The sequence below is a fragment of the Neophocaena asiaeorientalis genome, unplaced genomic scaffold (assembly GCF_003031525.2).
Source record: "Neophocaena asiaeorientalis asiaeorientalis breed wild unplaced genomic scaffold, Neophocaena_asiaeorientalis_V1.1 scaffold312, whole genome shotgun sequence".
In the NCBI taxonomy this organism is placed as follows: Eukaryota; Metazoa; Chordata; class Mammalia; order Artiodactyla; family Phocoenidae; genus Neophocaena; species Neophocaena asiaeorientalis.
The window spans coordinates 1837134-1896999 of NW_020174707.1; the positions used below are offsets into that span (position 1 = coordinate 1837134).

The 59866-nt window shown below is 40.4% G+C and overlaps 1 non-coding gene and 1 pseudogene across 1 annotated transcript; one reads left to right on the plus strand and one right to left on the minus strand.

The window, feature by feature from the left end:
* Positions 1–17940: 17940 nt before the first annotated feature.
* Positions 17941–18047, plus strand: LOC112409637 (U6 spliceosomal RNA). The gene has a single exon (XR_003005189.1). It is a non-coding gene; the product is annotated as a U6 spliceosomal RNA (small nuclear RNA).
* Positions 18048–25917: 7870 nt separating this feature from the next.
* LOC112409614 (tRNA wybutosine-synthesizing protein 3 homolog) lies at positions 25918–26657 on the minus strand (annotated as a pseudogene).
* Between the last annotated feature and the right edge of the window lie 33209 nt (positions 26658–59866).

A 59866-nucleotide genomic window follows, 5' to 3' on the forward strand; every position in this document is an offset into this window, starting at 1 on the left:
GGGAGGGAGGAAGGAAGGAATGAAGGAGGGAAGGAAGGAGAGAAAGAAAAAAAGAAGATAAAACAAATTAAAGATAACAAAAATAAAGTTATTAAAATATAAAATAATCATTAAGAAAAAAAAAATTTTTTAAAGAATAAAAAAAAAACGGACGGATAGAACCGTAGGAAAAATGGTGGAAGCAAAGCTATACAGAAGGCAAAATCTCACACAGGAGCATACACATATATGCTCACAAAAAAAGGAAAAGGGGAAAATGTCATAAATCTTGCTCTCAAAGTACACCTCCTCAATTTGGGATGATTCGTTGTCTATTCATGTATTCCACAGATGCAGGGTACATCAAGTTGATTGTGGAGCTTTAATCTGTTGCTTCTGAGGCTGCTGGGAGAGATTTCCCTTTCTCTTCTTTGTTCTCACAGCTCCCAGGGTCTCAGCTTCGGATTTGGCCCTGCCTCTGTGTATAGGTCGCCGGAGGGCGTCTGTTCTTCACTCAGACAGGACGGGGTTAAAGGAGCAGGTGATTCGGGGTCTCTGGCTCACACAGGCCGGTGGGAGGGAGGGGCACGGAGTGCGGGGTGGGCCTGCGGCGGCAGAGGCCGGCGTGACGTTGCAACAGCATGAGGCGTGCTGTGTGCGGCGGCAGAGGCCGTCGTGACGTTGCCCCAGCCTGAGGCGCACTGTGCGTTCTCCCGGGGGACTTGTCCCTGGATCCCGGGACCCTGGTAGTGGCGACCTCTTTTCTAATGTAAGCATTTAGTGTTTATAAATTTTCCTCTCATCACTGCTTTAGCTGTGTCCCGCAAATTTTGATAAAATGTGTTTTAATTTTCATTCAGTTCAATATTTATTTATTTAACATTTATTTTATTTATTCGGCTGCGTCAAGTCTTAGTTGCGGCACGCGGGATCTTTTAGTTGCAGCACATGGGATCTAGTTCCCAGACCAGGGATGGAACCCGGGTCCCCTGCATCGGGAGTGCAGAGTCTCAGCCACTGGACCAGCAGGGAAGCCCCTCAATATTTTTTTAAAATTTCACTTGAGACTTCCTCTTTGGCACATGGATTATTTGGAAGTGTTCTGTTTCATTTCCAAGTTTTTAGAGATTTTCCTGTTATCTTTCATGTATTGATTTCTAGTTTGATTACACTGTAGTCAGAAAACAACTATATGATTTCAAATCTTTTTAATTTCTTGAGGTTTGTTTTATGGCCCAGGATATGCTCTATCTTGGTATATGTTCCATGGGCACTTGAAAAGAATGTGTATTCTTCTTTTGTTAGGTGGAGTGCTTTATAGATGTTGATTTAGATCCTATTGGTTGATGGTAGTGTTGCGTTCTTCTATATCTTTTCCAATTTTCTGTCCAGCTATTAATTGTTTAGAGAGGAATGTTGAAGTCTCCAACTATAATTGTGGATTTGTCTATTTCTCCTTTCAGTTCTATCAGTTTTTGTTTTTTGTGTTTTTTTCGTTTTTTTTGCGGTACGCGGGCCTCTCACTGCTGCAGCCTCTCCCGTTGCGGAGCACAGGCTCCGGACGCGCAGGCTCAGCGGCCATGGCTCACGGCCACAGCCGCTCTGCGGCTTGTGGGATCTTCCCGGACCGGGGCACAAACCCGTGTCCCCTGCATCGACAGGCAGACTCTCAACTACTGCGCCACCAGGGAAGCCCAGTTCTATCAGTTTTTGTTTCACATATTTAGCTGTGCTGTGGTTTGGTGCATACACATTTAGGAATGCTATGTCTTCGTGGTGTATTTACTCTTTTATCATTATGTAGTATCATTCTCTGTTCCTGGTAATTTTCTTTTTTCTGTAGTCTACTTTATCTTCTATTGATATAGCCACTCCTGCTTTATTTTGATTAATGTTTGAATTATACAGCTCTCCCATATTTCTACTTTCAATCAACCCACATCACATGCGAAGTGTATTTTTTATAGACAGAATATAACTGAGTCATTTTTAAAATCCATTCTGCCACTCTGTCTTATAATTGGTATATTTAGGCCATTTAAATGTAATTATTTATATGTAAAATCTTACATCTGCCTTTTTATTTTTTGTTTTCTGGTTATTCTCTGCTTTTCATTTCTTTTTCTGCCTTCCTCTGGGTTTCTAGAATATTTTTTAGAATTGTGTTTTATGTGTAGTGTTTTTGAGTATATCTCCTTGTATAGCTTTCTCATTGGTTCTTCTAGGTAATACTTATACTAATGTATATGAACACATACATATTATTCCTGTCTACCAGTGTCACCATTTTACCAGTTTTAGTGAAGTCTAGAAACTTTATCTCCTTTTGTAACACTTTACCCTCCCCAATTTATAATGTAATTGTCTTAAATATTTCCTTTACATACATTTACACCCATATAAGATCTCCATGGCTCTTGGTATGATGAATAATTTTCTGTTGAAACCTATGTTATGAGACTTGGGATTTAATTCCTAACCAGCTTCTAGGTTATGCTGATGCTGCTGGTCTACAGACCACACTTTGAGGAACAAGTTTCTCTGCCTCTCTTCTCAGTGAATTTTCAAATCAAAAAAAATTAAATAATTGGTTTTCTGTGCAAAAGAAATATTGACATCTGATCTCAGTCCATAGATGACTGTCCTTCTAGTTGGCTGAGACATGAAAGAAAACACAGGTGCTCTGAAATGCAGCATTCTCACCACCGGAAAAACTTGCCTCGTGTATTTCTCAATATTATGTTTTAACTCTGTAGCTAAGCACCAAGACCTTTCCTAAACCGTATTCCCTGAGATGCCAGCCTCCTGCAAGGTGTTAACAGGGCTTCTTGAGGAAAAGGGATTCTGAGGTCAATTGAATTTGGAAAGCCTATAGCCTGCACATTTGGAAGTTGACAAAGCCCATTAATTTCCTACAGACTACAAGAGTACTGAAGTGAGGAAGCTTACTTAATTTTGTTTAACCCAAGCATATTTGACCCCCGAATCTCATAACACCTATTAGCCTCTCAAAGTCCAGCAGAGTTCATGCAACCCAGGTAGGAAGAAGTGCTGTGCACAGGGGACTTTGGTATTTTTTCCTCTAATAATACATTATAGAAAGTATATTATTATACATTATTATGCTAGTGTTCAAATCAGGTATGCCTTCTCAGGAAAACACTTAAATCTTTAACCTTGAATATGCAATCTCTTACCTTAGTTTGGACTCCCCCAGAAGCAGACCCCAAGACAAGGATTTGAGCACGAATTTGGGGAGCAGGGGGAAGGTGGTCTCAGGAAACATCAGTAGGAGAGTGAGAAAGTGACTTGGGGAAGAGAAGGGAGACAAAAAGTGTGAGTTGGTGAGCGGGTTACAGTTATGGGCAACTGAGCCTCCATCCCGCTGGGGAACTCTGGGAAGACAGCGCAGGACACACTTTGGGGGTGTCTAGTTACCTCCATACAATGAAGAAAAGAAGCCAGAGTATTTATCCTCAACTCCATCTCTGGCTGAGGGCTGCTCGCAGGGGTGTTAACGCTCTGGCATTTCCTGCCTGCCCTGCCGTGCCCTGCCCAAGGCTGAGAGAACGTGCACAGGCTGAGTCACAGGTGCTCGCTGGAGGGAGCCTGAGTCTCATACTGGAAAAGTGAGCACCAAGGGGCTGTGAATAGGGCACTGACAGCATCCGCCACATCCCTGGATTCTAAGCATGTTTTTCCAAAAAAATGCCATTTGCAGCAACATGGATGCAACTAGAGATTATCATACTAAGTGAAGTCAGTCTGAAAGAGAAAGACAAATACCATATGATATCACTTACATGTGGAATCTAAACTATGACACAAATGAACCTACCTATAAAACAGAAATAGACTCACAGACATAGAGAACAAACCTATGGTTGCCAAGGGGGAGGAGTCGTGAGGGAGGGATGGACTGGGAGTCTGGGGTTAGTAGACGTAAGCTCTTACATATAGAAAGGATAAACAACAAGATCCTACTGTATGGCACAGGGATACATATTCAATATCTTATGATAAACCATGATGGAAAAGAATATTTTAAAAAGAATGTGTGTATGGTGTATGTGTGTGTGTGTGTGTGTGTGTGTGTGTGTGTACGTATATATATATATATATATATATACACATATATATATAAAACCGAATCACTTTGCTGTATAGCAGAAATTAACACAACATTGTAAATCAATTATACTTCAATTAAAAATATTGATTGAAATAAATAAATGTGCTTTTCCTAGTCTCTTCTTGGCTCTCGTGTAGGTAAATGTAAAACCCTATTAGTGGGACTTCCCTGGTAGTGCAGTGGTTAAGAATCCACCTGCCAATGCAAGGGACACGGGTTTGATCCCTGGTCCAGGAAGATCCCACATGCCAGCTCGCCGCAACTAGAGAAAGCCCGCGTGCAGCAACGAAGACCCAACGCAGCCAAAAATAAATAAATAAATAAATTTATTTAAAAAACCCTATTAGTAAAATATTTTTGAGGATGCTGAAATGAACTATTTATTTATTTATTTACTATGTATATTCTAATATATTTTTTTTCTCTTTTTGTTTTTTAAGAAGCCGTCTGGGAATGACCAGGTTGGCTGCAGTAAGATGAGGGAAGTCTGGGAAGGACTGACATCTCAAACTACCCTCTCCGTCCCTGGAATGGCACAGAGGCCAGCGGGGACAGTCTCAGCTGCAGGGACCTGGGCCACGACCCAGCTTCTAGGAGGAGAACAGTCCGATATGGCAGAAAGCCCGTGGCCTCTGACAGCCATGGCAAAGCACAGCTGACTGTGATCTTGGCAGCATTAGGAAGGACACACCTGTGTGAACAAAATGTCCCTAAAGGTGCTCAGAGCAAGTGATGGGAACCAGGCATAGGTGATGCTTAGAGAGCCAAGAGGACAGACGGGCAGCGGGTGACAGTCATCAGCTGCCTCCACTGGGGCCGGTCCCTGGGAAGTGATTTGGGCACTACTCTGGATTCTGTGATTAGCCAATCAAGGCTACAGCAAGGCCCCCAGCCTGAAAGGCTTTTAGGAACCAGACGGGTGTCCAAGGCACGGCCTTAAATACAGAGCACAAATCCAAGACCAGGAGAGAGTAGAACTGTGGCTTCCAGTTAGGGAGACAAAAAGATCCAGATGACATTAACAGCAAGGCTGCCCTGTTTCTGGGTCCCAGCACATGGGGCCAGGGCTCCTGAGATCGCCCAGGCTAAGGCCAGAATTTGTCCTCAAGCTTTGGGAAGGCTGCACCAACAGATGGTCATCGAGCAGCCCTAGCAGTAGGGGAGGAAGTTCGCTGAGACCAGGCAAGACTCGGCCCCCTACTGTGACATTTGTAGCCAGGTGGTCAGCGGTTCTTGGCAAGGAGCCCAGCCATCCTTCCCAATACCTTCCTCAGGGCCTCGCATATCCCCTCCTCTCCCTGCCCCACTGCCACCCTAAGCTTTTGGAGCACTTAAAAAACTGGCCATCATGATCCTGCCCAGTGGCCTTGAAAAACAGCTGACTTCTGGGATGGAAAATCATAGGAGCTAACATTCCTGTGACGACATCCAGAGCTTCCTTCCTCTGTAATTCACAGAGATAGAATTGGCAGGTAATTTGAAAGGCCTGCATTTTTGAATATTTAAAACCCGTCTCTCCCCGAATTTTCTGCTTGCCTAGTGTTAATGGCCCCTTGTCCCCCTCGCCCTTCCGGTGACACTGTCTGTACTTGTCTATTTCGGTTGGTTTCCTGTTAAATGTGCTTCCTTTCCTCTTTCTATTCTTGCTCCTTATTCATCTTTTCCCTTCGACTCATTTACTTGCAATTTTTTTTTTTTTAACCCCGAGTTTGACCCCGGCCGGCTGTCCCCATGCCATGACCCCAACACCACCCCCAACAAGATGTGGATCTTTTCATTTATATGGACCACGTCACCAGCCATTTATTCCTCGTAGTACTTTTCTTACCCGGTTCCCTTTTTGTTTTGTTTTTAATCCTTCATTACCCAGCTTTCCCTGGCCAATGTTCAAGACAAAATTGCTTATTTGTCTAAGCTTTCTCTCTCTTTCGGTTCTTCTTTCTTTGCTCCCTTTTGCCCCTGGTTTTTCCCGAACATCTGCCAGAGGATCTATTTTATATCTTTGTTTATACCAATAACAAATACTTCACTTACTATGTTGAATAGATGGTGCTTTTCAGCTCATGGAGAACTTGTTTCTCCTTTGAAAACATTGTATTCAAAGAACCAGATAAACCTCTCTGCTACTTTTCTTGAACTATTTCTGCATTCTCCTCGCAGAATTCCAAATATGTGGCATCACGTGTATTTGGAGCCAGACTTCTGACAAGATGCCCTCCGTCACCCACAGCTTCTTCATGAGTTTTTCCATCAAATGTGACTTCAGTTGTTAAGATGTCCCAGGTGATTAGACTTGCCGGCAGCCTCCTAAATACTCAGCTGAGGAAACCTGATATTGTTGGGAGAGGCTGTTCGGGGGAGATTACTTTGCAACGGTAAAAGTCAGAGGCCTGATGTCTGCAGAGTTTTGTTCACTTCTCAGAAGTCCTTTGACTGTGAGATGTGAGGAAGTCCCTCTAAACAATGCTTTGCACTTCTTGTATACTTCACCACAGCAGATCTAGCAAACTACTTTTCTTTGTCCCAGTCAGTCACTCTGAGGCAGAGAACTGTTCAGGGTGGTAAGGCTAGCCGGGGGGGAGCCTGTGGGGTATACCGTTCCAGGCATATTTCCTTAGCTTTCCAGTATTTCGTACATCTGAGAGTTCATATTTTTTTTCTTGAGACTATCTATTCCTTACGGTTCAAGTTAACAAGGGCCAATGGAGTAAAATGACGATGGAGAGGCAGTATAACACGGTGGTTGAGAATATAGATTTGCACGGACATAGAGAACAGACATGTGGTTGCCCAGGGGTTGGGGGTTCGCGGAAGGAAGGAGTGGGAGGTTAGCAGATGCAAACTATTATATATAGAATGGATAAACAACAAGGTCCTACTGTATAGCACAGAGAACTATTTCAATATCCTATGATAAACCATAATGAAAAATAATATTTTTTAAAAAGATGTAAATATATGTATAACCGTATAACTTTGCTGTACAGCAGAAATTAACACAACATTGTAAATCAACTATACTTCAATAAAATATTTTTTAAAAAAGAATATAGATTTGGAAGGCAGGTGCCCTGGTTTTGACACCTGGCTCTGCCATGTTTAGTATTTTTTTTTTTTTTTGCGGTACGCGGGCCTCTCACTGTTGTGGCCTCTCCCGTTGTGGATCACAGGCTCTGGACGCGCAGGCTCAGCAGCCGTGGCTCACGGGCCCAGCTGCTCCGCGGCATGTGGGATCTTCCTGGACCGGGGCACGAGCCCGTGTCCCCTGCATCGGCAGGTGGACTCTTAACCACTGTGCCACCAGGGAAGCCCTGCCACATTTAGCTTTGTGGCAAGTTACTTAACTTCTCTGTGCCTCAGTTTTCTCATCTACAAGTTGAGAATCATGTTATGAGAATTAAGCAAGGTAATATTGTAAAGGGCCTGCTTGGAACAGTGCCTGACACATAGTGAGTATGTTAAAATACTTGGTAAATAAAAACATTGATCCAATTCTGATGGTCTTAATGTTATACAGTCTTTCTTGAAAAATAATTGGATAAGATATATCAAAAGACTGGAAAGACAGCCTTGTTCTGGCAATGTGGAAAATAAAATGTAAACATAGCAAAAATAAAATTCTTTAGGGAGCGCCAGACAGACCATCAAAATGACCCTGCTGGCAAGATGTCATACTGTGAAACAATAACTCACTGATGGTTGTGCTGTTTATAACTGAGAGGATGGAAGGACAAAAGGGAGGGAGGGAGGGAGGGAGAGTGGAAGGGAAAGAAGAGAGAAAAGAAAGTCCTCTGAGGTTTGGATTTCTTTTTTACAAATGTAGATCCAAGAGAGTTCCTGTAGAAATTTGGGAAGTGTGACAGATTGTATGTGGCCAATATGGCTGCATCAATTGATGTATCCCATCCCACGTGCTCTTTTTTCTTTTTTCTTTTTTTTTTTTTTTTTTTTTTTCTGGTACGCGGGCCTCTCACTGTTGTGGCCTCTCCCGTTGCCGAGCACAGGCTCCGGACGCGCAGGCCCAGCGGCCATGGCTCACGGGCCCAGCCGCTCCGCGGCACGTGGGATCTTCCCGGACCGGGGCACGAACCCGCGTCCCCTGCATCGGCAGGCGGACTCTCAACCACTGCGCCACCAGGGAAGCCCCCACATGCTCTTTTTTCAATGTGACTTTGACACCCCTCCCACCAAGAAGTGGGGTCTCTGTTCCCTCCTCTGGAATCTAGGTGATGGTTCATGACCAATCCAACCAATGGAATATGGTGGAAATGATGCTAAGGTGACTTCCAAGCCTAGGTCATAAAAAGGATACAGCTTTGGCTCTGCACTCTCTCTCTTTCTGGATACTCACTCTTGGAATCCAGCCACCATGCTACGTGAGCCATCTGAGGAGGCGAAGTGTAGGTATTTTGGCTGACAGCCATCATCAGCCACTAGATACGTGAGTGAGTAAGTGAGCCTTCGGATGTTTCCAGCTCCCAGTCGTGGAGTCTTCCCAGCTGAGGCCTACACATTGTGAAGCAGAGACAAACCGTCTCTGCTGTCCCCTGTCTGAATCCCTGACCCACAAAAACCATAAGAGATGATAAATAATTATTGTTGCTTTAAGCCACTACGTTTTAGAATAATTTGTTATGTAGTAATAGATAAAATAATACAGGAACTATAAGAAGGTAAAGAGTATGGTTTCTAAGAAGGACCACGGTGAACTCCTACACTGTTGGTGGGAATGTAAATTGGTACAACCACTATGGAGAACAGTATGGAGGTTCCTTAAAAAACTAAAAATAGAACTACCATATGATCCAGCAATCCCACTCCTGGGCATATATCCTGAGAAAACCATAATCCAAAAGGATACCTGCACCCCAGTGTTCACTGCAGCACTATTTACAATAGCCAAGACATAGAAGCAACCTAAATGTCCATCAACAGAGGAATGGATAAAGAAGATGTGGTACATATATACAATGGAATATTACTCAGCCATAAAAAGGAACAAAATTGTGTCATTTACAGCAACATGGATGGACTTAGAGATTATCATACTAGGTGAAGTGAGTTAGAGAAAGACAAATATCATATGATATCACTTATATGTGGAACCTAATTTTAAAAATGATGCAAATGAACTTACTTACAAAACAGAAACAGTCTTACAGATATCAAAAACAAACTTATGGTCACCAAAGGGGAAACGTGGGGGTGGGGGGTGATAAATCAGGAGGTTGGGATTAACATACACGCAGTACTATATATAAAATAGATAACCAACAAGGACCTACTGTATAGCACAGGGAACTATACTCAGTGCTCTGTAATAACCTATATGGAAAAGAATCTGAAAAAGAATGAGTATATGTACATGTATAACTGAATCACTTGGCTGTACACCTGAAACTAACACAACATTGTAAATCAACTATACGCCAATAAAATTAAAGAAAAGAAACTTAAAAAAAAAGAATTTTCCCATGGCAAATTCTGTTTATTTAAGCCTTTGGCATCCATGCCATTTTATGTTGAAATCCTCCCCCCAACAAGCAATACTCGTCATTCTAAAATATTGTCAAATGAACTATGCTTGATCCAAGTCAAATTAAGAATCTCTGAAAAGGCGCCATACCTGGGAGCCTTGAAAGCCCCTCATAGAGATCCAGGGCTCCCTGACCAGGCTGCCATCCAAGGACCCAGTGAAGGAAGGGCTAAAGATTTTCATCCTGAGAGTAATTATGAAGTGGCCTGATGTATGGAGCCCATGAAAAGCACAACCAACAGCATTTTGAACTTATTTCCTACTGTGTTGGCTACAAGTATATACAATAAATGTAAGAAAATATAATTTAAAGTAACTAAAAGAAAACACTACTCAATCCTCTATTATTTCCTAATTAAATATACAAGTAATCCATATTTCATTTTAGATAAATTAAAAAGTTTTAAAAAGAGAAAAGTTAACAAAATCCCACCACCCAGAGATAACCACTCATAATATCTTGGTGTATTCTTTAAAGAAATTATACATATTAATGATATATATAATAAATTACAATATACAATAAAGAAATATTGTATTCACCTGGATATATAGACAGGTGACCATATGAAACATTCAATTCTGTATCCTACTTTTCTCATTTAACAACATATCTATACATCTTTCCATGTCAATAAATAAATATAGCTGTACTTTACTATTTTAATTGTCCTATAGCAACCCATTGCTTTAATATACCATAATTTAGTCAATTTCCTATTATTGGGAATTTTGTCATTTCTAGTTGCTTTGCTTTTTAATAAAAATTGTACATATTAAGATCTACAACATGATGTTTGATACACATACAGTGAAATGATTACCACAGCCAAACGAATTAACATATCCATCTCCTCACATAATTTCCATTTGTGTGTGCATGTTATGTGTGTGTGTTATATGTGGTGTGTGGAGAAAGCACCTGATATCTACTCTCTTAGCAAATTTCCACTATACAATACAGTATCATTAACTACAGTCCCCACTGCTGTACAGTAGCTCTCTAGAACTTATTCATCCTACATAACTGCTACTTGGTACCCTTTGACCAACAGCTCCCCATTTCCCTCAACTTTCTGCCCCTGGTAACCACCACTGTATTATCTCCTTCTATGAATTCAACTTTTTTTAGATTCCACATATAAGTGAGATCATGCAGTATTTTTTGTTCTGTTTCTGGCTTATTTCACTTAGCATTATGTTTTCCAGCTTCACCCTTGTTTTCAAAATGGCAGGATCTCCTTTCTGAAGGCTGAATGATAATCCGTTGTATATATATATCAATATATATACTACATCTTCTTTATCCATTCACCAATCGGTGGACACTTATGTTGTTTCCATATCTTGGCTATTGTGAATAATGCTGCTGTGAACATAGGAGTGCAGATATCTCTATGAGATACTGATTTCATTGCCTTTGGCTATATACCCAGTAATGGGATTACTGGATTGTATGGTAGTTCTCTTTTTAATTTTTTGAGGAACCTGCATACTGTTTTTATGGTGGCTGTACCAGTTTACATTCCCACCAACAGTGTGCAAGTAAGTGTTCTTTTTTCTCCACATCCTCGCCAACACTTGTTACCTCTTTTTTTTTTGCAGTACACGGGCCTCCCACTGCCGTGGCCTCTCCCGTTGTGGAGCACAGGCTCCGGACGCGCAGGCTCAGCGGCCACGGCTCAGGGGCCCAGCCGCTCCGCGGCACGCTGGACCCTCCCGGACCGGGGCACGAACCCATGTCCCCTGCATCGGCAGGCGGACTCCCAATCACTGCGCCACCAGGGAAGCCCTCTCTTATCTTTTTGATAATAGCCAACCTAACAGGTGTGAGGTGATATAGCTCATTATGGTTTTGATTTGCATTTCCCTGGTGATTAATGATGGTAAGCACCTTTTCATGTACTTGTTGGCCATTTGTATGTCTTCTTTGGGAAAATGTCTGTTCAGGTCCTTTGCTCATTTTTTAATCAAATTGGTTTTTTGCGGTTGAATTGTATGAGTTCCTTTTTTTTTTTTTGGATATTAACTCATTATCAGATGTATGGTTGGTGAGTATTCTCTTCCAATCTGTAGGTTGCCTTTCCATTTGGTTGGTTATTTCCTTTGCTGTGAGGAAGATTTTTAGTTTGATGTAGTCCCACTTGTTTACTTTTGCTTTTGTTGCCTGAACTTTTAACGTCATATCCAAAAAATCACTGCCAAGGCCAATAACAAGGAGCTTTCTCCCTACGTTTTCTTCTAGAAGTTTTACAGTTTCAAGTCTTATGTTTAAGTTTTTAATCCATTTTGAGTTGATTATTGCATATGTTGTAAGATAGGGGTCCAATTTCATTGTTTTGCATGTACATATTCAGTTTTCCCAACACCATTTATTGAAGAGACTATCCTTTCTCATTGTATATTCTTGGCACCCTTGTCAAAAATTAGTTGTCCATATATGCTTGGGTTCATTTCTGGGCTCTTGATTCTGTTCCATTGGTCTACGTGTCTGTTTTTATGCCAATACCATACTGTTTCTACTTGCTTTCTATTACACAGCCTGGAAGTGACCATACTTCTACACACACATATCTGATTAGTTCTTTAAGATAAATTCCTAGAAGTAGAATTGTAGGATCAAAGAGTCAGAATCTTATAGTCTTTGGTGAAACAGTGCTATATTGCCCTCTAGAAAGATTATAATAATTTACACATACACCAGCAGTATATGAGAGTTATATACTTGCTAGCAATCAGATTATTTTTAACTTGGCTAAACTTATAAGCAAAAAATTGTGGATCATTGTTGTTTTAATTTGTACCTTTTAAAGTTGAACATGTTTTTCTTTTGTTTTGGTTTGGGTTTTGGCCATTCGTAGTTATTCAGGAATTGCCTGCTCCTGTTCTTTACCTTTTTTGTTAATGTATATACACTTTCTAATTGATTTGTTTGAATTATTTATGTGGTAAATATATTAACCCATTGCCTATCAGAGATACTGTAATTACGTAAGTTTCATTTGTCTTTTAATATTATTAATGCTGGTGGCAGTGGTTTATTTGTTTTTTTTTAATTTCTCCAAATTTTCTAAATAGAAAATACCTTCGTGCCTAGTGACAATTTTTTAAAATTGTCTGATATTAGCATACACCATATATGCAAAAAGTCCTGGGGGGAAGGTTGCTCTTTGTACTTTTCTGTACTTCGCATGTTTACTAAAATGAGTAACTAACTTTTATAATCTTAAAATGTACTCTAAAGAATTTTTTTTTAAGTGCAGAGACGGTTTGTGGCCTATGGGAGTGGAAAGCCAAAAGCAAGAAGGAGGATGGCAGGGGGAAGAGAGGTGAAGGATGAAATTGGAAATGAAAATGGGAACCAGACAAGCAAGGACTTTGGATTCCATATCTGGGTTGCAGTTGGTAGTTGAAAGCTTTTCGACAGGAAAGTGGTCTAATAAGATCTGTATTTTAGAAGGAGAGCTCTGGCTACAGTGGGAAACAATTAGATTTTGGAATTAAGAAGCCATTGGTGATGGCATCAGTTGTTTATTGCTACAATAATGCTGTTTAACGAGGAACCACAGAACCTCAGTGATATACAACAGTGTTCATTGCTCACATGTCTGGGGTCAGCCAGAGGCCAGCTAGGCAACCCTGCAGGTCTTGGCAAGGCTCATCCACACGTCTGTGAGTAATTGCCTGTTGGCTGATCTAGACTGGCCTTGGCTTGTTCCGGACTGTCTCTCCATGGATGTTTGTATAGCTAAGAGGCTTGGAAGATAGAGATGGTATCTCCCTCCACAGCAAAGGGCAAGCATGTTTACTTACCATCTATTATAAAAGATTCACGTTCCCTAACCTTAGAGTTATTCTCCTGTAACCGCCGTCCACTGTGTGTGCAGGCATCCATCTGAGCCCATCCACATCAGCCTCATCAGACTTGGGGAGCAAGTCTGCTTGCTGCACCATGAGTCATAAAATCCTTTACCTTTGACCCAGAAGTCACATGTCTCTTGCCAGCAACCAGGAAACTGTGACAAGTTAATGGGGCAGAATCTCAAGATCCTTCACAGTTTATTTTAAAAATAAAAGTGTTTATTCTTTTTCAGTTTTATTGAGATGCAACTGACATACAGTGCTAAGTAAGTTTACTTAGCATACGTAAGTGGTACAGCATAATGACTTGCATATACTGTGAAACGATTACCGCAGTAAGTTTAATTAACATCTATCACCTTACATAATTACAAAAACAAATTTTCCTTTGTGATGAGAACATTTAAGATCTACTCTCTTAGCAACTTAGAAATATACCGTACGGCAGTGTTAACTACAGTCATCATGTTGTATATTACGTCCCTAGTACTTATTTATCTTATAAATGGAAGTTTGTACCTTTTGACCACTTTCATCTAGTCCCCCCTGCCCCCACCCATGTCTCTGGCAACCAAAATCTGATCTCTTTTTCTATGAGTTTGGGGGTTTTTTGTGGGGTTTTGTTGTTGTCATTGTTGTTGTTGTTTAGATCCCACATATAAGTGAGATCATACATTATTTGTCCTTCTCTGACTTATTTCACTTAGCATAATGCCCTCAAGGTCCATCCATGTTGTCACAAATGGCAAGATTTCCTTCTTTTTTATGGCTGAATAGTATCCCCTTGTGTATGTATGTGTGTGTGTGTGTGTGTGTGTGTGTGTGTGTGTGTGTATATACACCACATTTGCTTTATTCATTTTAGAACCTTCACAATTCTTGACATCAGTAGCTTCTGCCTTGCAACCATTGGATCCATGAAGATCTTTCACAGTCATATTCCCAGTGCTGGGCACAGGGCTTTTATTTAATTGGCACTTCAGAAATACTTGTCAAATGAATGAATTATTTATTTTTATTTATCCTTTGTTTTTAATAAATAGTCTTGGAAATACCATTTTACTTGACATGGTCATCAATCTCCTGTCATTGCCCAGTACTTCTTAAGACAGTGGTTTCACAGCATTGGGGTATTTGGGTGTATTGTAATTTTTAAAGCATTTTGGGATGGTGCCTGATGCAGTGTTTCCTTATACCCAGCACAGTTATACAAGGGCTCTTATTTTTCTGAAATTCATTTCATTATGAGCTCTGATTTCTTTATGGAAAGTCTTCCTATAGACTTTAGAAAAGAAACTCGTAATGCTTCCCTGTACACTTATAGGTTGGATTCCCAACTATTTGTCCAACTGAGTGGGCAAACCCAGAAGGAAAATAGGGGGAAATAAAAATAGGGAATCAATTGACTCAAAAGGGGAGAAATGGATAAAGGTTAGGACAACTTGTCCATTCAACTATATTGTGCAAGTTTTCTGCAGCTGTCTATTCAGCTGCTCAAGTCTGGGTTAAAGTTCAAAAGGGAAAGCTCTATGTGCACATATTTTCCAATTTAAAAAAATGTTCAAGTATTTGCAACTCAAACACTTTCATACGTTAAAAATCCAGTGATGAATTTTAATAAAGCATATATGCAGGATAGGAGAGATTCAGCTCAGATTTAAACATCATCAATATTTAAACTGCATTAATTTTAAAACCTCAACCTTGGCACACTTAGCCTGTCTCCTCCCGCTGACTCTGGTGACAATCTCCAGGCTAAACGTGAGTCATAACTTGTGACACTGCAGACAGCATCTGTGCAGTGGGGTGTTTCACTTCTCACTTTAGCTCATGTTTGCTTGGGCTGATTGGAAAGTAGGGACGTAAGAGGAAAGCAAATTTGAGAATAGGGTTCTCCTAATTTCATTCAAAAGGCTCTGTGTGGAAAAAAAAAAAGGCTCTGGACTAAGAAATAAAGATTTTTTTTTTAATGGAACAGATGAGACAGTTTGAGCTTCAATAAGTAGAAGAATGCAATGGAGACTTAATGTCACAGAACTGTACACTTAACCATGGCTAAAATGGTAAATTTTATGTTATGTGTCCTTGACCACAATTTTTTTAATGTAATGGATTAAAATCCATAAAGTATGTTTAAATATTTTAATTTATAGTGATATTTTAAAACTAGCCTCTTTGGAGGCTATCAGGGAACAAATTCACCACCTGGAAACTAAAAATGAAATTTAAAAATCATCTGAAAAATAAAGGGAAAGAATCAAATGTATATCCTGCTTTTCCTATAGAAACTGTACCACTAGGTAACCAAATAGTACATCATGGAAGCTTTTCTTTGTAAAGTTATTCCAACCAACTAATAAATGCAAATAAAATGACAGAATTAGATTAGCACTATTTTGCAACTCTCAATGAAGTAACTGATTCAGACAATGAGAATCAACAGGTGCTAATGTTGCAAAAAGAGACACAATCAGATGCTGTGTATCTCCTGATGAAAGACCTCAGCACTGCTTATAGTCTTGCAAAAGAAACCCAGTTTAAGTCTGGTCAAACCTCTGAATCCAGGTGACTATTTTCAAGAAAAGTTGGGGACAGGATACATGTTGAAATGCACCATGAATGTGTCATCAACAAAATTCAAATTGTGGGAAACTCTATAGGTCAAATTGACCATGTTCTTCAATAGGTAACATATAAGGAAAAGAAAGCGATGAAGAAGGAACCTGTAGATTAAAAGAGGTTTAAAAGATGAATCAATAACTTTTTTGTTTGTTTGTTTTTTGTTTTTTGGCGGTACGCGGGCCTCTCACCGCTGTGGCCTCTCCCGCTGCGGGGCACAGGCTCCGGACGCGCAGGTCCAGCGGCCATGGCCCACGGGCCCATCAGCTCCGGGGCATGTGGGATCCTCCCGGACCAGGGCACGAACCCGTGTCCCCCGCATCAGCAGGCGGACTCCCAACCACTGCGCCACCAGGGAAGCCCCGAATCAATAACTTTTTAATGAGCAAGTCTAAACTAGAGTGTCTAAGGATGCACACTTGCATAATGAAGCCATAAAGAAGTGTGAGGAAAGTATTACTATAAAAATCAGGATCGTGGGCATGGAGTGGCTGGCAAAGTACTACTTCTTCACCTGGATGGTAGTTATGAAGGTGTGACCTTATAATAACTCACTAATCTATACATTGGTTTTGTGTGCATTTCTGTGTTTTATCTTAAAATAAAAATATAACTAAGTGGTACCCAGACTACCATGTGCATGTGGACAGCTGGTCAGAAAGAAAGACGACAGGACAAGTGGTGAGGCCTCAGAGTTCGCCTAAGCACCAAGCGTTTGCCCAGCTACATGTGGGCAGGGGGCTATATACTTGTATCATGAATTGGGGTCAAGACAGAGTTTTCAATTCCTGGCAGAAATGAAGAGGAAAGGGCTCAGAAGTTGTTTTACGCCAACAGTATTTTAGTTCCTGGAGCAATTTTGTTCTCTGGTCATCATAGCTCAGGCCAGTCAATTGCCCACAAAAACTTGGAATTACACCTTCAGAACTGTGTTGTTTAAAGGATGTGAGTGAGGAAGTACTAGTTTTAGACACCTCATTTCATTACAGAGTAATGATACAGCATCCATATCAGCAATGCACTTAAAGCTGTCTCCAAGGCCGCAGCTAGCTCTTTTTCTACCAAGAAATGTGGAGAAAGTGAGGAGCTTATGACATAAACGATACCAAAAAGCCCACATGAAAGTCCCCAAGGGGAAGGTAATATAAAATGTCAGAGTAGGAGAAATAATGCCAAAGAATCTACCAAAGATTATATTTAAAAGTAGGATACCAATAAACACCTATTAGAATCCTAAAATCCACAAACATGTCAACACCAATTGCTGGCAAGGATGTGGAACAACAGAAATTCTAGCCACTTTGGAAGACTAGTTGGGCAATTTCTTATAGAGCTAAACGTAGTCTTACCACACAATATAGCAATTGTGCTTCTAGGTATTTACCCAACTGATTTAAAAGTTATGTCCATATAAAAACCTGCATGCGGGGCTTCCCTGGTGGCGCAGTGGTTGAGAGTCTGCCTGCCGATGCATTATAATCACCAAAAAGTGGGGCAACCAAGAGGTCCTTCAGTGATAAAAAGGAATGTGCTATCAAACCACGCAAAAAATATGGATGAATCTTAAATGCATATAGCTAAGTTCAAGTACCCAGTCTGAAAAGGCTATATACTGTATGGTTCCATTTATATAACATTCTGGAGAAGGCAAAACTGTAGAGATAGTAAGTAGATCAGCAGTTGCCAGGGGTTTGAGGAAGGGGGAGGGTTGAACAAGTGAAGCACAGGGGATTTTTACGTCAGTGAAACTATTTTGTGTGATAGTATACTGGCAGATACATGGTGCTACGCATTTGTCAAAACCCATAGAACTGTGCTCGCTTCGGCAGCACATATACTAAAATTGGAACGATACAGAGAAGATTATCATGGCCCCTGTGCAAGAATGACACGCAAATTTGTGACGCGTTCCATATATTTATCTGCATAATTTTCCATTACATAAATGCATCAAAATCTGTTTTGCTACTAATGGATATTTTTTTCAAAAATGTTTTGCTCTTACAAACAAGATTATGATGAATACCTCTGTAAAAACATTTCCCATCTGGGTAAACAAATCTTATGACAAATTCTCAAAAAAAAAAAAAAAAACCCATAGAACTTTACAGCTTACAGAGGGAGCTTATCTCAACAGATGCAGAGAAAGCTTTCGAAAAAATTCAACACCAATTTATGATAAATACCCTGCAGAAAGGAGGCATAGAGGGAACTTTCCTCAACATAATAAAGGCCATATATGAAAAACCCACAGCCAACATCATCCTCAACGGTGAAAAACTGAAACCATTTCCACCAAGATCAGGAACAAGACAAGGTTGCCCACTCTCACCACTCTTGTTCAACATAGTTTTGGAAGTTTTAGCCACAGCAATCAGAGAAGAAAAGGAAATAAAAGGAATCCAAATCGGAAAAGAAGAAGTAAAGCTGTCACTGTTTGCAGATGACATGATACTATACATAGAGAATCCTAAAGATGCTACCAGAAAACTACTAGAGCTAATCAATGAATTTGGTAAAGTAGCAGGATACAAAATTAATGCACAGAAATCTCTGGCATTCCTATACACTAATGATATCATTTAGGAGGTCTAGGGATCCCAAGATGGAATACAGACTGTGACAAAAGAATCTAACTACATTACAAATGCATGAAATAACTTCACTGAGGGGGGTGGGAAAAAAGGTAAGTTCCTAAGTAACTTTGGAAAGGAGTGGATACTGTAAGACTAAAAACAAAAGAAACTGTGTATAAGCAGCACATTCCGGTTGATAAAGTGGTTTCCCATGGAGGGTAGAGGTTAACAATTCTAACGCTGCTGTACGTGTATCCTGGACATGAGCAATTAAGCAAATAGGTGGCAGATCATGGAAGCCAGGTTTCTCGCCGTTAGAGGGGAAGGTTCCAGACAAGCAAGAGGAGAAGGCTAGAATAATCCTTTTGGTACTGGATTAAACTTGGAGGCATCAGTATGGAGATATGTTTAGCTTAATATCGAGATAGATGAATACATATAGAACTATTTATAGATATGTAGATATACATTGGTTAGTATACACACGTTTCCTTACTCCATCAGCTGAGAATGCTAAGAAGCAATGATGAACTAGTAACAATGAACACACCTAGCGCCTAGGTATTGGTTTCTAATACCATTTTCTAATTAAAAAAAAAAGGCACCCAGGCTCTTTGCAGAAATGGCTGATTCTAGAGCTGGGGCAGGGGATATACAAAATAAGCCTAGGGCTTCCCTGGTGGCGCAGTGGTTGAGAGTCTGCCTGCTGATGCAGGGGACACGGGTTCGTGCCCCGGTCCGGGAAGATCCCACATGCCACGGAGCAACACACACACACACACACACTCAAGGGGTATGGCTAAAGGACAAGGAGTCAGGGACTTCCCTGGCAGTCCAGCGGTTAAGACCGTGCTTCCACTGCAGGGGCACAGGTTCGATCCCTGGTCAAGGAACTAAGAACTGAAAGAGCTCCCAGTAGCCAAAGCTAGAACAATTCGAGTAACAAAATATAGTACTATTGGATTATAACCCACATATTCATGAGTCCATACTCATGATATAAATGATCGAATAGATAAATAGGTAAGTGGGGAAGAAGAGACAAATGTCCCTGTGCCGAAGAATTCCGAGTAATTTATGTAGATACTCCACCCTTTAGGAGGTAGAGTATATCTCCCAACTCCTTAAGTGTCAGCGGTATATAGTAATGTCCTTACAAAGAGAAGAGTATGGAAAGGCAGGGCAGGGCGGGAGGAAGGAGCAGCTTTATGGTAGAGAAATCTGACAAACACTGTATCAGCCTGGTGGTCAAGGTCAACACTGATAGTGATGTCATGTTGATAGTTTGTACACGTGATATGATGTAATGAGAACTGCACTTTACCTCTATGGTCTTTCTCCCCAAAACCTGTAACTCCAGTCTAATCATGAGAAAAAACACCAAACACATCCCCATTGGAGGACGTGCTACAAAACATCTGACCACAACTCCTCTGAATCCTTGTCTCACGGTCCGCTTCTAGAAGAGCACAAGCTAAGAGAGCCTTCAAGTTCATTTAGTCCAGGAAAGAAAAAAAGAGGTGAAGTGACATCCCCCAGCCCTCACACTTAATTAGTAGCAGAGCTGGGTCAGTGACTCACACAAAGTAAGAGCTCAAAAAACTATTGGTTGAAGAATTAAGAATGAAGGTGTAGAACCCATGTTTCCTGCCTGCTAGTTTGGTGCTCTTTCCACGAAGCAATTTACCCTTAGTTATTAAAAATTCCACAACATTTGGGGGCTACGATTTCATAGATAAACACACAGATGGATATGGTAACTGTCAACCATTAGGACTGGAACTTATTCCTTATGAAAGGCTGGATGTTTGAAGGGGTCAGGGACCACCTGGGAATGGTAAAGTTGGAAATGGGATAGGAGTTAAGATCAGAAATGAGGGGAGGGTCACCAGGCTGAGTGGCACAAGCAGGAGCCCAGAGTGGCATCGGTGTATGAGTCACCAAATCCAAGCAAGAGAAGAGGCAGTAGGGTCACAGCGCTGGCAAGAAGCAAGGTAGCAGAAAATAGGATGCATCCGGGATGGCTTTGGACAAAGTGCTGTGGAAAGCCCTCCCCTGTCATGGGACCCTATGGAAGGGTCCTGTTGTCTTAAAGTGGCAGTGTTCAGAATGTGCTACAAGCAATTCACAAAATTACAATTCTTGAGGTTGACAGACTGTGACACAGATTGCTAGTTACCTATCCACTGTTCATTCTCCCCTTCTTTGTTATGAACAGAAACCCTATATTATTGGGGGTGGCAATGCGCTTAGCTTTAAAACAATACTTTTCCAGCTTTCCCTGCAGATACTGATGGCTGATAGGGTGAAAGCAAAAGTCATTGCGTGAGACTTCTGAGAAAGCTTTGTAAAGAAAACTGACTAATGCAAGTGATTTAACCTTTTGCCCTTGCCCTTTCCTCCTGCCTATGGCCTTGAATGTGTATATATAATGGCTGGGTTGCAACAGCCATCATGGACTGTGAAGCAATCTTGATGATGGGAGCCATGCACCAAATATAGGGGAGCAGAAAGAAGGGTCCTGGGTCCTAGATGTGTGTAGAGCTGCCATATCAGCCCTGGATGCCTACTCCGGAACTCCTTTCACGGGAGAAAAAAAAATAAACCCCTATCATGTTTAAGCCACTGTACTCTGGGTTTCTGTTACACGCTGTGGAATCTAATCCTAACTGATACATTGACCGAGGAAGGGAAAATTTAAATTTTACGTATGAATTATCCTAAAGAAAAATGCCAGAAATGTTAGGTTTCCTAAGGTAATGATTAAGCCACTTAAATCTGAAATCATTGACCGATATATATAAGGAAAAGAGGAACTTTAACTCAGCCAATCGTTGTATTTTTTGACAAAGGAAAAGTCCGCGTGAGCAAATTTGTGGTGCTGGGTTATGTGCTGCTGTACCTTTGCTATGCTATGGCTTTGGTGAGGGAGCACGCAGACCATCTTGAAGCGCTCAGACTCGATGTTGGTTTCTACGATACTATGATTTATAAGAAATATAGAGATTTGGTCATTCAGATGACCAAAATACATTTCTCACATATATTTGGTCTTCATCCACAGTTCCTCGCTCATAGTTACCCAAACCCTTGGAATTTCCTGAGCAATGAGAACAATAGGAACATCTTTCATTAAAATATTCGTTCTCTTGCCCTCAGTTTCCTTCAGAGACATTAAGGTGCAATGGGTGTCTTGTTATTCACAACAAGCCCCTTTCTACCACAACTGGGTTCATGTTAATGAGGTGACTTTGGAGAGCACCTAAAGATGGGGGCTACTAGGGAAGCCAACCAAGAATAGAGGGGGTGGAACTTTCAGTCCCACCACCTGATTTCCGGGCAGGGGAGAGGGGCTGGATGCTGACTCAACTGCCAATAGCCAATGCGTTAATCAATCGTGCGTATCTAATGAAGCTTCCAAAAGAACCCCAAAAGGAGGGGGTTTGGAGAGCTTCCAGGTTGGGCAACCAGAATGCTTCCATGTGCCCCACGCTGGGCCCCAAACTCCACGAGGACAGAAGCTCCCTTGGTCAGGACCTCGTCCTGTGTATCTCTTTATCTGACTGTTGATTCATATCCTTTAATATCCTTTGTAGTAAACCTGTAATCTAGTGAGTGAACAGGTTTCCTGAGTTCTGTGAGCTGTTCTAACAAATTAATCAAACCTAAGGAGGGGGTCATGGGAATCTCTGATGAATAGCCAGTTGATCAGAAGTTAATGTTGTATGTGTGTTGATATCACACACACACACACACACACACACACACAATGGAATACTATTTAGCCATAAAAAGAGAATGAAATCCTGCTATTTGCAACAATATGGATGGACCTAGAGGGCATTATACTAAGTGAAATAAATCAGACAGAGAAAGCCAAACACCGTATGATCTCACTTACATGTGGAATTTAGAAACAACACAACAACAAACCAAGCTCATAAATACAGATAAGAGATTGGTGATTGCCAGAGGTGGGGGATGGAGGCTAGGGGTGAGAGAAGTGAGTGAAGGGTGTCAAAAGGTACAAACTTCCAGCTATAAAATAATTAAATCATGGGGATGTAACGTAAAACATGGTGACTACAGTTAATAATACTGTATAGCATATTTGAAAGTTGCCAAGAGAGCAGATCTTAAAAGTCCTCATCACAAGAAAAAAAATGTTTGTAACTATGTATGGCGACAGATGTTAACGAGACTTACTGTGATGGTCATTTCACAATACATACAAATATCAAATCTGTACATCTGAAACATATATAATGTTATGTGTCAATTATACCTCAATTAAATTTTTTTAATTATGTCAAATAATTTAAAATATATAGTGTTGACTGTACATCTCTTGTGGGATATATCCTATAGACAAAAGAAATTTTAGAAAATCTTAAACTTTTAGTGATGATTCTACTATTGCTTTTTTGAAACTATTAGTGTCTGTGATATATATACTTTACCCAGTAAAAATAACTAGGACTCCCTGGACCAGGATATATACAAGATAAGCTATTAAAACACAAAACATGGAAGCTATCAAATATTATTGATGTCAAAAGGGCACAGTAATCAATTTTAAGGGGTTCTACTCGCTAAAGATGGAACAATTTGAACATTAAAAAGAACAATGATCCTAAAGTCAGGAATAAGATAAGAAGGCCTGCTCCTAACACTTCCATTCAACATGGTACTGGAGGTTCTATCCAGGACAACTTGGCAAGAAAAAGAAATAAGAGCCATCTAGATGGGAAAGGAAAAAGGAAAAATATCTCTATTTGCACATGACATGATCTCGTAAATAGAAAATCCTCAGAAATCCCCTAAAAAACTACTAGAACTAATAGTTCAGCAAGATTGCAGGATACAAGATCAATAAACAAAAACCAACTGTACGTCTATACACTAGCAATAAACACTCTGAAAATAAACAATTCCATTTATGACAGCATCAAATAATACTTAGGAATAAATTTAACAAGAGAAGTGTAAAACTTATACACTGAAAATTACAAAACATTGTTGAAAGATTAAAGATTTAAATAAATGAAAACTTATCACATGTTTATGGGTAAGGTAGTAATACTTCCCAAAGTGATCTACAGATCCAGTGCAATACCTATCAAAATCCCAGCTTGCTTTTTTGCAGTAATTGACAAGCTAATCCTAAAATTCATATGGAAATGCAAGAGACCCACGATAGCCAAAACCTTGAAAAAGAACAAAGTTGGAAGACTCACATTTCCTGATTTCAAAACTTACTACAAAACTGTTATAATCAAGACAGTGTGACACTGGAATAAAGACAGACATATAGATCAATGCAACAGAACTGAGAATCCAGAAATAAACCCACTCACTTACAGTCAAACAATTTTCAACAAGCGTGCCAAGACTATTTAATGGGAAATGAAGAGTCTTTTCAAGAAATGGTGCTGGCCCCCGTGTTCATAGCAGTACTATTTACAATAGCAAAGACATGGAAGCAACATAAATGTCCGTTGACAGAAGAATGGATAAAGAAGATGTGATACATATATACAGTGGAATACCACTCAGCTACAAAAAAGAATGAAATAATGCCATTTGCAGCAACATGGATGGACCTAGACGTTATCATACTAAGTGAAGTAAGTCAAAGACAAACACCATATGAAACCACTTATACGTGGAATGTTAAAAAATGATACTAATGAACTTATTTACAAAAGAGAAATAGACTCACAGACATAGAAAACAAACTTATGGTTACCAACGAGGAAAGGGGGGAGGGATAACTTTTGAATTTGGGATTTACAGATATATAAAATAGATAAACAGCAGGGAACTATACTCAATATCTGGAAACAACGGGGAACTACATTCAATATCTTATAATAACCTATAATGGAAAAGAATCTGAAAAAGAATATGTATATCTGAATCATTTTGCTGTGCACCTGAAATACTGTAAATCAACTATACTTCAATAAAATGTTTTTAAATTTTTAAAAAAAGAAGTGGTGCTGGGTCGTCTAGATATCCACTTGCAAAAGGATGAAGTTGGGGGCTTCCCTGGTGGCACAGTGGTTGAGAGCCTGCCTGCCGATGCAGGGGACACGGGTTCGTGCCCCAGTCCGGGAAGATCCCACATGCCGCGGAGCGGCTGGGCCCATGAGCCATGGCCGCTGAGCCTGCGCGTCCGGAGCCTGTGCTCCGCAATGGGAGAGGCCACAACAGTGAGAGGCCCGTGTACCGCAAAAAAAAAAAAAAAAAGGATGAAGTTGGACACTTACCTCACAACATACACAAAAAATTAATTCAAAATGGATTAAAGACCTAAATATAAGAGTTTAATCTATAAAACTCTTAGAAGAAAATATAGGAGTAAATATTCATGACCTAGGGTTAGGCAATGGATTCTTAGATACAACACCAAAAGCACAAGCAGCAACAACAGAAGAGAGAAATTAAACTATACCAAAACTAAAATCTTTTATGCTGCAGACAATACTTCAAGAAAGTGAGAAGACAAAGGCCAGAAGGAAATTTTGCAAATATATCCTTAAGAAGGGACTTATATGGAGAATATGTTTTTTTGGTTTTTGGGGGGGGGGTTTGGGGTTTTTTTTGCGGCACGCGGGCCCCTCGCCACTGCGGCCTCTCCCGTTGCGGAGTACAGGCTCCGGACGCGCAAGCCCAGCGGCCACGGCTCACAGGCCCAGCCGCTCCGCGGCACGCGGGATCCCCCCTGACCGGGGCACGAACCCACATCCCCCGCATCGGCAGGCGGATTCCCAACCACTGCGCCACCAGGGAAGCCCCAGAATATGTTTAAAAAAAAAAAAAAAACTCTTAAAACTCAATAATAAAAAGACAACCCAACCTAAAAATGAGCAGAGGATCTTTTTTTTTGGCATTAAAAATCATAATTTTATTTTTTCAATGACTATGTGACTAAAAAAGATGGTATTTAAGAGCAAATATTATACACAGGTATTTTTTAAAGCTAAGGGTTTCTCTAAAATATAGAAAAAAATTAAATCTTGCTTTACTGACAGGCTGATACACTCAACAGACTAAAATACTCTTATATAGAGCAACTTTATAAAATCTATTAGAAAAATTATTCTACCAAGACACTTTGGAACCAAATCTCAGCAGTCTTCAGGGAAGACAGTTACACCCTGATTCCTGGATCATCGTGATCATCATTTTCAAGTTATTTATCACTTTCTTCAGTAATACATTTGCCATGTGCTTTTTCTGGGTTTCTTTTTTTCTTATGAGTATATGATGAGTTATTTTTCTCTTTGATTTTCTCTTTGGGATGAGAGGTAGTAGAAATAGTTTCTTTTTACAAAGCATGTTATAGGCAGAAAACCTTTCAATTCTCTTCTTGCTTTCCTCCATTTTTTGATTTGCTTATCTTTAACAGGAAGTCAATATATTCCTCTGTCACCATCAGTTTTCCTTTATGGCTTAATGGAACTTCTAAGCCATGTGTGCTCTGGACAGCCAACACAGTCTTTCCTCTCTTTCCCACTATTACGCCAGAGCTCCTGAAAGCAGAATCTATTGCCACTGAATGCTATAAATTCAAGTATAATCACAAAATTTTTCCAGAATCTGTGCATCCTGCAACTGTTCACACTGCACATGAAGAACAAGTGGTTCAAATTTCAAAATGGCACCACCATTCGCTTTCTTTAGGGCTACAATCACATCATCTTTCACGTACAGTTTGTGTGTAACCAGTAGCCAGCAACGGTTTTGTTTCTGAACCTCAAAACCATTTATACCCCCGTCTAGGAGGATGATGCAGCCAGCGCAGGAACTGGCGGTGAAAAACTGTTCTCGCCCAGTCAAGGGCTGCACAAGCTCTACCACATCCTCGTCCACACTGCCTTTCCAGCTGAGGCCCACTTTGCTCAGACACTTGCACCTTCCATCTCTTGAACGCTGCGCTACTATCCATGCAAGGAGGGAGTTAGGGTCTGCACTCTCACATTAGCCTCGCCTTTCCCTGGGGGCAGCCATATTGAAGCCAGTGGTGGCCAGAAATGTCCAAACTCTAGAGGATCTGAGTAGACATTTCTCAAAAGAAGATGTACACGCCAATAAAAATGTGAAAAGATACCTCAAAACTGGGGTGGGGGAAGAACGTGAAAAGATGCTCAATATCATTAGTCATTAGAAAAATGCAAATCAAAACCACAATGAGATACCACTTTCCACCCAGGTTAGCTATAATCAAAAATACACATGATAATAAGTGTTGGTGACGATGTGGAGAAATTGAGACCCTTATATGTTGTTGGTGGGAATGTAAAATGGTGCAGCTGCTTTGGAAAACAATTTGGTAGTTGCTCAAAATGTTAAACATACAGTTACCATATGATCCAGCAATTCCACTCCTAGGTATATACCCAAGAGAAATGAAAACTTACGTCTGCACAAAAACTTGTATGTGAATGTTCATTGCAACATTATTCATAATAGCCAAAAAGTGAAAATAACCTTGTATTTGTTTCCTAAGGCTGCAGGGCGGCTAAAAACAACAGAAATTTATTCCCTCACAGTTCTGGAAGCCAGAAGTCTGAAATCAAAGTGCTGGTAGGGCTGTGCTCCCTCTGAAGTTTCTAGGGCAGAATCCTTCCTTGCCTCTTTCAGCTTTTGGTGTCTCCAGTGGTTCCTTGGCTTATTGTGACCCCATCAATCCAATCTCTGCCTTGATCTTTACATGTCTCCTCCTTCTCTCTCTCTCTCTCCTCTATGTGTCTCTTATAAGGATATTTGTCACTGGATTTAGGGCACACTGGGATGATCTCATCTTGAGATCCCTAACTTAATTACATGTGCAAAGAAGCTTTTTCCAAATAAGGTCATGTTCACAGGTTTCAGGGGTTAAGAGATGGCCATATCTTTTTGGAGGCCACCATTCAACCCTCTACAAACCCAAAGGTCCATCAACTGATGATGAGTAAACAAATATGGTTCATCCATACAATGGAATATATTTTGGTGCTAAAATGTACTGACACATGCTACAGCATGGATTAACCTTGAAAATATTATACTCAGGGAAAGAAGCCAAAGGCTACATGTGGTGCAATTCCATTCAAAGGAAATGTCGAGAATAGGCAAATCAATAGAAACAGAAAGTAGATCAGTGGTTGCGTAGGGTTGTTGGAGCCTTAGGCAGGCTGGGGAGCAACTGCTAACGGGTATAGGGTTTCTTTTTGGCAGAATGAAAATGTTCTAAAATTATATTATGGTAATGATTGCACAACTCTGTGAATACACTAAAAACCATTGAATTGTGCATTTTAAATGGGTGAATTGTATGGTATGTGAATTAGAATCTCAATGAAACGGTTAAAAGTGAGGAATTAAAAAAATGAATGTAATGAATTGAAATACATGACATATGCTAAAAATCCATAGGCTCGTAATGATTTTTCTAAAAAGCTCTTTGGTCATCTTTAGACAATACTGGTGAACAAAGGTAAGGAATCAAGCACTTATTCTGCCTCTCTTATATGAACTGTACTTCAGGGTATCCAAACAGTTGAGAAAAGAAAGTTCTTTATTACAGAAAAATTCCCACTAATAAAGGCAGAAGGAATGACAATTAGAAGCTCACAAATTTGTAAGCCCTAATGAAATAATGGATCAAGGCAACGTTTTCCATCAGGTGAAAGGCTGATGGATTAAAGACCTAAATATAAGACTGGATACTATGAAGTATTCTTGCCAGTAAAATCAAACCTGAATTTGATCAAGCCTGTAAACCTAACTGCCACTTTATAGGAAACACAGGGTTTAAAGGAACATATTAAATGACACTGGAGACATGGATACAATCAGCCAAATACTGACTGTGGGAAATTTGCCAGAGCAGATGTGTCCATTTTTTTCTGCAAACAAATAGCAAGAATATAAGAGGAAGGAGTCACCTATCAAAAAGACTTGAGATACATTAACCACATGCAATGAGGGACCCTGTCTGGTTCCTCATTTGAAGAAACCAACTATTAAAACAAATAACTATGAGATAATGTGGAAGATTTTGAACACTGACTGGATATAAATGATATTTTTAAACTGTCAATATTTTTTAGCTGTGATAAGGGTTATGCCTGGGGGAAAAAGTTTTTACCTTTTAGAGATACATACTTAAATATTTACAGATGAGAAGACATAATGTCTGGGACTTGCTTTAAGATAATCTCATGGTGGGGTGAAAAACGTAGTTGGGAATGTAGAGGAAACAAGATTGGTCATCTGTTCGTAATTGTTGAAACCACGTGATGGGTACATGGTGGTTCATACACTGTCCTACTAGTATATATGTTTGGAAATGTTCCAGAGTAAAAAGGGGTTTTTTAAGTGTTCTTTGAGTTGAGGCTTGAGTATGTTTTTTCCATATAAATCCGTATGTTTTTTGCCTAGTAAAGTTTATGGGAATTCCTTTTTGCCTAATCTGACTAAAGCAGATCATTTGGACGGCAGAGGGGCATGCTTTGAAATTGGGTCTGTGGTTTATTTATTTATTTTTTTAATTGAAGTATAGTTGATTTACAATGCTGTGTTGTGTTTCTGGTATACAGCAAAGTGATTCGGGGTGTGTGTGTGTGTGTGTGTGTGTGTGTGTGTACATATTCATTTTCGTATTCTTTTCCATTATGGTTTATTGCAAGCCTGAGTTTGAGTTCTAGCACCAGTATTCACTAACTTTGTCAGATACTTAACATTTCTGAAGCTCAAAGCTCAATTTCTTCACTGGTCAAGCAGGCATCATAATAATAGCTCTCACCTGGGGTTGCTTGGGGGGATTAAATAAGATAGAGAATACAAAGCACTCAGCACTTGGCACAGTGGCTGGCCGTGCTCCATAGATATTAGGGGCAGCTAATGCTTAATTGTTTCAGTTATCTATTGTGGGTTCACTTGGATCAGCTGGGAGCTTCTTCTACTCTGTCTGCTGTCAGCTGGGACTACAGTCATCTGGTGGTTGAACTGGGCTGGAACAACCAAGACGACTCACACAGATGGCCGGCAGTTGATGTCACCCGTTGGCTGAGAGCTCAGCTAGGGCTGTTGTCCACAGCATCTACGCATGGCCTCTCCATGTCACTCGGGCTTCTCACTTGATGGTGGAGGAAGTGCCCAAGAGCGAAGAGGAAGCTGCCAGTTCTCAGGGCGTGCAACTGGCACAGGGTCACTTCTGCCACATTCTGTTGGTTAACGAGTGGCAAGCCCTGTTCAGACACAACGGTAGAGGAAATAAACTCTACCTCTTAATGCGGACAGGGGCAAAGAATTTGTAGCCCTCTTTAATCTACCACCAAGTGTTCCTGTTTCCTCAGTACTTGGTCCATAGATAAAAATATAGATTCCAAGAATCACACCAAAAAAAGTACTCATATATGTCTCTAGAAGGTAACTGGACCACACTGGCTGATACTTTTCTTGCTTCTCTGCAGACTAAGCCAGGGCCTGGGGAATCAGAGGGGCTAGGCAGCCGCTAGCCCCTCACCCCTGAGAGGAGAAACCAGGGCAGGACCAAGTCTTCACTGCAGAAACACCTTGGCATGAGTCAGTGGTTCTCAAAAATAATTTATGAGACCAAATTAGGTCATCTATTTTTAATTTTTATGGTTATTAATTTGACAAATTGTAATTCAATACTGTTCTCCCAGGCAATAATTCTGGAGACTTGAGGAAATATTAGCATTCCCTTCCAAGGTATTCTTTCCTTAATTCTTTAGTTCCAAGGCATAACAGCTTTCCACATATTTCTTCTCTTATCCTTTGACCAACAATTGCTGACTCTCGTGTATTCTAGAGCTAATAAATGCAAAGTTAGGGGCAAGCTTGGGCAATGTGAATTTTACCTAAAGAGCTTTGCTTCTAATTGGAACACTTACAGTAAACAAATGATTGATAAAGACACCCAGTCACCTCTATAAACAAGGAAGCGGGGAATCCAGCCATGCTGAACACTGTGTTTATTTTCCACTGGAAGAGGATGTAAACTGCTAATCACAAGCATGCCACCGTTTAATTTCTATACAAGACCCCTTCCTGGCTTTCTATAAAGCAAAATAATGATGGCAGTTTTGCTCACTAAATTTCTTTGTGCAGAATTGTTAACTGCTATTAATTTTAGCATAGCTTATCAAAAAACAAATGACCAAACAAACAAACCGAAAGGCCTTAAAAAAAAAAACCCTTAGGTGCTTCTAAGCTTGGAGTCGTTTTGCTGTTGAAAAGATCCCAGCTGACAGCTGTGATATAAATGTATGGAGAAGGAAATAAATACTGGCTCTTTGACCATGACCTGGAAGTTATGTCAGAAGAGTCTGGCATTGTATCAATTGGCCATAAAGCAAATATGGGAGGGAGGGGATGGAGAGGATGGAATGGCCACATGTTTCTGGCCCTATCTGAAGTTCTGAGCACATCAGAGCATACAGCTAGAGGCTCAGAATCATCGTGATGATACACAAGTGGGTGAAATCATTTCCTTAGAAATGAACTGTCCTTGTCTAAGCTAAGACCCTTGCTGACATATTTGAGAAGATTTCTGACTTTTTAAGACCCTTTCTGACTTATTCAAGCCCTTCCTGACTTGTTTCAGACTCTGTCTGATGAATTAGATACCCTTCCTAACTTGTATGGCATCCTTCCTAACTTGTTCAAGACTCTTCCCGACATGTTTGAGACCATCCCTAACTTGTTTCAGACCTATCTTTTCATGTCAGAGCTTTCTGACATATTTGAGATCGTTCCTGATTTGATTGGGATACCTCCTGATGGACTTGAGACCCACCCTGATGTTTTTGAGACTAGTCCTGAGGACTCTGACATGCTTCCTGATAACATTGGAGACAACCCCCAACATATTTAAGACTCTTCCTGCCTGTCTGAGATCCTTCCCAATATATCTAAATCTTTGACAACTTGGAGACCCATGCTGATTTGAGACTATTCCAGACTTGTTCGAGAACTTTCCTGGTGTGTTTAAGACCATTCCTGATGTGTTGAGATTCTTCCTCTCTGTTTTAGACTCACATATTTAAAACTCTTCTGGACAATTTTAGATGCTTCCTAACTTGTTTGAGATGATACCTGCCGTGTTGGAGACCCCATCTGACATATTTCAGACCCTACTGACGTGTTTGTGACCCTTCATGACTTGTTTGACAGCCTTTGACACTATGTGAGAAACTTCTTGACATGCTTGAGACTCTTCCTAAGATGTCTGAGCCCCTGACTGATTTGAGAAAATTCCTCATGTATTTCATCCTCTTCCAGACATGTTTCAGATCCTTCGCTACTTGTTGGAGACTTCCTGACGTTTTAGAGAACTAGGTTGATTATTTGAAACTCTCTCTTTCTATTTGTGACCTTTCCAAAAATATTTGAGACACTTTTTGTGTGTGTGTGTGGTATGCGGGCCTGTCACTGCTGTGGCCTCTCCCGTTGCAGAGCACAGGCTCCGGACGCACGGGCTCAGCAGCCATGGCTCACGGGCCCAGCCGCTCCGCGGCATGTGGGATCTTCCCAGACCGGGGCACGAACCCGTGTCCCCTGCATCGGCAGGCGGACTCTCAACCACTGCGCCACCAGGGAAACCCTGAGGCACTTCTTGACTTGTTGAGACTCTTCCTGACTGAGACCCTTCCTGAGGTAATGAAAACGCTTCCTGAGATCTTCCTGCCATGTTTGAGACTCTTCCTGGCTTGTTTGAGAACATTCATGACACATTTGAGACCCTTGCATATATCTGACCCCTTCCTGGCTTGCTTGAAACCGTTTCTGACTGTTTGAATCTCTTCTTGACATTTTTGAGACACTTTTTGAGGTGTCAGAGATAACTTGTTTGAGATTGTACCTAAAGTATTTGAGACCCTTCCTGACTTGTTTTGACAGTCTTTATGACTACGTGGCACCATTCCTAAGTTGTTTTAGTTTCTTTCTGATGTGTATTAGATTCTTCTTGTCTATTTGAGACTCTTCATGACTTACTGTCAATGCCTACTGAGTATGAGATCCTTCCTGACATATTTGAGACCCTTCTTGACTTATTTGAGACCATTTCTGACATGTTTGAGACCCTATCTGACTTAATGAGATGCTTCCTAAGAGGTTTGAGAACTTTTCTATTTGAGACTCTGCCTTTTGAGACGCTTCCAGATGTATTTAAGACTATTCCTGAAATGTTTCCAACTTCTCCTGGTGTGTTTGAGACCCTTCCTGACTACTTTAAGACTGTTCCTGACTTGTTTTGAGCTACTTCCTGACATATTTGAGCCCCTTCCCAACATGTTTGAAACTCTTCTTGACTGTTTGAGCCACTTCCTGTCATGCTTGAGATCCTTGCTGATGTATGTGAACAATTCCTGCATGGTTGAGACCTTTTATGACATACGTGAGACACTTCCTAACCTACTTGAGACTTTTCCTCATGTCTTGAAAGACTCTTTGATTTATTTGAAACCCTTCCCGACATATCTGAGACTCATCCTAACTTGTTTGAAATTCTTTTTGACATTTTTGAGACTGTCTATTGGAGACCATTTTGTATGTATTTTAAACTCTACCTGAGGAATCTGAGACCATTTCTGACCCGTTTAAGACCCTTCCCTATTTTTCTGAGACTCTTTCTGATATATTTGAAAACCTTTCTGACTTGTTTGAAACTCTTGCTGAGCTGTTTGAGACCATTCCCGAAGTACCTGAGACTCTTCCTGGTTCTGAGATCCTTACTAATGTACTTAAAACTCTTCCTGATTACAATCAGATACTGACTTTTGGGGAAACAACTTTCCAACATATTTGAGACCCTGCCTGCCTGTTTGAGAAACACCCTTACAAGTATGAGGCCCTGCTTGACATTTCTGTGACCCTTTTGGACTGTTGGAGACTCTTAGTGATGACTTTGGCACCCTTCTTCGCTTGTCTCACAGCCTTTCTGACCCTTGGAAAGCCTCCCAGACATGTCTGAGACCCTTCCTGACTAGTTGCGATCCTTGCTGAGGTATATGAGAATTTTCCTGACATATTTAAGACTATTACTAACCTGTGTGAGACTTTTCCTGATACATTTGAGACTCCCTCTCAGTTTGAGATGCTGTCTATTTAACACTGTCAAGACTTGTTTGAGACTGATGTATTTGAGACCCTTCCTAATGGCTTTGAAACATGCTTTAAAATCTTCCTGAGTGTTTGAGCTCTTTAGTGATGTATTTGAACCATTCTTGTATGGTGGAGACCCTTGCTGAGATATTGGAGGCATTTCCAGCCTTATTTACAATCCTTCCTGAGGATTCCCTGGTGGTCCAGTGATTAGGACTCCGAGCTTCCATTGCCAGGGGCCAGGGTTTGATCCCTGGTCAGGGAACTAAGATCCCACAAGCTGTGTGGCATGGCCAAAAAAAACAATAATGAAAAAACTAAAATCCTTCCTAACATATTTGAGACTCTTCTCAAAGTACTGAGAAACTTCTTGATGTATTTTAAACCCTTCCTGAGATACTTGAAATTCATCCTGACTCATTTGAGACCCTTCCTGACAAGTTTTTTTTGTCTTTTTTTTTTTTTGGCCACGCTTCGTGGCTTGTAGGATCTTAGTTCCCCAGCCAGGTATTGGACCCGGGCCCCAGCAATGAAACCACCTAGTCCTAACCACTGGACTGCCAGGGAATTCCCCTTCCTGACCATTTTTAAATCCTTTCTTAATCGTTTGAGACCATTCCTGAAGTATTTGAGATTCTTCCTGTCTCTGAGACCCTTCCTGGTAAATGTAAAACTCTTCCTAACTACCTTCAGATAGACTCTTCTTGTCTGTTTAAGACACTCCCGGCGACTTCCCTGTTGGTCCAGTGGTTAAGGATCCACCTTCCAATGCAGGGGACATGGGTTCGATCCCTGGTCCAGGAACTAAGATCCCACATGCCACGGGGCAACTAAGCCTGCACGCCACAACTACTGAGCCCATGTGCTCTTGAGCCCACACGCTCTGGAGCCCACGTGCCACAACTAGAGAGAAGCCTACGCACTGCAACGAAGAGCCCATGTGCCACAACTGAGACCCACCACAGCCAAAAATAAACAAATAAATTTTAAAGTGTTATTTTAAAAAAGACACTCTCTCACAAGTTTGAGACTCTACCTTACTACATGAGCCTTCTTGACCGGATGAGACCTCTCTTGATTCGTTCGACAGCATTTCTGACAGATTGAGACCCTTCTGATATATTTGAGATGTTTCCTGAGATAATTCCTTACATATTTAAGACTTTTCCAGACAGTGTGATCCTTTGTGACTAGCTTAAGATGTTACCTGTCATGTGTGAGACCCCTCCCCACCTGCTGGAGACTCTTCCTGAGGTGTTAGAGATTCTCCTTATATATGAGATTCTTCTTCTCAGGGTAAGATACTTCCTAATATATTCAAGACCCTTACTGAGTTGTGTCAGAGCTTCCTGGTGTATTTGAGACTCTTCTCTCTGTTTGAGACCAGTCCTGACACACTTAAGAACCTTTCTGACCTACTTAAAACTCTTGCTGAAATGTCTGAGGCACTTCATTACTTGCTTGAGAAATGTACAGACATGTTTGAGACCCTTATTGTTGTTTTTGAGACCCTTTATCTCTGTGAAAACCCTCACTGATGTCTTTAAACCTCTTCCCGATGACTTTGAGATGCTTCCAGAATTGTTTGAGAAGATTCCTGATGTATTTGAGACTTTTTTTCTGTTTGTGACACTTCCTGACATGCTTGAGTCCCTTCTTAATATGTTTCTTACTCCTCCTGATGTGGCTGGGATTCTTCCTGATGTATCTGAGGCCCTTCTTGACTTTTGAGACCGTTCTTAACACGGTGACACTTGCTTGTATCTGACACACTTCTTTTCTGTTTGCAACCTTTACTGGATTATTAATAACTCTCCTTAACTACATTGAGAAACTTCTTGACTGGTTTGAGATATTCTGTCATGTACTTCAGACTCTTCCTCTCTGCTTCAAATACTTCCTGACAAGTTTAAGACTCCTCCATACGCGTTTGAGACCCTTCATGCTGTATTTAAGAACCTTCCTTGGGCTCCCCTGGTGGCGCAGTGGTTAAGAATCCACCTGCCAATGCAGGGGACATAGGTTCGAGCCCTGGTCCGGGAAGATCCCACATGCCATGGAGCAACTAAACCCATGTGCCACAACTACTGAGCCTGCATGCCACAACTACTGAAGCCCGCATGCCTAGAGCCCGTGCTTCACAACGAGAAGCCACTACAATAAGAAGCCCACACACAACGAAGAGTAGCCCCCGCTCGCCACAGCAAAGATCCAACACAGCCAAAAATAAATAAATTTATAAATAAAAAAAGAACCTTCCTTGTGTATTTAAGACTTCTCCTGAAAAGTTTGAGAGTCACCATGACTTGCTTAAGATTCTTCATGACATGTTTGAGAACTTCTCTGACATGCTTGAGACACTTCTCCTATTGAGACCCTTATTGAAATCTTTGAGCCCTTCTGGATGTGCTTGAGACCCTTCCTTTTTGTCTGAGACCCTTTCTGACAAGATTAAAGCTCTTCCTCACTACTTTGAATACTTGTGGTCCAATTTGAGAGAACTGATGTGTTTCAGACTTTTCCTCTTTCTTGGCAACACTTCCTGTCTTGTCTGAGACACATCCTAACAACCTTGAGACTTGTCCTGATGTATTTGATATCTCTACTGTATTTAGTTTCCTAGGGCCGCTGTAAAAAAAAAAAAAAAGGCAACCCCCCCCCCCCACAAACTGCTTGTCTTAAAATAACAGAAAGTAATTCCCTCACGGTTCAGGCCAGAGGTCTGAAATCAAGGTATCAGCAGGATTGATTCCTTCTGGAGGTTCTGAGGGAGAATCTGTCCCATGCCTCTCTCCTAGTTTCTGGTGGTTGTTGGTATTTCTTGGCATTCCTTGGCTTGTGGACATATCACTCCAATCTCTGCCTCCGCCTTCATATGGCATTCACTTCCCTATGTGTCTTCACATGGCCTTCCTATAAGGACAGCAATTATTGAATTCAGGGCCCATCCTAATCCAGTATGGCCTCGTCTTAACTAATTACATCTGCAAAGACTCTATTTCCAAATAAGGTCACATCCTGAGGTTCCAGGTGTATATGAATTTTGGGGGGACACTATATAACTCACTATAAGACTAAAAATAATTTAGTCCACAACCTCTTAAAAGTGTAAATTAGCACATTTTGGAGGGCCTATTTTAATTTATTAATATTAATCTTCATTCAACACAGGTGCACCTACTAACATATTTGAGATTCTTCCCAACGGTTTGAGACCCTTCAAGACATATTGCAAACTGTCGGATGAATTTGAGACACTTCCTGACTTGAGATGCTTCCTGATTTTTTGAGAATTTTTCTAATGTATTTGAAGCCCTTTCTAACTTGCTTGAAAGTCTTCCTGTTTGAGACTCTTCCTAACATGTCTGAGATTGTTCCTGCCATATCTACTACTCTTGTTGACATATTTGTGAATTTTCCCAATTTATTTGAGATATTTCCTGACAGAGAGCGTACCTGGCATATTTGAGTCTTCTGTCTCTTTGAGAGTATTCCTGATGGATTTAAGAAGCTTCCTACCTATTTAACACTCTTTCTGACATGTTTGAGACGACTTCATGAATTTTTTGAGACTCTTCCAGATGTATATGAGACTTTTTCTGATGTTCTTCAGTCCCTTCTCAACTTGGTTGAGACCTTTCCTGACATGTTCAAAACATGTGAGATGTATTTGAGACACTTCCTGCTCTTTGAAACACCTTACTGACTTATTTCTAGTTTGTCCTTGCCATTTTGAGAACCTTCCTGACTTATTTGAGACGCTTCCTGATGTATCTGAGACACTTCTTCTCTGTTCTGGCTACTTCCTGAGAAGTTTGAGAGTCTTCCTGGAGTATTTGAGACACTTCTTGCTATATTCGAGAACCTACTCTCATGTATTTAAGATTTCCTGACATACTTGAGAGCCTTCAAGACTTGTTTAAGATTCTCCATGACATATTAGACACCTTGCTTAAGACCCTTCTCAACTTATTTGAAACTTTACCTGACATGTTTGAGATCCTTCTGGAGGTATTTGGGTTTCTTTCTCTTTCTCTCAGTTTGAGATGTTTACTGACTTGTTTTACAAGTTCTTCTTGACTACTTTGAGAACCTTCCAGACTTGAGTAGATTCCTAATGTACTATTTGAGACTCTTTCCCTCTGTTTGCAACACTTCCTGACATGCTTGCTACTCTACCTGATGATTAGATTCCTCCTGATATACTTGACATTCTTCACCCTCTCAGTTGTATCTGAGACACTTCCTTTCTGTTTGAGACCCTTACTGACTTATCTATAACTCTTCTTAACTACTTTTAGAATGTTTCTGACTTGTTTAAGATGCTTCCGCATGTATCTGAGAATCTTCCTCTCTGTTCTAGAAACTTCTTGACATATTTAAAGCCCTTCCTGACATGTTTGAGACGCCTTCTCATGTGTTCCAGACCTTCCTTGCCATATCTGAGAACATTTCTCATGTATGTAAGACTCTTCTAGACGTGTTTGGGAGCCTTCATGGCTTGTTTGAGACTCTGGTATATTTGAGACCTTTTCTGACATGCTTGAGATGCTTCTCGAATTGTTTGAGTCTCTTTCTGAAATGTTTGAGACCCTTTCAGGTTTATTTGAGAGTCTTCTCTCTGTTTGAGACCCTTACTAACAAAAGCTCTTCTTGACAGCTTTGTGATCCTTCCAGACAGGTTCGAGAGGATTTGCAACGTATTTCAAATGCTTCCTCTCTCTCTCTCTGCAACACTTCCCATCGTGTTTGAGACACTTCCTGGTATTTGAGACTCTTCCTGTGATTTTTTTCCGACATGTTTGAAACTCTTCCAAAGGTTTTTGATATTCCTCCTGATGATTTTTGAGGCCCTACCTGATGTATCTGAAATGCTTTCTGATCTGCAAATGACTCTGTTGAATTGTTTGAGACCCTTTCTGACATGTATGAAGCTATTCGTAGAGTATTTGAGACGTTTCCTGTCTGTTTGAGACCCATTTTGACTTGAAGACACTTCCCACCACGTGTGAGATTACTTTGAACCTGTTTCTAACTTAAGATGATTCTTGATGTGTTTGAGACATTTCCTCTCTGCCTGTGACCCCTCCTGACTTGTTTGAGACACTTCCTGACATATTTGACGCCCCTCCTAATGAATTTGAGACCCTTCCCGACAAGGTTGAGACTCTCCCTGACTTATATGAGACCCTTCCTGATTTTTGACACATCCTGAAATATTTAAAGCCTTCTCTGACTTGCTTACAACTCTTCCTGACTCTTTGAGACCTTTCCTGACATGTTTGAGACCACTCCTAACATATTTACTCCTCTTCATGACGTATTTGAGACATTCCTTGAATTTGAGACTGTTTTTGACATCTTTGAGATTCTTCTTGTCTCTTTGAGACCATTCCTAATGGATTTGAGAACCTTCTGTACTTATTTAAGACTCTTTCTCCCATGTTTAAGACCCTCCATAATGTGTGTGAGACTCTTCCTTATGACTTGGTCGACAGGCTTCCCAACTCAGAATCCCTTAGTGAAATGTTTAAGACCCTTCCAGAAGTATTCAAGACACTTATTGACGCTCACTGACAAATGTAATGTTCTTCACGACTACTTTGAGATCCTTCCAGTCTGGTTTGAGAGGATTCAGGATGCATTTCAGCTCCTTCCTCTCTCTTGACACTTCCTGTCATGTTCGAGACACATCTTGTCATGTTTGAGACTCTTCCTGATGATAGTGAGCGTCCCCTGCCCCCTGATGTATTTGAAACCCTTTCTGACATGCATGACTCCTTTTCATGTACTTGGGACCCTCCCTTCCTAACAGGTATGTGAAGTATTTGAGACTCTTCCTCTCTGAGACACATCCTGGCTTGTTGGAGATGCTTCCTGAGATGTCTGAGATTTCCAGACTTGTTTGAGACTCTTCCTCATATGTTGGAGACTGCTCCTGACACACATGCTATTCTTTCTGATATATCTGAAAATCTTCTTGCTGTCTTTGAGACATTTCCTGACTGTTTGAGACCATTCATGACATATTTGAGACTCTTCCTGTCCTTTTGTAATCATTCCTGACAGATTTGAGAACGTTCCTTCCCTATTTGAGATTCTTCCTGATGTATTTGAGATTCTTCATAACATTTTTGAAACTCTTCCTGACATTTATGAAATCTTTTCTAACTTGCTTGAGACTCTTCCCAACTTGTTTGAGAATCTTCCTGACATGCTTAAGACTCACAAATGAATTTGAGACACTTCCTTCGGTTCAGTAAACATTACTGGCTTATTTACGGTCCATTCTTACCACCTTGAGAACATTCCTCACTCATTTGAGATGTTTCCTTATGTATTTGAGACTTTTCCTCTCTGTTCTGGACTGTTCCTGAGAAGTTTAAGACTCTTCCTGTCATGTGTGAGGCTCTTCCTCACATATTTGAGAACCTTCCTGACATATTTAAATCCCTTCCTGACATGTTTTAGAGCATCCGTGATTTCTTCGAGACTCTTCCTGATATATTAGGAACATTTTTTCTACTTGCTTGAAACCTTTCCTGACTAGTTTGAGACCCTTCTGGAGGTATTTAGATCTCTTTCTCTCTGTCTGAGACCTTTATTTACTTGTTTGACTTGTTCGAGAAGATTCTTGATGCATGTGAGACCTTTCCTCTCTGCTTGCGACACTCCTAATATGTTTGAGAAACTTCCTGACATGTGTGCTACTCTTCCTGGTGTATTTGAGATTCTTCCTAATTCATATGAGACACTTCCTGATATGTTGATTCTCTGGGTTGTATCAGAGACACTCCATTTCTGTTTGAGACTCTTACTGATTTATTCATAACACTTCCTTACTACTTGGAGAATCTTCCAGTCTGGTTTAAGAGGATTTGTGATATATTTCAGATCCTTCCTCTCTTTGTGACACTTCTTGTCATGTTTGAAACACATCTTGATACGATGAGACTCTTCCTGACCATTTGAGATGTGCCTGCTATGTTCGAAACCCTTACAAAGTTGAGGCTCTTCCTGACTGTTTGAGACTCTTTCTGACTTTCCTAAGACTCTTCCTGACTTTCCTGAGACTCTTCATGACATGTTTGAGACCTATATTTATTTATTTGAGACTCTTCCTGACAAGTTTGAGACTTCTTGACATACTGTGACCTTTCCCAGCTATTGGAGACTGTTGCTCTCAGTTTGAGACACTTACTGACCAATTTGAAACTCTTCCTAATGACTTTGAAAGTGTTCCTTACTTGTTTGAGATGATTTGTGATAGTTGAGACATTGTCTCTCTAATGTGACCCTTTCTGACGTGTTTGAGACTCTTCCTGACAGATTTGAGACACTTCCTAATGTATGATTCTCTTCCTAATTTGCTGGCCTGTTTAGGACCATTAGAGACATATTTTACACTCTGCCTGACTTGTTTGAGTTGACTACTGTGTTAGATATTCCTCTTGACTATTTGAGTCTCTTCCTGCCTGGGTAAGATGACTCCTGATATATTTGAGACCCTCCCTAACTTACTGTTACCTTTCCTAACTACTTGAGACCTTTCTCATAAAATTTTAAGATCCTTACTCACTTTTTGAGAACCTTCTTAACAGATTTGATACCTTTCTTGATTATATGACACCTTTCCTTCGGGTTTGAGACCTTTTGTGATGTATTGAAGATGTTTATCTCAGTTTGAAGCCCTTCCTGACATATTTTGAAATCTTCCTGACTACGTTGAGACCATTACTGACTTGTTTGAGATGATTTCTGATGTGTTTGAGACACCTCCTCTCTCTCTGAGAGCATTTATGATACATTTGCCACACTTCCTGATGTATTTAAACTCTTCCTATATGATTGAGACCCTTCTTGTCTTGTCTATGACCCTTCCTGAGGCAATTAAAACTCTTCCTTACCATATGACCCAGCAATTCCACTCCTAGGTATACACTCCCTGCAGAATAAGAACTGATGTTCATACAAAGCTTGTACTCAAATGTTCATAGGATCATTATTCATAATAGCCAAAAAGGAGAAACAACCCAAATATCTATCAACTGATGAATAAATAAAATGTGATATATCCATACAATGGAATATTTTTCAGCCATAAAAGGGAATGAAGTACTGATACATACTACAGCACAGACAGATCTTGAAAATATTACACTAAGGGAAAGAAAACAGAAAAAAAGTTCACATGTTATATAACTCCATTTATATGAAATGTCAAAATAGGAAAATCCATAGAGACAGAAAGTAGATTTGTCATTGTCACTGGCTGGGGGTAGGGAGGAACAGTGAGGGACTGCTAATGGGTATAGGGTTTGTTTTTAGACTGATGAAAATTCTGGAATTAGATAGTGGTGATGGTTGCACAACCTTGTATACACACTAAAAGCCACTAAATTATATACTTCAAAATGGTGAATTTTACTGTATGTGAATTATATATCAATAAGAAACTCTATTACAAAAACAAAAAACTCTTCCTGATAACTTTCAATTTTGAGATAATTCTTGATGTATTTAAGACCTGTTCTGACTTTTTAAGACCTTTAAGAACATGTTTGGGACATAAAGACATGGAGACCTTTCCTGATGTGTTTTTTTTTTAAGATTATACATGGTTTTATTTTTCTCCAGCTTTATTGAGATATACTTGACATATAACATTGTGTAACTTTAAGGTGTCCTATGTGATTATTTGATACACATGTATATTGTGAAATGATTACCACAATAAGGTTAGTTAACGCCTCCATTACCTGACATAATTACGTTTTCTCGGTGTGTGGTGAGAACGTTTAAGATTTACTCTCACAGCAACTTTCAAGTATATAATAAACTGTTGTTAAACATACTCCCCATGCTATGCATTAGATCCCCAGAACTTATTCATCTTATAACTTGTAAGCTTATACCCTTTGACCAACATATCCCATTTCTTCCAACGCCATCACCATCCCCCCCACAGCAGTCCCTGGCAACCACCATTCTACTCTCTGTTTCTATGAGTTCAGCCTTGTTAGATTCCATATATAAGTGAGATCATTCAGCATTTGTCTTTATCTGACTTATTTCACTTAGCATAATGCCCTCAAGGTCCATCCAGGTTGTCACAAATGGGAGGATTTCCTGCCTTTTTATGGCTGAATAATATTCCTGTGTGTGTATGCATCACATTTTCTTCACCCATTCATCAGCCAATGGGCATTTAGGTTATTTCCATGTATTGGCTGTTGTTAATAATGTTGCATTGAACATGGAGATGCAGATAACTATTTCAGATCCTGATTTCATTTCCTTTGGATATATACCAAGAAATAGGATTGCTAGATCATATGATAATTCTATTTTTAATTTTTTGATTTTAATTAAAATTTTTAATTTTTTGTTTTCCAAATGGCTGTACCAATTTACATCCCAAACAATGTAACAGTGCTCTTTTTCTACATCCTTGCCAACACTTATCTCTTTTTAAAAAAAATATTTATTTTTTTATTTGGTTGCATGGGGTCTTAGTTGCAGCAGGCGGGCTCCTTAGCTGCAGCAATGTGGGCTCCTTAGTTGTGGCTCATGGGCTCCTTTGCTGCAGCACACAGGTTCCTTAGCTGTGGCATGTGAACTCTTAGTTGCGGCATGCATGGGATCTAGTTCCCTGACCAGGGATCAATCCAGGGCCCCCTGCATTGGGAGCACAGAGGCTTATCCACTGCACCACCAGGGAAGTCCCAACACTTGTTATTGCTTATCTTTTTGATTATGGTCACTCTAACAAGTATGAGGTGATAGCTCACTGTGGTTTTGATCTGCATTTCCCTGATGATTAGGGATATTGAGCACCTTTTCATGACCTGTTGGCCATTTGTATGTCTTCTTTGGGAAAATGCCTTTTCAGGCCCTTTAACCATTTTTAATTGGAATATTTGGGGGACTTTTGGGTATTGAGTTGTATGAGTGCCTTATATATTTTGGATATTAGCCTATCATCAGATATAAGGTCTGCAAATATTTTCTCTCATTCCATAGGTTGTCTTTTCATTTTGTTTATTGTTTCTTTTGCTGTGTAGAAGCTTTTTAGGTTGCTGTAGTCCCACTCATTTATTTTTGCTTTTGTGGTGTGTGCTTTTGGTGTTATATAAAAAATCATTGCCAACACTAATGTTAAGGAGTTTTTCCCCTATGTTTTCCTCTGGGGATTTTACAGGTTCAGGTCTTACAGTTAAGTCTTTAATCAATTTCAAGTTAATTTTTGTGAGTGATGTAACATAGGGATCCATTTCATTATCTTACATGTGAATATCCAGTTTTCCCAATACTATTTATTGAAAAAACTATCCTTTCCCCATTGAGTATTCTTGGCCCCCTTGTCAAATATTAGTTGACAGTATGTGCATGGTTTTATTTCTGGGCTCTCAGTTCTGTTCCATTGGTCTGTGTGTCTGTTTTGATGCCACTAGTATACTGTTTTTATAACTATAGCTTTGTAATATACTTTGAAATCAGGAAGTGTGATGCCTCCAGCTTTGTGCTTCTTTCTCAAAAGTGCTTTGGCTATTCACAGCCTTTTGTACTTCCACATGAATTTTAGGATTGTTTTCCTATTTCTGTGAAAAATGCCATTGGAATTTTGATAGGGATTGCACTGAATATATAGATGGCTTTGGGTAGTATGGACATTTTAATAATATTAATTCTTCCAATCCATGAACACAGGATATCTTTCCATTTATTTGTGTCTTTTCAATTTCTTTCGTCAGTCTTATAATTTTCACTATACACATCTTTCACTTCCTTGGTTAAAATTCTGCCTAATTTTTCCTATTATTTTTAATGCTATTATTAATGGGATTGTTTTCTTTTTCAGATATTTCATTGTTAGCGTATAGAAACGCAACTGATTTTTGTATGTTGATTTTGTATCCTAAAAGTTTTCTGAATCTATTGATTAGTTCCAGCAGTTTTTTGGTGGAGTCTTTAGGATTTTCTATGTATAAGATCATATCATCTGCAAACAAAAACAATTTTATTTCTTTTTGTTTATATGTAAGTTTCAGGTGTACATTATAATATACACTACAAAGTGATCACCCCCAAAAGTCTAGTAACTATCCATCCCTATGTAATTGACTCCCTTCAACCTTTTCGCCCACCCCCAACACCCTTCCTTTGTGGTAACCACCAACCTGTTCTCTGTATCTGTGAGTTTGCCTTTGTTTTGTTTTGTTTAGATTCCACATGTAAGTGAAATCATATGTATTGGTCTTTTTCCTTCTGACTTATTTCACTTAGCATAATACCATCAAGGTCCATCCATGTTGTCACAAATGGCAACATATTCTTTTTTATGGCTGAGTAGTATTCTATCGTATATACACACCCCATCTTCTTTATCCATTCTTCTGTCAATGGACACTTATGTTGTTTCCATATCTTGGCTATTGTAAATAATGCTACAATGAACACAGGGGTACCTATATCTTTTCAAATTAGTGTTTTCATATTCTTGAGATAAGTACCCAGAAGTGGAATAGCTGGATCATATGGTAGTTCCATAGTTCTATTCTTAATTTTTTGAAAAATCTCCATACAGTTTTCCATATTGGCTGCACCAATTTACAATCCCCCCCCAACAGTGTACAAGGGTTCCCTTTTCTCCACATGCTCTCCAACACTTGTTATTTCTTGTCTTATTGATATCTTATTGTGGTTTTGATGTACATTTCCCTAAGAATTAGTGATGTTGAACATCTTTTCATGTGCCTGTTGGCCATCTGTATGTCTTCTACAGAAAAATGTCTATTCATATATCTACCCATTTTTTAATTGAATTATTTTTTGTTGTTCAGTTGTTTGAGTTATTTATATATTGCTAGTAACCCCTTATTGGATTTGCAAACATCTTCTCCCATTCAGTAGGTCGCCTTTTTGTTTTGATAATAGTTTCCTTCACTGTGCAAAAGGTTTGTAGTTTGACATAGTCCCATTTGTTTATTTTTGTATTTGTTTCCTTTGCCTTTGGAGTCAAATCCACAAAAACATCACTACGACCAATGTCAATGAGGTTATTGTCTATGTTTTCTTCTAGGAATTTTATGGTTTCAGGTCCTACATGCATGTCTTTAATCCACTTTGTGTTCACATTTGTGTACTGTGTAGGATAGTGGTCTAGATTCATTCTTTTACATGTGGCTGTTCAGTTTTCCCAGCACCATTTTTTAAAAATATTTATTTGGTTGTGCCAGGTCTTAGTTGTGGCAGGCGGGCTCCTTAGTTGTGGCTCACCAGCCCCACAGTTGCAGCATGTGGGCTCCTTAGTTGCAGCATGCGAATGCAAACTCTTAGTTGTGGCATGCATGTGGGATCTAGTTCCCTGACCAGGGATCAAACCTGGGCCCCCTGCATTGGGAGCACAGAGTCCTATCCACTGCACCACCAGGGAAGACCCCCAGCGCCATTTATTGAAGAGACTTTCCTTTCTCCACTGTATGTTCTTTGTTCTTTTGTCATAAACTAATTGTCCATACATGTGTGGGTTTATTTCTGGGCTTTCAATTCTGTTCCATTGATCTGTGTGTCTGCTTTTGTGCCAGTACCATACTGTTTTGATTATTATAGTTTATAGCATAGTTTGAAATCAGGGGCCATGATACCTCCAGCTTCGTTCTTCTTTCTCAAGGTTGTTTTAGCTATTCACAATCTTTTGTGATTCCATACAAATTTTAGAATTATTTGTTCTAGTTCTGTGAAGTATGCCATTGGAATTTTGATAGGGATTGCACTAAATCTGTAGATTGTTTTGGGTAATATTGACCTTTTAATGATATTCATTCTTCCAATACATGAGCACAGAACATATCTCCATTTATTTCTGTCTTCTTCAATTTCTTTCATCAGTGTCTTATAGTTTTCAGTGTACTGGTCTTTCACCTTGGTAAACTTATTCCTAGGTATTTTATTCTTTTTGATGCAATTGTAAATGTGATTGTTTTCTTAATTTCTCTTTCTGATAGAAATGCCATAGATTTCTGTATATTTTGTAACCTGTGACTTTGCTTAATTCACTCCTTAGTTCTAACAGTTTTTTGGTAGTCTTTAGGGTTTTTCTATATATAGTATCCTGTCACCTGCAAATAGTAACAGTTTTAATTCTTCCTTTTTGATTTGGATGCCTTTTATTTCTTCTTGCCTAATTGCTGTGGCTAGGATTTCCAATACTATGTTGAATAAAAGTGGCAAGAGTGGGCACTCTTGTCTTGTTCCTGATCATAAAAGGAAAGTTTTCAACCTTTCACCACTGATTATGATGTTAGCTGTGGGCCTGTCATGTATATGCTTTATTATGTTGAAGTACATTCCTTCTATACATAATTTATTGAGAGTTTTATCATGAAAGGATGTTGAATTGTTATCAAATGCCTTTTCTGCATCTACTGAGATGTTCATGTGATTTTTATCCTTCATTCTATCAACGTGGTATACCATATTAATTGATTTGTGTACGTTAAACCATACTTGCATCCCAGGGATAAATCCCACTTGACCATGATGCATGATCATTTTCCTGTGCTGTTGAATTCAGTTTGCTAGTACTTTATTGAGAACTTTTGCATCTATATTCACCAGGGGTATTTGCCTGTAGTTTTCTTTTCTTGTAGTATCCTTATCTGGCTTGGTATGAGGGTAATGCTGGCCTCATAAAATGAGTTTGGAGATGTTTGCTCCTCTTCAATTTTTTGGAAGAGTTTAAGAAGGATTGGTATCAATTCTTCTTTAAATATTTGATAGAATTCACCAGTGAAACCATCCGGTCCTGGACTTTTCTCGGTTGGGTGGTTTTTGATTACTGATTCAATCTCCTTGCTCATTATTGGTCTGTTCATATTTTCTATTTCTTCATTATCCGGTCTTGACAGGTTCTATGTTTCTAGGAATTTTTCCATTTCTTCTAGGTCATCCAATTTTTACTGTATAATTGTTCATAATAGTCCTTATTATCCTTTGTATTTTTGTGATATTAGTTGTAATGTCTTCTATTTCTGACTTTACTTATTTGAGTCTTCGTTTTTGCTTGGTTAGTCTAGCTAAAGGTTTGTCGATTCTGTTTATCTTTTCAAAAAAACAGCTCTTAGGGATTTCCCTGGTGGTGCAGTGGTTAAGAATCTGCCTGCCAACGCAGGGGACACAGGTTCGTGCCCTGGTCTGGGAAGATCCCACATGCCACGGAGCCACTAAGCCCGTGTACCACAACTACTGAGCCTGCACTCTAGAGCTCACGAGCCACAACTACTGGGCCTGTGTGCCACAACTACTTAAGGCCGGGCGCCTAGAACCCATGCTTCGCAACAAGAGAAGCCACCACAATGAGAAGCATGCGCACCGCAATGAAGAGTAGCCCCTGCGCTCCACAACTAGAGAAAGCAACAAAGACCCAAAGCAGCCAAATAAAAATTAATTACTTAATTAATTTAAAAAAACAGCTCTTAGTTTTGTTGATCTTTTCTATTTTTTTTCTGGTCTCTATTTCACTTGTTCCTTTTCTGGTCTTTGTTTTTTCCTTCCTTCTGCTAACTTTGGGCTAGCTTGCTCTTCTTCTTCTAGTTGAGGTGTAAAATTGGGTTGTTTATGTGAGATCTTTCTGTTTCCTTAATGTAGGTTTTTATAAACTTCCCACTTAGAATTTCTTTTGTTGCATCCCATGAGATTTGGCATGCTGTGCTTCCATTTTTGTTTGCTTCAAGATTTTTTTTAATTTCCCTTTTGAATTCTTCTTTGACTCACTGGTTGTTCAAGAGTGTGTTGTTTAATTTCCACATATTTGTGAATTTTCCCAGGAGGGACAGAACTTCAGTATTTATCATTCCACCCTCTAGGTACCTGTTGCAGAGGCTAAGTTCCAGGTGAGCATGGTTGAGCAGTCACGGGCTCCTGTCTTCCACACAGTCCCCATTCCTTGGGTGGAAGATCTACTTCAGGTGCAGTACACTGAGAATACTGGGGCATTGTTCACTCTTTTCCCAGCTTGTTCGTGGGGCAGAGGTTTCATGAAGGAAGAGGCAAACTGAGAAGACCAGAGGCTCCCACCCCCTCCTCAGTGCCCAGCTCCTAAAGCAGGTGTATCACTTAAAAGGAAGCTGCCACTGTTCCTGCCCCAGCTATGAGCCATGGCTTAGAAATTTTGCCCAAAGGGAGAGGCAGGGCACAAAACAGTGCTCTGGAGCTCTTTCCAACGGAACTTTATTTGAAACGTAATGTAGGGAAGGTCAAGCCTAAGGATACTATCAAAAACAATGGAGGAAAGATGGAAAGCAATTAGGAGGAGACTGATCTTTCATTAGAGGTATCAACTAAATCATAGGCCAGCTAGTTTACAGGGAGAACCAGGGAACGTGACAGCTAGAAGAGCCCTCTTAGGGTCAGAAAAACCCTCAAACACTGACCTCAAACACTACCCCTCCAAAGTAGTCTGAATTTAAAGAGTTCATTCTGTGGGGCAATTTATGCCCCAGGGCATTGTTGAAAGCAATAGAGCAATCACCCAGCAATTAGTGGAGTTTAACAGCTGGGTGTGATCACGGAAAGAGAGTCAAGAGAGCCCTGCTAAAACCACTTTCATCCCAGGCTGATTGCGCATGCCCAAGATTTTGCCCTCTGAGGAGCAATATCAGAGGTTTAACACTGAAGGGGAAATCGACTTCACTAAAATAATCCAGCCACTCACTAAGCAAATAAACAAACAAACAACAATAACTAGCCCCTGGGGCAAGGGAATCAGTGCCCAGAGTTGCTATAACACATTATATAAAATGTCCAGTTTTCAACAAAAAATTACAAGACATGAAAATAAACAGGAACGTATGATTCATACACAGGGAAAAAAAATCAGGCAACAGAAACTGCCCGTTAGAGCAATCAGATGTCAGATTTAATAGAACCAAGACATCAAAGTAGCCATTATAAATATATTCAAAGAACTAAAGGAAATCTTGCTTAAAGAAGGAAAGGAAGGTATGATGACTGTGACAGACTGAATGTTTGGTTCCCCTCAAAAATCTTATGTTGAAATCTCATCCCCGATGTTATGGTATTTGGAGGCAGAGCCTTTGGGAGATAATTAGATCATGAGGGTGGAGCCCTTAAGAATGGAAATACTGGGCTTCCCTGGTGGCGCAGTGGTTGAGAGTCCGCCTGCCGATGCAGGGGACACGGGTTCGTGCCCCAGTCCGGGAAGATCCCACATGCCGCGGAGCGGCTGGGCCCGTGAGCCATGGCCGCTGAGCCTGCACGTCCGGAGCCTGTGCTCCACGACGGGAGAGGCCACAACAGTGAGAGGCCCGCGTACCGCAAAAAAAAAAAAAGAAAAAAGAATGGGATTACTGTCCTTATAAAAGAGACCCCAGTTATAAAGCAGAAACTAACACACGATTGTAAAGCAATTATACTCCAATAAAGATGTTTTTAAAAAAAAAAAAGAGAGAGAGACCCCAGATCCCTTGCCCCTTCTGCCTTGTGACGAAACAATGAAAACATAGCTGTCTATGAACAAGGAAGCAGGCCCTTACCAAATATGCCACCACCTTGATCTTGGACTTCCCAGCCTCCAGAACTGTGAGAAATAAATGTTTGTTGTTTAAGCCACCCAGTCTGTGGTATTTTTGTTATAGCAGCCCTAATCAACTAAGAGAATAACCATGTCTTATCAAGTAGGGAATAGCAATAAAGAGATAGAAGTTATATATTAAAAAATAGTAAAATGCAAATTCTGGAGTTGGAAATACAATAACTGAGACTTTCGGTTTCTGGTTCTACATGTAAGAAGTTTGGACGTTGCCACTCTGTCCTAAAAGCAAGTGAAAAGCTGAACAGACTGAAAAAGCAACAGCTCTTCTTGGATCTGTAAGAGGGGAGAACATAGAGCAAATCACTGCCCCAAAGATTGACGAGATAGACAAGTGAACACAGGGAGTCACAGCTTACTTGAACAGAGACTCACAAGTGGAAACAACCATAGGAACCAGTGCAAGGGTAGAAAAACCTGAACTATAATTGACAAATTGCTGGAGGCTCACTGTGCAACTCTGAAAGCTAAAAACTCCAGGGGGACCCAATTAAGGGGGCCTCCAAGATATTGTGAGATTTACCTCCAGGACTCAACCAATTTCCCACAGTTAATATCAGAGAAAAATCCCCTCATGCTTGTGGGGAGGGGGAGAAGAAAGGAAGCATTTCGAAATACACTACCACACTCCATTCTTCTTAACAAGGTCTGCCCTCATGAGAAACTAGTTAACCAGAGCCTAACCTGCTGCGGTATTATCAGAGCCTAGCTGACCTAGGGGGAAGGGAAATAACAAACTACAGCCCATTCTAGCCATCCTGCCCCAACTATGGGAGAAGAGAAAACCAGAAACTCTTATGAAGTTCACAGTCCAGAGGCACAGTGTCACTAAAAGGCTGAGATCTAATCACAGGACAACACAGTGCTGAAGGCCTGTTTACAGCAGTTTCTTTTACCCAGTACACCACGTCTGGCTATTAAGAAAAAATTACAAGGCATATCAAAAGGCAAAAAACACACTTTGAAGTGAGAGTAAGCCTCAGAACCAGACATGGAAGGAATGTTGGAATTATCAGACCAGGAATTGAAAACAACTATGATTAAAATACTAAGTACACTAATAGGTAAAGTAGACAGCATGTAAAAACAGATGGGCAATGTAAGCAGAGAGATAAGAATCCTAAGAAAGAGCCATAAAGAAATTCTAGAGATTAAAAACACTGTAACGAAATGAAGAATGCCTTTGATGGGCTTATTAGTATACTGGACATGGCTGAGTAAAGAATCTCTGAGCTAGAGGATACATCAATAGAATCCTCAAAAACTGAAAGCAAAGAGAACAAAGTCCAAAAAAAAAAAAAAAGAAAGAAAAGAATATCCAAGGTCTGTGGGGCAACTAAAAAAAAAGTATAACATAGGCATAATGAGAACACCATAAGGAGAAGAAAGAGAAAAAGGAACAGAAGGAATATTTCAAACAATAATGACTGAGAATTGCCCCCAAATCAATGTCAAACACCAAACCACAGATACAGGAAGCTCAGGGAATGCAAAGCAGGATAAATTACAATAAAACTACACCTAGGCGTATCATTTTCAAACTACAGAAAATCAAAGATAAAGAAAAAAACCTGAAAGAAGTCAGAGGTTAAAAAAAAACAAAGAAAAACAACAAAAACCCACAACACCTTACCTATAGAGGAGCAAAGATAAGAATTACATCTAACTACTCCTCAGAAACCATGCAAACAAGAAGAGAATGAAATGAAACATTTAAAGTGTTGAGAGGAAAAAAACATCAACCTAGAATTCTGTATCCTGCAAAATTAACCTCGAAAGGTGAAGGAGAAATAGACTTTCTCAGACAAACAAAAATCGAGAGAATTTGTTGCCCATAGACCTGCCTTGCAAGAAATGTTAAAGGATGTTCTTTTGAGAGAAGCAAAATAATATAGGGCAGAAACTCAATCTAAATAAAGTAAGGAAAAATATCAAAGAAGGAATAAGTGAAGGTAAAATTAAAACTTTTCTTTTTCTTATACTTAATTGATCTGACAACAGTTTGTTCAAAATAATACCAATGTATTTGATTATATACGCTTAATGTATATATCATATATATAGATATATATGCTTATGTATGCTTAGATATTAGTGAAATGAATGACAGCAATGATACAAGGGATGGGAGGAAGGAATTACTATTATTTTGTTACCATAACCTCACACTACCTATGAAGTGGTACGGTGCTATTTGAAAGTGGACTTGGTTTAACTATAATTGTATATTGCAAACTCTAGGGCAACCACTAAAAAAGTTTAAAAAGAATTGTGACTGGTATGTTGTGAAAGGAAAGAAAATGAAATTATAAAAAATGCTCAGGGCTTCCCTGGTGGCGCAGTGGTGGAGAGTCCGCCTGCTGATGCAGGGGACACGGGTTTGTGCCCCGGTCCGGGAAGATCCCACATGCTGCGGAGCGGCTGGGCCCATGAGCCATGGCCGCTGAGCCTGCGCGTCCGGAGCCTGTGCTCTGCGACGGGAGAGGCCACAACAGTGAGAGGCCCGCGTACCGCAAAAAAAAAAAAAAAAATGCTCAATTAAAACCGAAAAAGGAAGAAAAAAGTGGAAGACAAAAATAGGAACAAAGAACAAGAGCCACAAATAGAAAATAGTAATGAATATGGTAGATGTTAATCCAACTACATCAATAATCACTTTGAATGTCAATGATCTAAATGCACCAATTAAAAGACAAAGAATGTCAGAGTGGATCAAAAACCAAGACCCAACTATATGTTGTCTACATGAAACCCACTTTAACTATAAAGACACATATAGATTAAAAGTAAATGGATGGAAGAAAATACACCATACTAACACTAATCAAAAGAAAGCAGGAATCATTAATTTCAGACAGAGCAAACTTCAAACCAAGGAACATTATCAAGGATAAAGAAGGGTATTACACAATGATAAAGGGGTCAATTCTCCAAAAAAACATAACAATCCCAAATGTATATGTGCCTAACAACAGAGTGTCAAACTATGTAAGGCCAAAACTAATAAAATTGCAAAGAGAAGTAGATGAGTCCACTATCATAGTTTTTCCCGGACTCCCTCCCAGCTAGTGGTGGCGCACTACCCCCCTTAAGGCTGTGTTCACGCAGCCAACCCCAGTCCTCTCCCTGCGATCCGACCAAAGCTGGAGCCTCAGCTCCCAACTCCCAGCGTTAGCATTTCATGCCTGTCTCTGGGGTCCAAGCTGATAGCCGTGGCTCGCACCCATCTCTGGAGCTCATTTAGGCGGTGCTCTGAGTCACCTCTCCTCGTGCACACTGAAACAATAGTCTCTTGCCTCTTCAGCAGCTCCAGTCTTCTTCCCAGACTCCCTCCTGGCTAGACGTGGCGCACTAGCCTCTTCAGGCTGTGCTCACGCCGCCAACCCCAGTCCTCTCCCTGGGATCCGACCGAAGCCCGAGCCTCAGCTCCCAGCCCGGCCCGCCCTGGCGGGTGAGCAGACAAGCCTCTCAGGCCGGTGAGTGCCGGTCGGCACCGATCCTCTGTGCGGGAATCTCTCCGCTTTGCCCTCCGCACCCCTGTGGCTGCGGTCTCCTCCGCTCTCCTCCACGGCTCCGAAGCTTCCCCCCTCCGCCACCCACAGTCTCCGCCCGCGAAGGGGCTTCCTAGTGTGTGGAAACCTTTCCTCCTTCACAGCTCCCTCCCACTGGTGCGGGTCCCTTCCCTATTCTTTTGTCTCTGTTTATTCTTTTTTCTTTTGCCCTACCCAGGTACGTGGGGAGTTTCTTGCCTTTTGGGAGGTCTGAGGTCTTCTGCCTGCGTTCAGTAGGTGTTCTGTAGGAGTTGTTCCACACGTAGATGTATTTCTGATGTATTTGTGGGGAGGAAGGTGATCTCCACGTCTTACTCTTCCGACATCTTGAATCTCCTCCCCTGCCTGACATCTTTAAGGCCCTTTCTTTCTGATGATATTGAGACCCTTCCTGAGTGCTGAATCAATCCCTGGTGCAGTCTTAAGAAGAGGCAAAAAGACCATTAGCCTCAGACCTGAAAGAACCTTTCTTTAAGCATCTAGTCAAGAAATGTCTATGACCATATATCAAGAAAAACTCATCAATACTTTTTCCAACCCTCAATTGCAAATGGAAAATAGAGACGTTTGTTGGTCATTTTCCTAGTCTTTTAATAAAAATTTTCTACAAATTTGTTTGTGTCAGTGTTTTTCATTAGAATATAGTTTTAGCTGTTATCTTGGAGAGCCAAAATAATAATGTCTTACACAATAGAAAGCAGTTCATTTCTCCTTCGTGTTAACATCTGGGCACATGTGGTCCAGGAGTGCCCTCTCAGTACCATGGTGTTTCCCAGGCTCCTCTGCCTTATGGAATTGCCATGCCCCGGTGGAGCTTTCCCACATGGTCCAAGATGGCTCATTAGCACACCCCTCTTCCGTCTTCCAGCCAAAAAGAAGAGGAAAAAGATAGGGGGTAGCAAACTCTGCCCTTTTAAGGACATGACCCGCAAATTGCATATATCACTTCTCCTCACATATCGTTGGCCAGAATGCAGTCACATGACCATACTTAGCTATAAAGGAAGCTGAGTAATGTAGTCTCTATTCTGGGAAGCCATTTTACCTTATTAAACTCAGGTTTCTATTACTACCAAAAAAGAAACGACAAAAAGGCTATTAGGGAAAAATTAGCAGTCTACCATTCTGAAACTTGGAAATTTTTAATTGGGCTTAAAAAAAATTTCCCTCTCTGACAAGAGACAAAAGTGGAATTTTCCTCCCTTTTCTCTTCCTTAACTTGGTAGCTCCCACAGAATAGTTTTTAATTCTAAGCAATGAAAACCAAGGGGAAAAAGGTTGCTGAAAACTGGGGTATTTATTTGTAACCAAAAATGACTTGGACTATCACACTGGTACCTAAAGACCAACCTGAATTTTGTAATGGAATGCCCGTGCATGCAGCAAAAGCTCAGAACATTTTGAGATGCAGAGCAGGATCAGATCGCCATCTGGACCATAAACAATTTATACATTTTAAATACCTGGGAATCACATGGGTCAGGAATAAATAATATACTAAATCTCAGGGAGAAAAACATTCTCCAAACATCGTATCTGTGAATCCAATTTAAATCCTAATGACAGTTCTGAGAATTGGATTAAAATTCAGGAAAGGCCCCTAGTGCTTATGTAAAACTAAATGAACATTATTCTTGATTTTTTAAATATACAAAGAATGGCTGATCAAATTAAGCTTAAATCTCCACAATCCAGTCATAAGATTGTGGCACCAACCGGGATTGAACTCCACATCCAATGCCCTGTCTCTGGGCAAGACTTTGAGGTAAGACTCCCTTATCAGATTCTGACCAAATAGTGACTTTACACACTGGGCCCTGAGTTTGTGCAATATGGTCAATGCTTTAGGGGTTTTTGAGAGTTTGCTGAGGTATCTGATTCTTGAAGAAAGAACACGGCAGAAAGAGATACGGGGGGCTGGTCTTGGTTGGTGGTGAGAAGGTGAGACAGAGCACTGGGCTACCCCAGATCCTGGGGGTGGGGCACTGGCAGGGGGTAAGGTCAAGCTGGACATTGTCATAAAGTCACAACAGAAGCTCTTCCAGGGTGGAGCCAGGAACCTGAAGCCTAGAAATAAACTAGGTTAGGAACTGGCAAGGTAACTGGACCACTGACCTTCACCAAGCACTTGTCAGTGACCTTGGTCAGCCTGTACAGGCCCAGCCATCTACCTGCCAGCCACTCTCTGGGCAATGCCTTAAAGGCCCCACAGATGAAGCTTTGGCATTATACCCTCTGGGATGGATTTCAATGAGTTGGTTGGGCATTTTTCTGTCTTATTGGGAAATGAAGGATCATGTGCAGTCCCCCTGAATTTGAATATGTGTGGACACAAATATGTGTTTTTGAGCACTGAGAATTTTTATTTCAAATATATTGAAAGAGTTCTTTTGGACTTAGATGTTTGTTTTTATCATCTATCGCTTTGGATATACATAAAAAGGAAAATTATATTACAAAATAAATTGAAGGTATTCCTGAGGCTTCTTCACATTCAGAACCCCACTTTTCTGAACTTTTTAAATTGAGGTATAGCATACATAAAGTATATAAAGTACACCAGTCCTAAAGTTGATTTTCACTTATATGTGGAATCTGAAAAAAAAAAAAAAAAACTTGTAGAGGGTAGAATGGCGCTTACCGGGAGCTGGGGGTGGAGGAATGGGAGAGATGTTCTTTAAGGGTACAAACTTGCAACTAGTAGATAAATAAGTCCTGGACACTATACACAGTACAGTGATTATAGATACCAAAATTGTATTATAAACATTAAACTTGCTAAGAGACTAGATCTTAATTGTTCCCAACACTAGAAGAAATGATACTTATGTGACATGTTAGAGGTGTTAACTAATGCTACAATGGCAATCATACCACAGTATAAATATATCAATCTATATATTGTACACCTTGAACTTACACGTTATATGTCAAATATATCGCAATAAATAAATGTATATATATATAATTGGTGGGAATATAAACTGATACAACCACTCTGGAAAATAGTTTTACAATATGTACTAAAGTTAAACATATTCTTACCAGCAATTCCACTCCTGAGTATATACCCAAGAGAAATGAGTGCATATGTTCACCAAAATACATGTATAAGAACATTCATAGCAGCACTATTCATACTAGTCAACGTTGGCAACAACGAAAACGTCCATCAACAGGAGAATGGATAAATACATTGGTGGTATATTCATACAATAGAATAATACACAGCCGCGAAAAAGAACAATGACTAAGATACACAATAACATGGGTGAATATCACAGATATCATGATGAATGAAAGAAGCCAGACACAAAACAGTACATACTGTATGATTCCATCTATATGAAGTTCAAGAACAGGCAAAACTAAGGGATTGTGATAGAAGTCAAAATAATGATTACCTCTTGGATGTGGTGTTATTAACAAAAGCAATAAACGCTCATTGTAAAACACAAACAGTGCTGCCAGGGCCTCTCTTCCCCCATGTATCTGCAAAACTAACTTCTCACCTTTAAGTCTTCGTTCAAATGTCACCGAGTCAGCAAGGCCTATCCTGACCACCCTATTATAAATTGCAATCCACAACCCTCAACTCCTGATCCTTTGTACCATACTTTCTCACTTTTTCTATTTTACCTTTTACCTTCTAAAATACTCTAGAATTTACTTATTATATTTTTGGCTTACTACCTGGTCCCCTCGCTAGAATGTAAGCTCCACACCCAGTGACTAGTCTTTGTGGGGAGTGTAAAGACCCAGCCCACTTGCCCCAGTTCAGGGCATCACGATAGGCTTATCCCCACTCCACAGCTCCCCATGGGATCCACTGAGGCCTTTGTTACTGGGACACTGTCATTCCCTGAAACAGAGAACAAGGCAGGATCGGGTACTGGGGAAGAGTCATGAGTTCAGATTTGGACGTGTTCCCCTTGAAGCAACTTTGCCATATCTAAGAAATGTCAAGCAGGCAGTTGTATATATGAGAAAAAGAATAGATTTTTTTCCCTCAAGCTGTTCACGATATAATCAAGAAGACACGTGCTCCAAAAAAATCCATAACATGAGGTATTAAATTACATAAGATTACAGATGACGTACTAGAGGGGTTCAGAGATGGTCAGGAGAGATTTCCTGGCAAAGGTGACATTTTTTTAATGTGATCAGTGAAGATGGGAGCAGAGGCAGAGCAACGTGAGCTAGGCCTGAAGATAAAACACTCAGAGCAAACACAGGGAGCAGTTTGAATGGAGGTCAGGTGCACAAAGGGGCTTAGGAGGACACAAGGTTAGGAAGTGTATTAACCAGGGTTCTCCCGAGAAACAGAACCAATAGGATATGTATATGTATTGAAAGAGATTTGGTACAAGGAGTTGGCTCACATGATTATGGAGGCTGGCAAGTCCAAAATCTACAGGGTGGGCTGGCAGGCTGGAGACCCAGAAGAGCTGATGCTGCAGTTCAAGTCCAAAGGCCAGTAGGCTAGAGACCCAGGAGAGCTGGTAGTGCAGTTCTAGTCTCAAGACCAGCTACTGTAGAGCCAGGAAGACCAATGTTGCAGGTGAAGTCTGAAAGCAGTCTACTAGAGAATCCTCTGTTGCTTGGGGGAAGCTGGTTTTGTTGTTCTATTCATGCCTTCTAGTGATTAGATGAGGCCCACCAAATTAGAGAGGGCAATCTGCTTTACTCAAAGTCTACCAATTTAAATGTTAACCTTATCCAAAAACATCCTTACAGAAACACTCAGGATAGTTTGACCAAAGATCTTGGCACCCCATGGACCAGCCAAGTTGACATTTTTTTAATGTGATCAGTGAAGATGGGAGCAGAGGCAGAGCAACGTGAGTTAGGTTCACTGTACAAGTGAACCATCACAGGAAGGTATGGGCCAGCTGAGGAAAGACCTTGACTGCCAGAGTTTAGGCTGTGGGAACTTCTAAAGGTTTAGAGGCCAGAGGACTGGAATGAGAGAGCCTAGAGGCAGAGAGAGAACTTAGGAGACTACTGTGACCATCTAGGCAAGAGGGAAAACAGAATAATGATAGTGAGCCTGGACATCAGTAAGACCTTGAATGCTAGAGATTAGGCTGTGGGAACTTCTAAAGGTTTAGAGGCCAGAGGACTGGAATGAGAGAGCCTAGAGGCAGAGAGAGAACTTAGGAGACTACTGTGACCATCTAGGCAAGAGGGAAAACAGGATAATGACAGTGAGCCTGAAGGGGAGAAACAGAGGCAAGCAATATGGAACTGACAAGACTTGGCAAGTGACCAGTCCTGGGGATGAGGGAAAGTATGCAGAGAATGACTCTGTAGTTTTAAACCTAGGCATCCAGGAGGATGGTGAAGCCACTGAGAGAAATGAAGCGATTGGGAGAGAGAAGATGACTGTCTCCCTGGGGGCTCCTCTGGTTGAGGAGCTGGGGGCATGTTCAGGTTATCAATTGATGTGTAAACAAACCACCCAAAAATGGTGACCTAAAACCAATAAAATATTTTGCTCACAAATCTGAGAATGACTGGATTCACATAGCTGTTCTCACTCCATATAACGATGCATTGTATTTTGTGTTGGTAACAGGAAATTAATTCTTCACATAAGAATTATTAAATGGCTAATGAAAGCAAACATTTCTGCATATTACCTACTGAATTTTTTAATTCAGCACCATTTTTATCTACTGACACTGATTAATTTTAGATCCTACTTCATTGCCCTAAAAGAAAATTATCTACTGTGTGTACCACTCCTGTGCTCAGAAAGCGTACTGAGTTAGAGTATGAAATGTCTAACATGTTTTAAAAGTAGAACTTGGTTGAATGTAAAATGGATGGTTAGTGGGAAGCGGCCACATAGCACAGGGAGATCAGCTCGGCGCT